The sequence below is a fragment of the Oncorhynchus kisutch genome, linkage group LG26 (genome assembly GCF_002021735.2).
Source record: "Oncorhynchus kisutch isolate 150728-3 linkage group LG26, Okis_V2, whole genome shotgun sequence".
Taxonomy (NCBI): Eukaryota; Metazoa; Chordata; class Actinopteri; order Salmoniformes; family Salmonidae; genus Oncorhynchus; species Oncorhynchus kisutch.
Window position 1 is genome coordinate 1,767,797 of NC_034199.2, and position 72,089 is coordinate 1,839,885.

Consider the following 72,089-nt stretch of genomic DNA (forward strand, 5'->3'; position numbering starts at 1 on the left):
CCACACATTATCAATTGTACATCAAACCTCCGTGTTCTTCATTTGTAAAAGAATGAGAAACAATACAGTGTCCAATTGCTTGTTTGTTTGTTTAATTGTCGAAAGAGGGAGATCTTGTTGACGAAACTATGCACTCTCTCTCTCTCTCTTTCATTCTCTCTCTCGGTCTCTTTCTCTCAGTGAAGACATCTGTGCGACATGATTAAGTTTCCTCCGAGTATCAATCATGTAATTGAGCTCAGGGTGGGAGGACGTGACATCAAATCAAATCAAAGTTGATATGTCATATGCGCTGAATACAACAGGTTTAGACCTTACCGGGAAATGCTTACTTGCATGATCTTAATAACCAACAATGCAGTTCAAGAAATAGAGTTAAGAAAATATTTACTAAATAAATACATAAAAATAAAATAAAACATCATACTAAGTTCTAATCAATAGCCTAGACTGTGTGTTTGTGTAAGTGTATCTTATATTATAATTTTAGCTTGTTAGTAAATAAATAACTCAATTGGTGTGGTACGGACTTATTTGGTGAGATTCGGGTTTGTGCAGATTCCCGGATTATGCGACATTCAGAATGAGACTGTAGAAGAAATTGATTAATTAGCGACTGTTGTAAAATCGATATTCTGATCTTTGGGAAATAGAAACTCAGTAAAACTAAAACTTTCCCATGGTGCCCCAGGTTTATGAGTTAATTGTTGCCTGATTCATTTAATCACGTAATTATAAAGCGTTAATCATTCGTTGAGCAGCAGTCATCACATTAATCAATACAATGTCACGACACATATTTAGCAGATGTTATTGTTGGTGTAGCGAAATGCTTGTGTTCCTAGCTCCAACAGTGCAGTAGTATCTACAAACAATTCACAACAATACACACAAATTGAAAATTAAAATAAATATATAAATATTACATCGAGCAATGTCAGAGTGGCATTGACTAAAATACAATAGAATAGGGCATCAGCCTCTAAAGTGAAGGTTACGTAACCGGGTGGAAGCCGGCTAGTGATGACTATTTAACATTCTGATGGCCTTAACCTCTTGAAGCTAGGGGGCACTATTTTTATATTTGGAAAACTAACGTTCCCAAAGTAAACGGCCTATATCTCAGGACCAGATGCTAGAATATGCATATAATTGACAGATTAGGATAGAAAACACAAAATATTGTCTGTGAGTATAACAAAACTGATATTGCAGGCGAAACCCTGAGAAAAATCAAACCAGGAAGTGGCTTCGAGTCATGGTAATTTGTACATGGAGGTAGAAGTAAAGTGACTATGCATCAATAATAAACAGCGAGTAGGAGCAGTGTAAAACCAAAGGGGGGAACGGTACCGCTTGCTGATTAGGCCTACCACTTTTGTGTCTTTAGCAAACTTAATGATGGTGTTGGAGTCTTGCTTGGTCACACAGTTGTGGGTGAACACGGAGTACAGGAGGGGACTAAGCACACGCCCCTGAGCGGCCCCAGTGTTGAGGATCAGAGTGGCAGATGTACTGTTGCCTACCCTTACCACCTGGGGGCGGCCCGTCAGGAAGTCCTGGATCCAGTTGCAGAAAGAGGTGTTTAGTCCCAGGGTACTTAGCTTAATGATGAGCTTTGTGGGCACTATGCTGTTGAACGCTGAGTTGTGGTCAATGAACAGCATTCTCACATCAGTGTTCCTTTTGTCCAGGTGGGAAAGAGCAGTGTAGAGTATCGTTTGAGATTGCGTCATCTGTAGATCTGTTGAGGTGGTATATGAATTGGAGTCGGTCCAGGGTTTCCGGGATGATGGTGTTGATGTGAGTCATGACCAGCTGTTCAAAGCACTTCATGGCTAACTACATGAGTGCTACGGGGCGGTAGTCAATTAGGCAGGTTACTTTCACTTTCTTTGGAACATGGATTATGATGGTGTGCTTGAAACATGTAGCTATTACAGACTCAGTCAGGGAGAGGTTGAAAATGTCAGTGAAGACACTTGCCAGTTGGTCCGTGCATGCTCTGTGTACATGTCCTGGTAATCCATCTGGCCCTGCGGCCTTGTTAATGTTGCTCACATCGTCTACGGAGAGCGTGACTACACAGTCGTCCGGAACAGCTGGTGCTCTCATACATGCCTTGGTGCTGCTTGTCTCGAAGCGAGCATAAAGGCATTTAGTTCGTCTGGTAGGCTCGTGTCACTGGGCAGCTCGCGGCTGAGTTTCCCTTCGTAGTCTGTAGTAGTTTGCAAGCCCTGCCACATCCGACGAGCGTCAGAGCTGGTGAAATAGGATTCAATCTAAGTCCTGTATTTACGCTTTGTCTGTTTGATGGTTCGTCTGGCATTGCAGTATTTCTTATAAGCATCTGGATTAGTGTCCCACTCCTTGAAATTGGCAGCTCTAACCTTAAGCTCGGTGTGGATGTTTGCTTGTAATCCATGGCTTCTGGTTGGGATATGTAAGCACGGTCACTGTTGGGACGACGCCATTGATGCACTTATTGATGAAGCCGGTGACTGAGGTGGCATACTCCTCAATGCCATTGGATGAATCCTGCAACATATTCCAGTCTGTGCTAGCAAAACAGTCCTGTAGCATAGCATCCACGTCATCTGGCCTCTTCCGTATTGAGCGAGTCACTGGTACAACCTGCTTCAGTTTTTGCTTGTAAGCAGGAATCAGGAAGATAGAATTATGTTCAGATTTGCCAAATGGAGGGTGAGGGAGAGCTTTGTACACATCTCTGTGTGTGGAGTAAAGGTGATCTAAAGTTTTATTTTCCTCTAGTTGCACATGAGACATGCTGGTAGAAATGGTGTAAAATGGATGTAAGTTTGCCTGCATTAAAGTCTCCTGCCACTCGGAGCGCATCGTCTGAATGAGCATTTTCTTGTTTGCTTATGGCCTTATACAGCTGGTTGAGTGCGGTCTTAGTGCCAGCATCGGTTTGTGGTGGTATATAGACGGTTACGAATAATATAGATGAAAACTCTCTTGGTAGATAGTGTGGTCTACAGCTTATCATGAGGTACTCTACCTCAGGCGAGCAATACCTCGAGACTTCTTTAATATTAGACATCGGGCACCAGCTGTTATTGTCAAATAGACACACACTCCTCGTCTTACCAGACATAGCTGTTCTGTTCTTCCAATGCACGGAAAACCCTGTTTCTTATTTGTGTCTTCGTTCAGCCACAACTCGGTGAAACATAAGATATTACAGTTTTTAATGTCCTTATGATAGGATAATCTCTAACGGAGATCATCAAGTTTATTTTCCACTGATTGCAGGTTGGCCAATGGAATGGATGGTAGAGGCGGGTTACCCACTCGCCAACAAATTCTCACAAGGCACTCCGATCTCCACCCCCTGTATTTCCGTCTTTGAATCACTTGAATGATGGGGATTTGGGCCTGGTCTCGGGGAAGCAGTATATTCTTCGCATCGGACTCATTAATTTCTTATGGCTGGGGGGCAGAATTGAGTAGCTTGGATGAATAAGTTGCCCAAAGTAAACAGCCTGCTCCTCAGTCTCAGTTACTAATATATGCATATAAGTATTCGTATTGGATAGAAAACACTCTGAAGTTTCTAAAACTGTTTGAATGATGTCTGTGAGTATAACAGAACTCATATGGCAGGCGAAAACCTGAGAAAAATCCAACCAGGATGTGGGAAATCTGAGGTTTGTAGTTTTTCAAAGCTTGGCCTACCGAATACACAGTGCGATATGGATAAAGTTGCACTTCTACGGCTTCCACTAGATGTCAAGCGTCTTTAGAAACTTGAATGAGGATTCTACTATAAAGGAGGGGCTCATGAGACTTGTTTGAGTCAGTGGTCTGGCAGAGTGTCTCAGGCTCGTGACACGCGCTCCCGACAGAGTTACCTCTCGTCCCAGTGCTTGTCTTGAGACATCGGAATTCTCCGGGTGGAAGCTTATTGATGTTTTATGTTAAAAACATCCTAAATATTGATTCCATATATCGTTTGACTTGTTTCCAAACGCTCATTCTGGTCAGCATTACATCAGACAAAAACTTCAAAAAGTTATATTACAGGTCGAAGAAACATATCAAACTAAGTTCAGAATCAATCATTAGGATGTGTTTAACATATAGCTTCAATAAAGTTCCTTTGTGTCTTAATGAGCAATGGAACGCAAGTGGATACCATGAGGAATGCGCGTGATCAGAAAATGGCTGACAGCCAGTCACCTGATAGATTCTGCTCTCGTTCAGTCCCACAACACATTAGAAGTTTCTATAGACGGTTGACATCTAAGGGAAGCTCTAGGAAGTGCAACATCATATTTCAAGGGGATTTCATTGGGAACTGTGGTGAATACATACCAAGCTCAGATTTCTCACTTCCTGTTTTGATTTCTCACAGACATCATTCAAACAGTTTTAGAAACTTCAGAGTGTTTTCTAACCAATACTAATAACTATATGCATATTTTAGCATCTGGGACAGAGTAGGAGGCAGTTCACTCTGGGCACGCTATTCATCCAAATGTGAAAATGCTGCCCCCTATCCCAAAATAGTTAAAGAAAAAAATCTTCCTCCAGTTCGAGGTGAGTAATCATTAATCTGATATCCAGAAGGTATTTTCGGTCATAAGAGACGGTTGCATTAGCTTCTTATCCGGTGAAATTGCAGAGTGCGAAATTCAAACTACAGAATTATAAATATATAACTTTCATAAAGTCACAAGTGCAATACATCAAAATAAAGCTTAACTTCTTGTTAATCCAGGATTTACAGCGAAAGCACACCATGCGATTATCTGAAGACAGCGCCCCGCGTACAAAAGCATGAAAACATATTTGAACCTGGCAGGTGAAAGTCAGAAATAGCGATATAATAAATGCCTTAACTTTGATGATCTTATTCTGTTGGCACTCCAAAAGGTCCCATAAACATCACAAATTGTCCTTTTGTTTGATAATGTCCTTCTTTATATCCAAAAAAACTTAGTTTAGCTGGTGCACTTCAGTCAATAACCCACCCAGTTTCCCTTCATCAAAATTCATACAAAATGAATCCCAAACTTTACTCATAAACTTTTCCAAAATAGTCAAACAACGTTTCTAATCAAACCTTAGGTGCCTTAATACGTAAATAAACTATCAAATTTAAGACGGAGAATCGTTATTGTCTTATCCGGAGAAAAATACCAAAGAAGGCTCTCTCTTCCACCCGCTTGGAAACACTACAGCCAAAATGGGAGCCACCTAAAATAACTAAAATTTCTGGCTCATTTTTCCAAAAACCAGCATGAAACTCTTTCTAAAGACTGTTGACGTCTAGTGGAAGCCCTAGAAACTGCAATCTGGGAGGATTTTGCCTTATAATTAATGTGACAGCCATTGAAAACAGTGGTAGGCTGAAAATAGTTTTTTTTCGGGATGGTCTGTCCATGGGGTTTCGCCTGCCAAATCAGTTCTGTTATACTCACAGACATACTTCTAACAGTTTTAGAAACTTTAGAGTGTTTTATATCCAAATCTACCAAATATATGCATATCCTAGCTTCTGGGCCTGAGTAACAGGTAGTTTATTTTGGGCCGCTTTTCATCCGGTAGTGAAAATACTGCCCCCTACCAAAGAGAGGTTAACATTAGGTACAAAATAAGTTACGAACAATGCAAAAAACAAACAAAATAGCACAGTTGGTTAGGAGCCATCCCCTCCGACGCCATTATCCATGCATACAGAGGGACGCCTCGGACTGGCAGATCACACACAAACACACAAAGACAGACACATGTTCATACCAGTACAAAACCATAATGACGTGCACAAACACATACTGTGTGCATACCCTCCTGCATGCATACACATGCTTACACCACCACATGCTGTTGTACTGAAGGGCTTGCCACTAACACATGGGGCCCCAAACTCTAATGTGCGCAAATGTGTTAAATTCAAAGTGTAAGCGGTAAGATAATTCAGTTCTAACAAACCCTGACACAAACACTGAGATGAATATCAAATCATATTTAACTGGTATACCGTCGTCTCAGCAGGGTAACACAGTGCTGCAAAAGTGGTTCTCTGTACTCAGCTCTCTCTCTCTCTGTCATTTGTTCAATGCTGTTTTACAACATTCCTACTCATGTCTTCCTCTCAGTACAGCATCCCATTCGAGGCCGCGTTTAGGAATTACAATGCCTCTACTCGTGTCTCTTTTAGCCGTCTCGTAATGTAGCCCTCCACGTTCGCCAGCGCGATACCATGGATAATGAGAAAAGCGATGTGAGATTAAATATTAACTCCCCTGACACAGTCCGTTTGGAGTCAACCTACCCCCCCGCCTCCATCCCCTCTATCCCAATGCACAGGATACAATTAAAAACATTCATATACCCGATCCCCTCTGTACACTGTCAGGAACAAGCCACTTTATAGCGACTTAAAATAAATATTGTAATAATCAATGAAGGGCCTGACAAGAGCGAGGCTCCAAAGTTTTCCAGGCTCCTAGCTGAGTAGAGGCGGAAAAAAGAAGGCCCCTTACGTTATACATACACTCTAATGGTGCAATGATTCACTGTGTGTGTGAATCAGCTTGCTTCATCACAATCTACTAAAATAGACACACAGCTGTAATCTCTCTCTCTCTCTCTCTCTCTCTCTCTCTCTCTCTCTCTCTCTCTCTCTCTCTCTCTCTCTCTCTCTCTCTCTCTCTCTCTCTCTCTCTCTCTCTCTCTCTCTCTCTCTCTCTCTCTCTCTCTCTCTCTCTCTCTCTCTCTCTCTCTCTCTCTCTCTCTCTCTCTCTCTCTGGAGATTGAGGAGTTACATTTGCCAAAGGAACAGATACGTAAGAGACTGAGAATAAATACCATTGTAATGTAACTTACATCACAGAGCTTGTAGAGGGGGGCATTACTGGGTGAGCTCTGACATTCTGAATGAACAGCAAACACAAGTGAGAATTCCTTCTGTATCAGTGGTAGTACTGTAGCTCACTGTAGTTATTTTTCCCCCTGGTGTAAAAACATGTCTCTGTCACCAAGTAAATTCCCTTTACAGATGTTTCCAGTTTGTAGAATGTGCGTATGTGTACTTGTGTGTGTATGCGTGCACGCGCATACAGTACGTGTGTGTATCTGCATGCAGAGAGCAGTTTGTGAGTAAAGACACTACCTTCACGTTGCTCTCTGATTGAATTCCAGAATTCTAGCTAACACAGATAAACAACAATACCTTCTGAATAATAGAGCGCCACCAATTGTTGATGGAAAATCTAGGTGCCTCTTTAGTTAAGGAACAATCGCTCTGCGTACCCGGTAAGAGGCACAATGACAAACAAGACATGGCCTCAAGTTCAAGGTTATACTGAATCTAGGACTCAAATTCAAAACCTCTCTAGGCTAGGGGGCGGTATTTTCACATCTGGATGAAAAGTAAACTGCCTGCTGCTCAGGCCCAGAAGCTATGATATGCATATTATTAGTAGATGTGGATAGAAAACACTCTGAAGTTTCTAAAACTGTTTGAAGGATGTCTGTGAGTATAACAGAACGTATTTGGCTGGTGAAACCCTGAGGACAAACCAAAATAATTTTTTAAGGTCACTCTCTTTTCAATGGGTTTTCTACGGGGATCTAGAATTCTAAGGCACTTGCTTGCAGTTCCTATCGCTTCCACTGGATGTCAACAGTCTTTAGACATTGGTTGATGTTTTTCCTTTGTGTAATGAAGAAGTAGGGCTGTTCAGAAGGAGGGTCGATTCTAGGGTACTGTTTGTTAGGGGCGCCCGACCTGAAAGCTCACTCCACTTGTTTTTATCCGCTATTGAACGCAGTTTATCCCGTCTTAAATTTTATTGATTATTTATGTTTAAAAATACCTAAAGTTGTATTAGGAAAGTTGTTTGAAATGTTTGGACAAAGATTACAGGTAACTTATTAGATATTTTGTAGTCATGTTGCGCGAGTTGGAACCGGTGTTTTTCTGAATCAAACGCTCCAAATAAATGGACATTTGGATATATAACGACGGAATTAATCGAACAAAAGGACCATTTGTGATGTTTATGGGACATATTGGAGTGCCAACAGAAGAAACTCATGAAAGGTTAGGCATGAACGTTATTTCTGAGTTTTGTGGGATGAAATATGATTGTCTGTGTTTCTTTGATGGGGTGCTGTCCTCAGATAATCGCATGGATTGCTTTCGCAGTAAAGCCTTTTGTCACAAACGTCATCAGGGAAATGCCCGGACCAAGGTGCAGCGTGGTAAGCGTACATTTCTTTTTATTATGATTGTCGCCAACAAAACAAGAAACAACAAAACAAACGTGAAGCTTACTAGGGCTATACAGGCCACTAACAAAGACAACTACCCACAACTAAGGTGGAAAAATAGGTTGCCTAAGTATGATTCACAATCAGAGACAATGATAGACAGCTGTCCCTGATTGAGAACCATACCCGGCCAAAACATAGAAATAAAGCAACTAGAATGCCCACCCTAGTCACACCCTGGCCTAACCAAAATAGAGAATAAAAGCCTCTCTATGGCTTTGGTGCCTGGATTGGTGCCTGGATTGACAAGAAGTAAAGCTTTAATTTGGTGTATTGCACTTGTGATTATATGAAAGTTAAATATTTCTAATAATTTAATTTGAAGTTGGCGCTCTGCCATTTCACCGGATGTTCTCAAATCGATCCCGTTGACGGGATTTGATCCCTAAGAAGTTTTTAAGGTTATACTGAATTTTAACCCAGCATGTGTCCCGGCTCACCTCTTACATTATATAATGGTCCCGCCTAACCTTGTGATTGAGGTAGGGCAGAGGTGGTGATTGACAGGTCAAAGGACCCGTGAGAGGTCAGAGGTGTGTCATGTAACTAGATACTTGGCACAATCTGAGGGGGGGGGGGTGGAGCACTCCCCCACTGCAGCAGATTAGCATCAGAAAACAAAGCAATATCTACTTTATGTACTATGCAGCCATGGTGTAATCTGAGATAAAAGGAACCATTGCCATTCTCAGTGCCAAGTTCCTAAACAACTCCTAACAGGGGGTTACCATTGTTATGTGTGTACAGTACACCATTTAATCCACACATGTGCCTGTCATTTCGTATGGTATCTTTCAACATCCTATTGTAAACTTTACCAGGGGAGAGGCTCTGTGTATTAAAGTACCCCAGGAGAAAGTGCTAAATCATGTGCAGTAAACACAGGCAGCTGCTTGAGGCTAATGCCACAGATACAGACCCAGTAGAGACTGGGGCTGGTCCTGTACGAGTAGAGCAGTGTTTTGTTACTGTAGGTTCATCATTTTGCCATAGGTTTTCATGGGAACAATATGACCACACTGACTGTACGGTAAGTGTGTGTGGAACCGTCACTGGGAATATGCTCTGTGTGTTGACAAGCATTAATTCAAATCTTGTTGAGAAATTGCCTAATTTTGGATAACTTCAAAGTGTACTTTAACTGAATTCACGTGTTTACTGTATTCAATGTTAGTGCCTAATTTACCCTTGTGAAATAATTGATGTATCAATAATAATTGATTAATGTTAGCTTTTCCAGATGTTCATAGCACTTTCATACTGTAAAGGATAAACTCACCCTATCCGCTGTCTACTTTCTAAAAGTGAAGGCTACATCGTTTCTGCAACCAACTGTTCTCTTATTTCAGATAACCTTCATGTTGGTCACTCCCACATGTACAGCATGTCTGATACCCAGTAGCATTTACACATGACTAACTAATGTCCAGAAATCTACAGTAGTAAAGTCAAGTAAAATGCTACTAAAATCAGTAATGATTTAAAATGTTGTGTCACACACAGAATCCGCCTTGACGGATAGTCCAACAAAGCAATATTTTGAACACAAATACGGTAACAGAGTCTCTGATCATTACTTGATAGTGTGCTGACACACAAACTCTATTAAGCTGTCTTCAAATATGCAAAATGATATGATTTTACAATGATTACATATTCACATCCCCAGCTGGCTGACTCTGCACGTCTCCATTTGTCATCGAATATTGTGTCCAATTATATGATTAGCTTTGAACACTCCAGCACTTTGAGAGCTCTTGTGTGTTCCGCCGTGCCGCGCGATTCACAAACAAAGTCATTACAACATGTATTCACACATATCAAATAACAAAACAGATGGCCACTGCGCCCGGCGCCTGATTTGTTTTCCACACGAGCGGCGGGAAAAAAATGGTATTTTCACAGAGCTTCGTTTAATGCTGACTGTTTTTCTACTCCTGGAGCCGAGCATCTGGCTGTCGCACTCTTAGATCAGCTCGAAGTGAAAGACAATTTTGTTTTCATTAATTTCTCGACAACAAAAGCACTTGTTGTGAAGATTCGGAATTACTGAGAGGGAAGCTTCCGGATAATTCATCACAGGAGCCTCGACAGAAAGCGTAATTGTTTTAAATGTAATTTTGCTGTTTGGTGAGGCGAGGGGTTGGGGAGTTTCTCTTTGATGTGGAACATGTAGGACAGACAGACGACCCTCTGGTACTTCACATTCACCTTTGACCTCTAGTCAAGCTTTAGTACCTTTAGTACTTCATCAGTGGTAGTCCAAACCAAATAATTTATAAAGCACTTCTGCCGTATCTGATCTATAAGAAGATACTGATCTCTGACCTGGGTTCAAATAGTATTTATTTTCTTGAAATACTTTGAGTGTTTGATTGAGCCTGTCTGGAGTGCCAGATGGGTGGGGTTTGCACTTCAGGACTATCCCAGTTAGCAAAACTGTTTGAAAAGTCGTAATTTCAGCCAGTTTTGCAGTTTAAATGATATATTTTCAACCAGTTTTGCTCACTGGGATTCCATTGGTTCCATTTTTCCCCCACTTTATTTATTCAGGTAAGTCAATTAAGAACAAATTCGTATTTACAATGACGACATGTCATTGCGCCAGGCAAGTTCAATCAACCACAGATAATGGTCTACATTTTACAATTGCAGCACAACCCGGGCACTAAAAATCTGTAACATTTTAATTTGACAGGATGCGACTGTCATTCAAAAACTAATTTGGATAGCTTGCGGATATCACATGTAACACTTATTTTGCACTGTTTACATAATATCTACATAACTAATCTCCACCTTCTCCTGGACATTGTTATAAGGGAAGTTTGGAGACATCACACATGAGGACACAGTATGTAACTAATATAACTGTTTAGCCCAAACTGTGCCTGTTTTCTAAGAGTAAAATTTTACGTTTTTAACCTCTTCAGTGAGTCATCCTAAAGGATGCTTCCCAGATCTCACAATGCCTGGATAGGTGTTTAACATACCAGCCAACCACATCATATGATCAAGCAATCTGATGCCCAACTGCATATAGTTGACCTAAAACACCACCAAAGGCTGTATTAGTGTGGCCTATAAACATATCATAGTGTGGTGAACTACAGTACCCAAAATTCGCTGTGTAATATATCTGGATTAAGGTGGCAATATGTAACTCAACCAAATTGACATAGAAATGTGAGTTATTGATCTGCCATTCTCATTGAAAGTGTTTCGATGCTTCCCGTTCCTACATTTTGTTTTTGCGTCTTTTGCTTTCGGTTTTGAAGACCAGCTTCTAACAGCTGAAAATACAATACTTTTCGCTATTGAAAAGATATTTCACAGTGGTTTAGATGGTGCAATTATTCTCTATACTATACATTGCCTGAAACTAGGCAGACTATTACTATTTTAGCAACTGGGAAATGGCGGAGCGATTTCTAAGTATTGCACCTTTTAAGACAGATTCAGCGATAAGTAGCGGAGTGACTTCCTACACAAAGAGTATGAAGCAAGAGGCTATTAGCATTGATTGTCACGTAGCTATCATGTTGAATGACAGAACAAACTCCAGTTCTAATGAGATGATGCTTCACAGTATCCGTGACTGGGGATTAAAACAGCCCCTTGCTAAGTCAAATGAGGTTTGTGGATATTCAGGTCTGCCATGTAATTTAGAGGCTGAAAGAGACCTGTGTGTACTCATATAGGCTACTACAGGGCCCAGGATAATCACCAGGATGAATGATATTCCGTCATACAGTGACTAACATTACATTCATGACATGAGCTGTTAACCCTCAAGTTACCGACTTAGGTCGTTTCAACCATAGACCCTGCCACGGCCATTGTCTTGATTACAACCATGTTAATGCTACCTGTAAGCCATTGGCCACTGACTCTCAGGGTCAATACGTGACTTGAATATGATCAATTAAAAAGCAAGTACATTTCTAATTTGGTTAAACTATCCCTTTAAATGACATTCAACAACATGGACATTTTAATGTTTACTGCAACATTGCTATGGGTCTAGGAGTTGGGCATAGTATAATAAACCCACATGGAAAAGCCATTCCATCTACCCTTAATGTGGTGCAGTATACAGTATAATAGAAATGTGAAATAAAAACAAATGTGATTTATTTTCTTATCTGCATCATATACAGCATGTATCTTTGTTCATGACATCTCTGAATGTTTTGTACAATGTCCCCCTACACTATTCTTATGTTTCATTATTTTCATCACTGTAGGCTACCCTGTATTTTGTAATGGTCTATCTTTGGTTCTATTTCCCAGTGAGCCATATTTGGCATGGGATGTCACAATGATGTAATTTTATGGTTTAAATTGTTTTTTTTCTGGTTAAAATAACCAACTTACTGTACAACCTATGTATTTTCCTTGCTACATTAAGATGCCTGGTAAAGTAATATATTGATTAACTTCCACTATTCCGTATCTCAAATTAATTTAAAACATTTGTCTGGTCATTGAAGAAAAACGTGTCTGGTCATGTGGAAATGCAAAAAAGAATCTGCTTGAAACTAGATTTTGCAATCGGTATAAAATCTGACCATGACATCATATTTTCAACCAAAACGTTGCGTAAAACCTCCCGACATGCTTGGACTACTCCACACAAATTAATTGAGCTGTAGCCAGATCAATGTTAAGACATACTGTACTACATGTGTGTTGAAATAATGGCCTTTTTGGTATGAAATATTAAGCATTGTAGATTAAAAAAGATTGAACAAGTTAGATCATTTCAGTCTTTGAACAGGATTGCCATCTATTTCTATTGAAATTACTTACATTTTCCTTGTGCTGGACATGTGGCTCTATTGTCATTTTCTGTGGTACATTTACACTGCCACTATCTGGTCGTGCTATGAAACAGCAGCTCAAAAGAAGAGAATACTTGTAATTTCCTGTATTATAGCGCCCCCCCATTTTGTTTAGCATTTTTAAATGGTTACTTTGAGGAGATTAAGATAATGTTTTGTCATGACAGAAGATACTATGAACAATGTACTGTAGCTATGATACAACACCACAACTGAAAGCCTAAGAACACAGACCCTCTAACCTTTTACTGACTTCCACCACTGTTTCCTGTTCGAGATATAACACCGCTCAGAGATGACAAACGATTTATGCTGACTTTGCTGTTAAGCCTTTACGAAGCTATACTATGCGACCAATGGTATGTGGACACCTGCTCGTAGAACATCTCATTCCAAAATCATGGGCATTAATATGATATAACAGCCCCCACTCTTCTGAGAGGGCTTTCCACTAGATGTTGGTACTTCGCTTCCATTCAGCCACGAGAGCATGAGTGAGGTCGGGCACTAATGTTGGGCGATTAGGCCTGGCTCTCAGTCGGCGTTCCAATTCATCCCAATAGTGTTTGATGGGGTTGACGTCAGGACTGTGCAGGCCAGTAAAATGATTTCACACCAACCTCAACAAACTATTTCTGTATGGACCTCGCTTTATTCACGGGGGTGCTGAAACAGGAAAGGGCTTTCCCCAAACTGTTTCCACTAAGTTGGAAGCACAGAATTGTCTACAATGTCATTGTATGCTGTAGCTTTAAAATGTCCCTTCTCTGAAACTAAGGAGGCCTAGCCCGAACCATGAACACACCGCCAGACCATTATTCCTCCTCCACCAAACTTTACAGTTGGCACGACGCATTTGGGCAGGTAGCGTTCACCTGGCATCCGCCAAACCCAGATTCGTCCATCGGACTGCGTGATGGTAAAGCGTGATCCATCATTCCAGAGAACGCATTTCCACTGCTCCAGTCCAATGGCGGTGCGAATAACACAACTCTAGCCGACGCTTGGCATTGCAGATGGTGATTTTAGGCTTGTGTGTGGCTGCTCGGCCATGAAAACCAATTTCATGAAGCTCCCGAAGAACAGTTATTGTGCTGAAGTTGCTTGCAGAGGCAGTTTGGAACTTGTTAGTGAGTGTTGCAACCCAGGACAGATAATTTTTTACATGTAACGCACTTTAGCACTCGGTGGTCCTCTTCTGTGAGCTCGTGTGGCCTACCACTTTGCAGCTCAGCCGTTGTTGCTCCTAAACATTTCCAATTCAAAATAACAGCACTTACAGTTGACCGGGGCAGCTCTAGCAAGGCAGAGATGTTACGAACTGACTTGTTGGAAAGGTGGCATCCTATGACCGTGCCACATTGAAAGTCACTGAGCTCTTCAGTAAGGCCATTCTACTGCCAATGTTTTCCTATGGAGATTGCATGGCTGTGTGCTTGATTTTATAGACCTGTCAGCAACGAGTGTGGCTTAAATTGCCCAATCCATTAATTTGAAGGGGTATCCACATATGTTTGTATTATATAGTGTATAATACACACATACTCTTACTGTCCTTTTCCAGTGATCAAATTCAGTAGTTCCGCACATGTTAGATTTGAAATGGAGATGGTTAGGATAACCAGATTGACATCTCCCTGTCTCATGTGATGTGTACCAAGGTTATTATAGTTTTGTGTTACTGTATTTGATTTTTTAAGATTGAAGATTTTTATTTGAATTTCAGTTTAGTTTGTTAGTTTTCAGATATGATTTACTAGTTATTTAGATTCAGTTTTTGTTTTGGTGTTGAGGACAGAAAGTTGCCTTTGTGTGGTAGGCTAGGAGACGTTAGTGTTTTCTGGGATGTAACTTCTTGCCACTGTGGAGCACTAATGCATAAGGTGATGGGTCAGGTCACAGGTTAGGTTGAAAGGTAGACTCAGCCAGATGACGTAGATGCAGGAAGTAAACACTAGTAGTGGGTCAATTTCTGCAACAACCAGGAGCGTTGAAGCACGAGGCTAAACTTCTCAACTGTTTTGGTCCCATAGCTATCACATTGTAGCAGCGTGAAGTGCACCCGTGTACACTCATAGATACTGTGTGGCTGTCTGAGGACAAAGTATCAAGATCATCTTAATGGGCGCGTTCATCTGCTCAGATGTTCCTGACGTGTGCCAGATCTTACAATGCCCGGACAGTCATTTTACGTATCAGCTAACCACATCATGGTGGTGTTCCTCTGCTCAGACGATGCATGCGTCAACCAATGGTTGTGTGCCATGTCATCAACTGTGCAGTAAGGTACCAGACTGCTATACCATATGATGTGGCTAGCCGATAATTAAAACACCTATCCAGGTGTTGTAAGATCTGGAAAGCATAAGCAACATCTGAGTAGAGTAACACTACCGACATGTTATTGCAACCATTGGATGACTTATGCAACGTATGAGCAGAGAAATGCGACCAATATCTGTGGTGCTACACATGGCAACGTCATCTCGCTGAGTATACCTTTAAATACAAGTCAATGTCAATGTGACCAGCCAGATTCAGAAGCTTGAAAACCACATATGAAATAAAAGTTTGAAAACCCTATTAGCTTTTTTCCCAAAATGTAGAAAAACATTATACTGTACATAAACTGATCATAATTCCCAGTATAGTTTTACTTTTTCAAACAGGTTTGTTAATTATTTTATTTCACTTTAATAAATATTTTTTCATTATTCGTTTTTAGTTTATTTTCAGTTTTAGTTTACTCTAATAACCTTGATGTATACATTTGCTGTATAGTAGTCTCAGGGTAATTAAATTAGTCTTGACTATTCCGAGATGTTTATGGTAAAACAATGCTCCCGTACAGTGAGTGTGGATTCAAATCTGTTTTTTTAATGAGTTGAACATGAAGCCCACAGCGAACACACACACACAAGGATTTAATGAAATGTTATAAGTAAATCTATGGCCTACTTCTTAGAAGAAAGCACAAAACATGCAGGATTCTTGTGTTTCTCACATACACTGTATATGTGACAACATGTAAGTAAAACAATTATGGTTCTTATATTATGCCTTTGTATTAATGTGGACTATTTCTTAGAAGACATGTTTCAGGTGTACCCATATACGAATCATTATATTATTCATACAGATCCTTTTGATCCATATGGGTCAATTTAGTTAGGTTTGACACACCATGCCAAGTGTGTGTAAGTCATTTGGATGCTCTCACTTTCCATTTTGGGAAGAGTAGTCCTTGGCAGGTGAGTTTATGTATCTGGCCTGTACCCAGTCTTTCGCCATGACCCTTAACCCCTCTTCCAACCCACCATGACCCTTAACCCCCCTTCCACTGCTATCACTTTCCATTTTGGGAAGAGTAGTCCTTTGCAGGTGAGTTTATGTATCTGGCCTGTACCCAGTCTTCGGCCATGACCCTTAACCCCCCTTCCAACCCATCATTTCAAATGTAAATCGAGATGAAGTTACTGAATCACCAGTCTGAACACACCTGTATACTTTACTCAGTGTTAGAACACTCTGCCAGCAGTGGAGGCTCCTCAGAGGAGGAAGGGAAGGACCATCCTCCTCAACAAATTTCATGAAAATAAAAACAAGGGAAACATTAAAAAGTTATCCTTTTTAGATAAAACTATACAAAATATATTCACGTCACCAAATAATTTATGAAAACACTGTTAGCGGTTATGATATGACATTTTGGCTCGGGAAGGTTTTTTCGCCTGGTCACAGACAGCTGATGCAAAGGTCTACAGTAGCCTCAACAGCACTCTCTGGGGTAGCACCATGGTGTAGCCAGAGGACAGCTAGTTTCCGTCCTCCTCTGGGTACATTGACTTCAATACAAAGCCTAGGAGGCTCATGGTTCTCACCCCCTTCCATAGACCTACACAGTAATTTTGAACTTCCGGAGGACTGCCTCCAACCTATCAGAGCTCTTGCAGCATGAACTGACATGTTGTTCACCTAATCAAAGGATCAGTGAATGAATCTAGTACTAAAATAATTAGCTACAGCTAGCAGTGCATACTATGTGGTGAGTAGTTGACTCAAAGAGAAAGAAAGACAATAGTTTAACAATTTTGAACACATTAATTTCTTTAAAAATAAAGGAGAAGCAAGTTTGCTGACTTTACACCATACTGCATGATTGTAGAGGGTTTACTAACATGTTGATTGTAGTAGCTATGTTTACTATGACGTGAGCTAATATGGTGACAACGATGTAGCTGTGTGTAGCGGTTATGATATGACATTTTGGCTTGGGAAGGTTTTTTCGCCTGGTCACAGACAGCTGATGTGTTGTGTTGTGCTCATGCTGTTTGTATGTGGCTGCTGTGAAGTGAACTGTGTTTGCGTGTGATCAGGGGTATATTCCTTCTGCCAATTCTGTTGAAAAACATTTCTTAAACAGAAGCAAATGGAACGAAATGGGGAAAAACATACCTGCAACTTTTGTTTGCAACTGTTGGATTAATGATGACACCATAGATCAGCTAGATGTGGGCAAGAGTGTGCAAGACGGTATTGAATGTGTCACTGTCTGCCACCTTGATAACTCAAATCTTTCTCTCGACCTGTGGTTGTAAACTTAATTCATGGGCTAGGCTGTACCAACTTCATGATAGGGAAATGTGAGTATCATGTAGTAGCCAAAACCTATCGATGTTACATTGAGCTGGGGGAATGGAATATGAATGACAATCATCCAATAAGCTGTAATAGAAATAAGGCCATGCTCATAAAAAAATGTATTGTCCTCCCTCATAATAAATGTCACCGACCGCCACTGTCTGCCAGGTATGCATCTGTTAAGTCCCTGGGTCACCTTCTTTTGCACAGTTGAGTTTGGTTTCCGCCTTTAGATCATGGCGCTGGTCAAGTTACTGAGCGACCTCACACTCCCTGTGTGTGTGCGTCTGCTCTTCCTCCGTACGCTACGCAGGTAGTTCCTGTACAGAATCACACTGATCACTCTATCTTGGAACTGCTTGGAGACAATGTAGTAAAGAATAATGTCCAGAACTGTACTCAGGTTCATCAGGAATGTTGTAAAGGCCCCCCACGTGCTGTAGTTCGAACCATCACCACCGTCCAGCAACAGAACCACCAAACAAACGTGGAAGGGCACGAAACACACCAGCACCTGGACGATGAGCGTGATGATGATCCTGATGGACTTCTGCTTGACCTTGGGCTTGAGCTTGGAAGTCCGTCCGTGGACGAGATTATCCACGATGACCACATAGCAACCAATCATGATACAGGTTGGCACCAGGAAGAAGAATGCCAGGCGTGTGAAGTGGACGGGGTTGTCCGTTCGCAGGTGGATGATGTCACGCATCTTGATGCAGGTGGTGAAGTTGGAGGAGCGATCCGGGTCGTGGTCTGGGAAGAGCAAGGGGACAGTGCTACCCAGGGTCATGATCCACACCCCGATGCATGCTACCAGGGCTTTGGGGATGTTCTTGAGCTCCTTGCTGTGTTTGGGCTGGATGATGGCCACGTAGCGGTCAGTGCTGATCAGGGCGAAGAGCCACAGGGCCATGCAGGGGTAGAAGACAGTCAGAGCCGCGCTGACCCGACAGAAGATGTCTCCAAACGGCCAGTAGTCCTGGCCATAGTAAACCATCCGGAAGGGGAGAAGGATGATAAAGACGAGATCCACTATGGCCACGTTGATCATGTAGACCGAGACGGAGTTCCTCCTCTTGGTGGTCAAGGCAAATACCCATAATGCGGTGACGTTGACCACTATGCCAATGGTGAAGATGACACAGTAGAAGACCAGGCCTGCGATGCGGTATTCTGTAGGGACCTGTTCCACTGAGCGGGCTGCGCTGTACTCCATGGTTATATTAGATGTGTTCAGGTCCACTACTGTAGATAAGTTCTGATCCACTCCCATGATGCATCTAACTACCCTGTGAAATGGTACTGCTGAAAAAGAGCACATGATAAGTAAATAGATGAACATTAACACATACAGATTTTGTAGTTTTATTTAACAACTAGGACCCCAATAGAAGACTCTGTAACTCTGGGTACAGAGTAACTCTGGTATGCATGTGCCATGCTCTGTGGCATAATCCACTAGACCAAATAAGTCACATGATCAAATAAATGTGGCAATAATCGTAGGATATGTCTGCTGACAATTTTTTTATTTTTTATTTTATTTTATTTTTTATTATTTTTTATTATTATTATTATGTTTTCTTCTTGGGCCTCTATAACTATATCTATTTTTATTTTTGTTGTTGTTGTGTGATTTGGATTGATCCCCTCTACCACACGGAACCCCACTAATCTACTGATGGAGCGCAGGAGGTGGCTAACAACAGACCTCCATCCTATGCTAGCTTGCTACCGATGCCCTGGCTAGCTGTCTAAATCACCAACCAACCTCTCCACTCACCGGACCCTTTTGATCACTCGACTAAGCATGCCTCTCCTTAATGTCAATATGTCTTGTCCATTTCTGTTCTGGTTAGTGTTTATTGGCTTATTTCACTGTAGAGCCTCTAGTCCTGCTCACTATACCTTATCCAACCTATTAGTTCCACCACCCACACATGCAATGACATCTCCTGGTTTCAACGATGTTTCTAGAGACAATATCTCTCTCTTCATCACTCAATACCTAGGTTTACCTCCACTGTATTCACATCCTACCATACATTTGTCTGTACATTATACCTTGATGCTATTTTATCGCCCCCAGAAACCTCCTTTTACTCTATGTTCCAGACGTTCTAGACGACCAATTCTCATAGCTTTTAGCCGTACCCTTATTCTACTCCTCCTATGTTCCTCTGGCGATGTAGAGGTGAATCCAGGCCCTGCAGTGCCTAGCTCCACTCCTATTCCCCAGGCGCTCTCTTTTGACGACTTCTGTAACCGTAATAGCCTTGGTTTCATGCATGTTAACATTAGAAGCCTCCTCCCTAAGTTTGTTCTATTCACTGCTTTAGCACACTCTGCCAACCCGGATGTTCTAGCTGTGTCTGAATCCTGGCTTAGGAAGACCACCAAAAACTCAGACATTTTAATTCCAAACTACAACATTTTCAGACAAGATAGAACTGCCAAAGGGGGCGGTGTTGCAATCTACTGCAAAGATAGCCTGCAGAGTTCTGTCCTACTATCCAGGTCTGTACCCAAACAATTTGAACTTCTACTTTTAAAAATCCACCTCTCTAAAAACAAGTCTCTCACCGTTGCCGCCTGCTATAGACCACCCTCTGCCCCCAGCTGTGCTCTGGACACCATATGTGAACTGATTGCCCCCCATCTATCTTCAGAGTTCGTGCTGCTAGGCGACCTAAACTGGAACATGCTTAACACCCCAGCCATCCTACAATCTAAACTAGATGCCCTCAATCTCACACAAATAATCAATGAACCTACCAGGTACCTCCCCAAAACCTTAAACACGGGCACCCTCATAGATATCATCCTAACCAACTTCCCCTCTAAATACACCTCTGCTGTCTACAACCAAGATCTCAGCGATCACTGCCTCATTGCCTGCATCCGTAATGGGTCAGCGGTCAAACGACCTCCACTCATCACTGTAAAACGCTCCCTGAAACACTTCTGCGAGCAGGCCTTTCTAATCGACCTGGCCGGGGTATCCTGGAAGGATATTGATCTCATCCCGTCAGTAGAGGATGCCTGGATATTTTTTTTAAATGCCTTCCTAACCATCTTAAATAAACATGCCCCATTTAAGAAATTTAGAACCAGGAACAGATATAGCCCTTGGTTCTCCCCAGACCTGACTGCCCTTAACCAACACAAAAACATCCTATGGCGTTCTGCATTAGCATCGAACAGCCCCCGTGATATGCAGCTGTTCAGGGAAGCTAGAAATCATTATACACAGGCAGTTAGAAAAGCCAAGGCTAGCTTTTTCAAGCAGAAATTTGCTTCCTGCAACACTAACTCAAAAAAGTTCTGGGACACTGTAAAGTCCATGGAGAATAAGAACACCTCCTCCCAGCTGCCCACTGCACTGAAGATAGGAAACACTGTCACCACTGATAAATCCACCATAATTGAGAATTTCAATAAGCATTTTTCTACGGCTGGCCATGCTTTCCACCTGGCTACTCCTACCCCGGACAACAGCACTGCACCCCCAACAGCAACTCGCCCAAGCCTTCCCCATTTCTCCTTCTCCCAAATCCATTCAGCTGATGTTCTGAAAGAGCTGCAAAATCTGGACCCCTACAAATCAGCCGGGCTAGACAATCTGGACCCTTTCTTTCTAAAATTATCTGCCGAAATTGTTGCCACCCCTATTACTAGCCTGTTCAACCTCTCTTTCGTGTCGTCTGAGATTCCCAAAGATTGGAAAGCAGCTGCGGTCATCCCCCTCTTCAAAGGGGGGGACACTCTTGACCCAAACTGCTACAGACCTATATCTATTTCTAAGGTCTTCGAAAGCCAAGTCAACAAACAGATTACCGACCATTTCGAATCTCACCATACCTTCTCTGCTATGCAATCTGGTTTCAGAGCTGGTCATGGGTGCACCTCAGCCACGCTCAAGGTCCTAAACGATATCTTAACCGCCATCGATAAGAAACATTACTGTGCAGCCGTATTCATTGATCTGGCCAAGGCTTTCGACTCTGTCAATCACCATATCCTCATCGGCAGACTCGACAGCCTTGGTTTCTCAAATGATTGCCTCGCCTGGTTCACCAACTACTTCTCTGATAGAATTCAGTGTGTCAAATCGGAGGGTCTGCTGTCCGGACCTCTGGCAGTCTCTATGGGGGTGCCACAGGGTTCAATTCTTGGACCGACTCTCTTCTCTGTATACATCAATGAGGTCGCTCTTGCTGCTGGTGAGTCCCTGATCCACCTCTACGCAGACGACACCATTCTGTATACTTCCGGCCCTTCTTTGGACACTGTGTTAACAACCCTCCAGGCAAGCTTCAATGCCATACAACTCTCCTTCCGTGGCCTCCAATTGCTCTTAAATACAAGTAAAACTAAATGCATGCTCTTCAACCGATCGCTACCTGCACCTACCCGCCTGTCCAACATCACTACTCTGGACGGCTCTGACTTAGAATACGTGGACAACTACAAATACTTAGGTGTCTGGTTAGATTGTAAACTCTCCTTCCAGACCCATATCAAACATCTCCAATCCAAAGTTAAATCTAGAATTGGCTTCCTATTTCGCAACAAAGCATCCTTCACTCATGCTGCCAAACATACCCTTGTAAAACTGACCATCCTACCAATCCTCGACTTTGGCGATGTCATTTACAAAATAGCCTCCAATACCCTACTCAACAAATTGGATGCAGTCTATCACAGTGCAATCCGTTTTATCACCAAAGCCCCATATACTACCCACCATTGCGACCTGTACGCTCTTGTTGGCTGGCCCTCGCTTCATACTCGTCGCCAAACCCACTGGCTCCATGTCATCTACAAGACCCTGCTAGGTAAAGTCCCCCCTTATCTCAGCTCGCTGGTCACCATAGCATCTCCCACCTGTAGCACACGCTCCAGCAGGTATATCTCTCTAGTCACCCCCAAAACCAATTCTTTCTTTGGCCGCCTCTCCTTCCAGTTCTCTGCTGCCAATGACTGGAACGAACTACAAAAATCTCTGAAACTGGAAACACTTATCTCCCTCACTAGCTTTAAGCACCAACTGTCAGAGCAGCTCACAGATTACTGCACCTGTACATAGCCCACCTATAATTTAGCCCAAACAACTACCTCTTTCCCAACTGTATTTAATTTTAATTTATTTATTTATTTTGCTCCTTTGCACCCCATTATTTTTTATTTCTACTTTGCACATTCTTCCATTGCAAAACTACCATTCCAGTATTTTACTTGCTATATTGTATTTACTTTGCCATCATGGCCTTTTTTTGCCTTTACCTCCCTTCTCACCTCATTTGCTCACATTGTATATAGACTTGTTTATACTGCATTATTGACTGTATGTTTGTTTTTACTCCATGTGTAACTCTGTGTCGTTTTATCTGTCGAACTGCTTTGCTTTATCTTGGCCAGGTCGCAATTGTAAATGAGAACTTGTTCTCAACTTGCCTACCTGGTTAAATAAAGGTAAAATAAAAAAAATAAAAAAAATATTGTCTGCAGAAAAATAACACATGAAATATCATGAAATTGGTTTATTTGGGAAAGTATCTTATAAGGATGTATTTAATGTGATTAGTTGTTCATTTATATTTGTCGTTTTAATATGGTAAAACCATTCCATTTTTCTTCTTCAAAAGAGCATTGAATAGGCCTGGTCAAACCATAGTGTTAAAGCAGGTGAGCTGGTTGTCATCAGGGCCAGAGTACTGCATTTGGGGCCTCGGGGTACCAGTTGAAACCAGTTGAAATCGTCAATCCTGTTACAGCCAACTCTGTCACTTTTATAGTCACTTTTCTTAATTTAACCTCTTGAGATGGGAAGACCTTTTGTTATGAAGTTGAACATGTGCTCTTTATGGTAAAATGTAAAAATTTGTTGAAATAAATAGTGTTTTTTTTTCTTCAAAATTGCACTACCATAAAAGGCACTCAATTTGTAGAATGGCCCAGCTGTGCACCTGCAGTATCAATAGTAGATGAACAGGAAGGTGACAATTTTAGTGTACAATTGTCTTACTGTAATCATGTGTATGTCTTACAGTTACAGACACAGAGCATAGAGACAGACATCCATGTGACATTGAGCCCTGTTTCCCTTTTTACAAGCTTACGAGAGAAAGGATTTGAAGGGTTTTGGGTCTTGAATCAGAGCAGAAAAGGAGAAGAGAGTACAAGAGATAAAGAAGTGAAAGTACAGTAGTTGATGGGAGTCTTTTGGTTACCTTGACTGGAAAACCCTTCGTGACCATTTACTGTAAATGGGTTAGGAACCCTCTCTCACTTGAAGAGATTATCCAGGACTTTCATATATATTTTTGCCAGTAGTTCTGAAAGGAGATAGATTATGCATGTATAAACTACACATAGAAACATCCAGCCCAAAGTGGAAGGTTTTAGAAAATACTTAGGCCTAGATTCAATCAGATCAAGCGTTAACCGGCAATAGTAGACACCCACATAGCAGATGTTTTGGCATGTCGGTGGTGGAACTGCCTTGAAGCCGTCAATTTGGTGAGTAGCTGCTCTTGCGCTTTGTTACGAAGCCACACCGGACCCACTTTCTTTAGAAGTTCAGAGCAAGAACGTGTAGGCTATATAGAAATAATTAGACCCACATTGAAAAATAATTCAACAAAATAATGAGGATTTCTATCATCCCAATCAATGTGTAGATTACATCTCACATTCCATTGTTCAAACTTGTAAACATAGGATTTCTGTTAATGTGACTCTGCTTTAGGTATACTGCATGGAGCCACTTGTGGATTTGACAGCTCTAACACAGTTCTGCTAAAACAACTACTATGCAGATGTTGGCTAAAGTGAATCTGATTTGAATAGAGCCCTAATTATTTGCCAAATTCCAGAGCATCTCTTTAACTTCCCTTGAGTTTGAAGATATATCTGTAAATTGAGCTGGTGTCGAGAATGAATAGCTTAGTAGAACAAAATAACAAAAGTCTGATTATTACGACAATAATCATATCATATTATAGCATGTTATATTATTCAACTGTAATTATACTTTTATGTATCAAGATTTCACTCAGTGTGGTTTAATCTGAGACAACAGACAAAATCGAGAAACAGATGCTTCTCCCTATAATTGTATGTGTGTTTGATCAACCAATACTTTGTTTATCTATTTAAAACATACCCAAAAAGTACCATTTAATCTTAAAACTAAATGTAGTACATTTCTTCAGATGAGATTAGCTAGATCTAAATAGCGATGGAAGCTCAGTAAAAGTGCAGCTACTTACCTCATTTATTTGCATCATGTCCTCTCTCTCTCTCAGCATTCTACCAAAGAGGCCTCACAAGCACTTCAAGACACTTGTGAAACGATGAGGCATGCAGCCATATCTCTCTCTCTCTCTTTCTTTCTCTTGGAGTGTTGAGTTCAACACACAAAGGGGGAAGTGAAAACAGTGCTATTTCAGAAGTACCGTTTTATTGGTTGCTACAGTGCAACAGTGTAAAACCCCCTTCACTTCCTGTGTTGTATTGTTTTCACTGTTGATATACACTCTTAGAAAAAAGTGTTCCAAAAGGTTTTTTTTTCGGCCGCCCCCATAGAGCACCCTTTGAAGAACCCTTTTTGGTTCTAGGTGGAACCATTTTTGGTTCCAGGTAGAAATATTTTGTGGAAAGGGTTTAACATGGAACTCAAAAGGGTTCTCCTATGGGAGCAGCTGAAGAACTGTTTTAGGCTCTAGATAGCATCTTTTTTTAAATGAGTTTAGTAGATAGCTATGGAAGAAACACTAGAAAGTGATATGCACTTCCCAAACTTTAGTTAACCGGTGCTGGACAAAAAGTATACTTAGATACAGAGATTATATTCCCGCACATTATTGCTGTGTATGCGGCCTCTCTTTTCTTTATCAGGGAACTCAAGAAAGATCTACAGCTTCAATCTGCAATTAGACACCCTTAAAGAAAATGATGTGCGATTAGAAGTGGGTAGTGCTTTTGGCAGGCGGAGAAGATGGCAGATTTAGGGAGAGTTATTGATTGGAAAAGTGGGGTCTGTCACAGCGCATTAGCTCTTGGGGGAGTAATCCGCAGCAGATTGCCACCAGAAGCATATGCTGCTGGAGAGAAGTAATTAAAAACAGGATGTTGAGGTAGTCGCCATATAAACAGGAAATAAGAACGGGTGGTAATACACTTTACGCTGACGCCGGGAGATGGTTTTTACCACGGCTTTTTAATGGATGCAAACTGTCTGCGCACCTTGAGTGAGATTCCTCAAGGTCAAGGATGGACTGGGACATGAAAACATAGCAGGGGATGTTGTCTGTGTGTGTGTGTGTGTGTGTGTGTGTGTGTGTGTGTGTGTGTGTGTGTGTGTGTGTGTGTGTGTGTGTGTGTGTGTGTGTGTGTGTAAATAAGATTTTTATGATCAAGTTTTAGTGGATTACAAAGTGGACACAGCAAATCACAAGTCTTGAGGGTCATAAGGGCTGACTTGTTCTCTCCATGCAGACTCGTCTTTTCCATTATGATCATAGATCATCTCCGCCACTGAGGATTTGAGACACAATGGAGAGAAGCATCTGTAACACTTTCCCACACTATGTGACGTTTCCTACACTCAAGAAAACTATGCTGCACCATGTGGCTGCTGAACCATGTGGCTGCTTCCCCCATTTCTTTGATCTCCTCAAAGATGAAATGTGTTGCATGTTTTGCTATGATGAGTCGGTTAGTTTGTGAGCTGATTAGTGTGTGGTACTGATATCAATCATGTCAAGGTGTCATCTCAATCCAGAGGAGGGACAATATGATACCCCTCTATGCATTAAGGGTGGATTAGAATGCCTAAACATAGTGAATACAGTCATATACTGTAAACCATATCAATGAGTAGTTGATATATATATATATATATACACATGTTATATGCTTTGCTTCTGAAGTGTATCTTTGGTAATAAATATAGTTGTAAATCTCTTTTTCCCTCAGTCTGCTGTCTATGCCAGATGGTGTGTTGTGTTCTTAGTAATATGTTGTTGTGACAGCAGTCTGTGTGATGTCTTCCTGTGACAGCCATCATGTGGTTGGCATCATGTCTGTGTTTCTGGCAGCACTTCTTTAGGTTGGGGTATAGGTGTATTCTTATGGAGCCCAGCACTGTGGAATTATATTACAGAATTAAATTATTCTTAACACAAATTCAAAATAATTCAGATTCAATTTGTGGTGGCACTAATATCACTCCATACAGCACCCTCAGAAAACAACAATATAGGTTAGTCTAGCAGGTGTAAATGTTTTGGTGGACAGACGAATGCAGGCCAATGTGGGTTGATCATTCCAAACGAATAAAACATTCCTTTCTTAGGCATGTCCCCAGGCTAATTTAGACAGGACTTTACAAACAAGCATCCAGTGAATAAAGGACACAATCGTGTTATAAAACAATCAATCTACATTCTACTCTATTCTGTGTAACACTGCCCTCTTGGGGCTCAGCAAAGTTACTGCGTTGTGCTGGGCAAGCGTTGTGGGCCTACAGTGAAGTCAGGTCAACATCACCAATGTGGACGGATATTCATTGTATCTTTCTAAGAAATACCACATGACGTTGAACACCACGGGATCATTTATTTATATTTCTTATTTATTTAAAATAATACAACAATCACATTAATCAAGACAGAGGGAAACCATTGTGAACAAACTAATTCATACATTTGAACATCTTGGTAAAAAATGTAATTGATCCTGATTCAATTAATTGAGGGACGTGGTTACATTTAGTACATGGTGTTGAAATATTTTACATTTATCAATAATCACAAGGTTATTTTGAAGAATAATTCATTAAGTGTATATACAAAAACTATAATCAACATGGTTTCTAATCTTCATTCCTCTGCATTGTAATGTTCCAAAGCTTTGTATTCTTTGGTCAGAATCTCTGAAACAATTAAGTAATATTCAGCTGTCCATTTCAAGACATCTTCTCATGCAAGTGGCCATGCTGTTTAATAATGTTCTTATGTGTTTCTTCGTTTGATCAACTTGTCATTATATAGACAAGCACTTTGTTGGATGCAGAAACAGTCTGCTACCTGGGCTGTCCTAGATCAGTGTCTCTATTTCCAGAGGGTGTGAGATGCCTCTTTAAACTTGTAATCAGTTATACAGTTATAGTTCTCCTCAGAGATCCTCTGGCAATTTGCTGGTTTCTGTCTCACTGCTGGCAACTGATTGTTGGCTGCTGAACTGTTGGTCATTGGCTCATCATTCTCACTGGTCGTTGACTGATCATTGGCTCACCGGTCTGTTGGCTGATCGTTGGCTCACCGGTCTGATTGATGGTTGTTGGCTCTCCAACCTGTTGGTTGGTCGTCGGCTCACCTTTCACCATTCTCTCACGGTTTGTGTCTGGTGCTGTTGAGGTGGATCTTCATACCATCGTTGACGTCTCTTGAGGACCCCTCTGGCAATGTCCGTGCTGCGCTGGAGAAGGACACGCTCACCTGCCTCTTCAGTATCTTCAGCACCTTACTCTTGTAACCCTTACAGGCAAAGAAGTAGATGAATGGATCCAGGCAGGAGTTGAGGTTCATCAGACAAACAGTGAAGTGTAAGGAGATCTGGAAGGCTGTGAGTTCAGCACAGTCTGGTGTGTAGATCAGCTTTCGGATCATGTATTGGAGGAGGTTGATGTGATAGGGGCTGAAACAGACCACAAACACCAGGGAGACGCAGCAGATCACCCCGATGGCTTTTTGGCTGCGCCCCAACTTGTCCGTCAGCTGATTGGCCTTGGCGGCGAGGCGGAGTTTATAGCACAGTATGGAGTAGCACACCAGGATGGTCACCACGGGGACTCCGTAGCCTAGGAATACGGCGCCAATCAGGATATAGGAGATGTTGGGCACCGGTTCGAAGTTGGGATACTCCATACAGGTGATGAAGCCATCAGGTTCCTCGTTAGTCATGGTCATGGAGAGGAGGGGCAGAGTTTGCATTAAGACCAGCAACCACACCCCGACACAAATGTACCGGACATTGGAGACCTTACGGAAGCGTGCGAATCGGAGCGGCAAGACGACAGCAATGAACCGGTCCACACTGAGGCAGGTCATGAAGTTGACCCCGGCGTAAGTGTTGATGTAGAAGATCAGCCCTGTGATCTTACACAGGGCCTCCCCCAGGGGCCAGTGAAAGCCCAGGGCGTAGTAGATTATCCGTAACGGTAGTGACAGTGTGAACAGGATGTCGGAGATGACCAGGTTGGCGGAGTAGAGCGTGGTGGAGTTCATCTTCTTCACGTTGGGGCGGATGATGTGGAAGGCCAGGGCATTGCCCAGCAACCCCACGGAGAAGACGATGCAGTAGAAGAGGGGCATGAGGACTCGGGCATAACCCCGGTGGTTGTACAGGGTAATGCAGGTGTCTGAGTCATTACGGGTGGGGGTTGGATGGCTGGAGGTTGGAGGCTGGTTGAAGGTCCTTATCACCTCCATCTTGGGGCCAGTGGAGAGGGAAGCTAGCTATATCTGTGAAAATAAGGAAAAAGCAGCTTTGTCAATGCCAAAATGTTCATGTTTGCAGTTAGTAGTACACATCACTATTGACTGAATGGATGTAGATGTACACTGAGTGTAAAAATCATTAAGAACAACTGTACTTTCCATGAAATAGACTGACAAGGGGAATCCAGGTGACAGCTACAATCACATATCGATAAACCCACACAGGTTAAAGAAGGATTTTTAAGCTTTGAGACAATTGAGACATGGATTGCGTATGTGTGCCATTCAGAGGGTGAATGGGCAAGACAAAATATTGAAGTGCCTTTGAACAGGGTATGGTAGTAGGTGCCAGGCGCACCAGTTTCTTTTCAGAACTGCAGCGCTGCTGGGTCTTTCACGCTCAACAATTTCCAGTTTGTATCAAGAATGGTCCACCACCCAAACGACATCCAGCCAACTTGACACAACTGTGGTAAGCATTGGAGTCAACATGGACCAGCATCCCAGTGGAATGCTTTCGACACCTTTTAGAGTCAATGCCCTAATAAATTGAATCTGTTCTGAGGGCAAAAGGGGGGAGAGGGTGCAACTCAAAATTAGGAAGGTGTTCATAATGTTTTGTGCGCATAAAGTACATGCTAAATGACCAATTCCACTGCACACACCTGCGGTGGTCACGTCACAGGAAAGTATTTGTGTTAAAAGGCACACTAGGAAGTCTACATCCCTACAGGGCACTCATACACTAGGAAGTCTGCATCCCTACACTCTACGGGCGCTTTCACATATCCTGGACCCTGCCCAGGCTGTGGGTCCAAGATCCAGGACCAGGGTACGAGGTATTGTGACGCGGCAACACCCTTTGCTGATGTTCGCATGCAAAAATGTTAACATACGAAGTTGCAACCAAGTGATTTTTGTTATTTTCCGTTGGTCATTAAACTTTTGTTAGCCAGCTAACGTTATCTTGACATACTATTAACTAACTTAATTAGCTAAATTAGCTAAGATACAAAATTAGTTAAAATAAGGGCAAAGGGGCGACATGAACTTTCTGTGAAACTGATACCTTATTGGAGATCTCGGATATGGGTGGAATTGACAAATACCCACAAAATACAGTGGTTTATGGGAATATTTGCGAACGTAAGGGGGCAAAAGGCTATTTAACCTTTTACTGCAGGGTGCTAAATCTGTGTCACAAAGAGTGTTTCTTGGTAGTTTTAAAACAGATATAAATTGGAGATTGCATCCCAATATTACACTTTATGTTCATTCTGAAAGTATTCAGACCCCTTCCCTTTTTCCACATTGTCACGTTACATACAGCCTTGTTCTAAAATGTATTTAATTGTTTATTTTCCTCTTCAATCTACACACAATATCCCATAATGACAAAGAAAAATCTGAAATATGACATTTAAATAAGTATTCAGACCCTTTACTCAGTAGTTTGTTGAAGCACCTTTGGCAGCGATTACAGTCTCGAGTCTACTTCGGGTATGACGCTATAAGCTTGGCACACCTGTATTTGGGGAGTTTCTCCCATTCTTCTCTGCAGTTCCTCTCAGGCTCTGTCAGGTGGATGGGGAGCATCGCTGCACAGTTGTTTTCAGGTCTCTTCAGAGATTTTCAATCGGGTTCAAGTCCGGGCTCTGGCTGGGCCACTCAAGGACATTCAGAGACTTGTCCCGAAGCCACGCCTACATTGTCTTGGCAGTGTGCTTAGGGTTGTTGTCCTAATGGAAGATAAACCTTCACAGTCTGAGGTCTTGAGCGCTCTGGAGTAGGTTTTCATCAAGTATCTCTCTGTACTTTGATCTGTTCATCTTTCCCTCGATCCTGACTAGTCTCCCAGTCCCTGCCATTGAAAAAAATCCTCACAGCATGATGCTGCCACCCCCATGCTTCACCGTAGAGATGGTGCCAGGTGCTCCCTTCCAGTTGCATTGCTGGGAATGATTTGTTGTTGTACTTCATCCTCCTCAAAAGACTCATTATAAATTTCACAAAAATGATTCAGCACCCAGAATGCCGTAATTAGAGTGTTCATTATGTCAATGTGAGAGTCATTGCGTTTAAGCAAATACCCCCATATTCCCTTCAGTCGACCAAAAGCCCTCTCTAAAGTCATGTGAGAACTACTGATCAGGGCTTCATCAGCCATGGAAGAAGTGGGTATGCGGCATCTCCTAATATTTCAAGTGGCACTTTCGCACCATGAAAGGTCTCAGTCCATCTTTGGAGTAGTCTGCCCTCCTGACCCTTGGTAAACGGTGCTGAGTTTGCCAGCACACGGGCATCATGTACTGTGCCTACCCAACCAATCTGGATGTCCGATGTTGATGTTCATTTGTGATCTACAACCCCTTTCTGGACCAAGAGTAAAACATCTATCTGTTATACAAGTCCCACTTGTCTTGTGGTGGTGCTATGATGGGTATATGTGTCATCGATTGCTCCACAGCATTGACCTGATCCTGGTTGACGGTCCAGGAATCTGTTACTATGTCTCTGAACTCAGCCTCAGTTGGTGTCTTGATATGAAGGTGTAACATTTTCTCCTGGATGAGACTGGCAATTTGATTAGTGACTGTGCATGCAGTTGACAAACCAACACCAAACAATAACGAGATTGTTCGGTACTCTACATTAGTGGCAAGCCTCCACAGACAAATGGCAACAGGCTGCTCCACAGACAGTGCTTCCCTGTAATGACACTGTTGCTGGACAATATCACATAGACTGAGGAATGTTGTCTCCCTCATCCTAAAGTTCGCTCTCCACTCTGTCAGTCCAGCCTTCAAATGCAGTCATCCACCACTGTGCCTCCCTTGGAACAGCCCATATACTCCAGTGGAGGCTGGTGGGAGGAGATATAGGAAGACGGGCTCATTATACGGGCTGGAATGGAATCAATGGAACAGTCAAACTTCCATATTTTACATTTTACATGTTAGTCATTTAGCAGACGCTCTTATCCAGAGCAACTTACAGTACTGAGTGCATACATTTTCTTACATATATTGGATGTGTTATTCTTTTGTAATTATTCTTTTTTAAATGAAATATTAAAACATGCAATCTATCAACATTTACTGTCGGCCTCCATTTATTCCATTCTGACCATTACAATGAGCCGTCCTCCTATAGCTCCTCCCACCAGCCCCCATTGATATACTCTTGGTAAAAGATAATTACACTGTTTAGGCTTGCTACTATGAAATTGTAAAAAGGAATGTTAGACTACAATATAACAATTCTAGCCAAGATAGATCTGACAGACCATAATGATAGATCTGATCTAGACTTATTTGAAAACAGAATATACATTTGTTTTAAAATTAAATCATATATGCCTGCCATCGTGTCATTTTGGCTAGTGTTCTTCATAGATATTAGATTGCTGGTGCCACATATCAGACAACATTGTAAATGTCCTTGTGGGTAAATGTTCGTGACTGTTTTTATAGGCTATATAGAGGCAACAAGTTGGAGAGAAATAGCTAGGCATCTTTTTACTCACCTTGTTGCATGTTTTTGGATGAGTATGCTGAGAAACATATTCAACCTCAACTCTTGATTCATCCTTAAAAAGCGTTGGCCTCAGAGTTGTTGTGTGAGCCTCCTGTCTTGGTTTAGGCAGATAGGGGGGAATTCCAACCTGAGGTAAGCATGCGTAAATGGAACATAATTCCTTTTCTATGCCCCTTTCTCTCTACACATATTCTGACCTTCAACTTAAACATGAGAATAGCATGCTATTCGTTTTGGGTGGACATCAAAGAAATGAATGTGTGGTGGAGGTGTGTCTACAGATTCTGACCTCGACTTAATTCCCTCATAATTCCACCAACTTTACACACGATTCAATTATGAATAGTTGCGCAAGCTGTCGGATCCAAGTGGAAAAACATATTTATATTTTCTGATAGAAATAACACCATTCTCCATGCACTGTAATTTACAAATTGATAAGCTCTATTGATAAGAGCTAGGTATATCAGTGAGCCGTTTGGTTAAGTGGGTTGTAGATATAAATTACAAATGTTTTATATTTATTTTACTGTATGACCGCTGGTGTGATGGAGTGAGAGGTTGGGCGTGTGAAGGTCGGTATATTCCCGCTCGTTGGCTACATCTGCTGGCCAGAAAGGGTAAGACCCTAGTTACACACACCTGAATATAATTAGGTTGGAGGTTGGGTGGTAGCTGTTTATCCTGGCTTTGGCCAGATCTGTTTTTGGTCTGGAGCAGCAAGCCTTTACTGACCCCCCACTGCTACACTAGAGACAATTGTGAAACCAGCCTCATGGCAGCAAACTGAAGCAGATCAACACATCACCTTTTCCACAGTGAAGTTTTTAATAAACTATGTTTCCTGACTCATTAACACAAGGCCAAATCCAAGGACTCAGGGCTGTATTTCATTGTGATCTGTAGTTACAACCTTCACACACCTTTTTTCCCCCTCTAATATATATATATATTTGCAGAAGTGCTATAGCCTTTTGTCTGGAGTAAGACCATGGTAAAAACAGTGTGGCCACTATAGAGGTCCTATAACTTGCTGTTCTATATGTAATTCTATGGTGGCAACAGCATTAGAGTAAGGTGTTACAAAAGGTGCTATCTAGAATCTTAAAGGTTTTTCTGCTGTCCACATAGGATAACCTTTTGAAGAAGCATTTTTGGTTCCAGGTAGAACCTTTTTTGTTCCAAGTAGAACAATTTTGGGTCCCATGTAGAACCCTTTCCACAGAGGGTTCTACACGGAACCCAACATAGTTCTACCTGGAACTAAAAAGGGTTCTACCTGAAATCAAAAAGGGTTCTCCTATGGGTCATTTAAGGATGAGTCATTTGAGCATTAAGGGCCCCAACCTATTAACCACTAGATATTTGAGCCACAGTGTGCAACATTTAATTATATAGATTCAGTATCACTGAGCCACCTGGTTACATCTTTATTTATATATTACTACGTTCTAAACTGGCCTGGTATAACAGCCAGGGCTCAAGGGTGTGCCCTTGGGTATGAGCTGCCTAAGTTGTTTTGATGATGTGAACCTAATCATGATTAATCAATTGTACATTGAACCTGAAAACAAAATATTGTTAGCCATAGTTTACAGTTCTCAATACTGCAACTTTTGTTTTGGAACAATTTTTGGGTTTAGATTTTCGCTTCCCAATACTTTCCCAATTCTACCTAAACGTCAAGTCAAATAAATGCTTTACTTGAAATAATGAATACACAATCAACAATTGAAGAAACCAAAACACAAATGTGCACCTACCAAAACCAGCTGTATTATTGCATACTTCCAAAGTGTCAGAGTAAAGCAGGATAGTTCTTCCTTGGCGCGAGACAATTGTCCTCTCAGAGTTCAGCAGAGACCATGTTCCCCCAGGGTTTTAGAGCAGAGTGACACAGAGTGACAAATAGAGAACTATGTTTGAGGGGCGGGCAGACTCTCGTAACCATAGTGACATTATAATATTCTGTGTTGCTGTTATGTTATGTTCTTGAGTTTGTGGATCTCTCCCCCTCCCCCCCATGTCTCTGTCTCAAGCTGTCGCATATCTACACGGTCATATTTTAAACATGTTTTGTCTGTTTTTAAGACTATTTCGAATATAGTACAGGATATAGACCGGGAACTTAAATCTCAGATTTAGTCATTTACTACTTGTGTTAACCATCTCTTTTAGAATAACAAACAGATTGCCCACATGTTAATAATTATGATTTAATAGTGAATGTCAATTTAGCTACATATGATAGATAACTGATCAATCAGTGTTCAATGTTGCTATACGCTCACCCTCAATATCATTAGGTGTTTCTTTTGTTCATACACTACTGTTAAAGTATTCACATCCCTTGTCCTTTTCCACATTCTGTGGCTTTACAAAGTGGAATTCAAATGGATTTAATTGTAAAAAAAAAAAAAAAATCTGAGATCTACACAAAATACTCTAATGTCAAAGTAGGATCATTTAAAAAATATTTGTTTTAAAAAAATCATGAAAAATCAAACACTAATATATCTTGACTAGATAAGTATTCAACCCACTGACTCACTTCGTGTGAGAATAACCTTTGACAGTGATTACAGCTGTGAGTCTTTCTGGGTAACTCTAAGACCTTTCCACACCCGGATTGTGCAACATTTGCACATCATTTTTTTCAAAATTCTTCAAGCTCTGTCAAATAGTTTTTTTGATCATTGCTGGACCACTGTTTTCAGGTCTTGCCATACATTTTTAAACAGATTTAAGTCAAACTGTAACTCGACCACTCAGGAACATTCACTGTCTTCTTGGCAAGCAACTCCAGTGTAGATCTGGCATTATGTTTTAGGTTATTGTCATGCTGTGTCTGGTATAAAGCAGACTGACAGAGGTTTTTCCCTCAAGGATTTTTCCTGCACTTAGCTCCATTCCATTAATTTTTTTATCCTGAAAAACTATCTTGTCCTTAACGATTACAGGCATACCCATAACATGACGCAGCCACCACTATGCTTTAAATTATGGGGAGTGGTACTCAGTAATGTCTTGCACTGGATTTGCCCCAAACATAACAATTTGTATTCAGGACAAAAAGATCATTGCTATGCCACATTTTTTTGCAGTATGGCTTTAGTGTGTTGTTGCAAACAGGATGCATCTTTTGGAATATTTGTATTCTGTACAGGCTTCCTTCTTTTCACTCTGTCATTTAGGTTAGTATTGTGGAGTAACTACAATGTTGTTGATCCATCCTCAGTTTTCTCGTATCACAGCCATTAAACTCTGTATCTGTTTTAAAGTCACCATTGGCCTAATGGTGAAATCCTTGAGTGCTTTCCTTCCTCTCCAACAACTGAGTTTGGAAGGACGCCTGTATCTTTGTAGTGACTGGGTGTTTCGATACACAATCCCAAGTGTAATTAATAACTTCACCATGCTCAAAGGGATATTCAATGACTGCTTTAAAAAAAATCCATTTACCAATAGGTGCTCATCTTTGTGAGGCATTGGACAAACTACTTGGTCTTTGTGGTTGAATCTGTTTGAAATTCACTGCTCGACTGAGGGACCTTACAGATTGGGTATATGTATTGGGTACAGAGATGAGGAAGTCATTCAAAAATCATGTTAAACACTATTATTGCACACAGAGTGAGTCCATGCAGCTTATTATGTGACCTGTTAAGCAAATGTTTACTCCTGAACTTATTTAGGCTTGCTATAACAAAGATGTTGAAGACTGAAGACATTTCTTCTTTTCCTTTTTAATTCTTAAAAAAAATAAAAATTCATAGTTGATTCCATGTTGAAATTATGCTGTATTTGTAGTCCAGTAATACAAAATATACATTTAAGCCATTTTAAATTCAGGCTGTAACACAACAAAATAAGGAAGAAGTTGAGGGGTGTGAATACTTACTGAAGGCACTATAGTAATGATGCTACATTGTAAGTTCTCTTGACAACGGGGTGTGCCCTGGAGAGGATGTGGTTTCAGCCACGTGTGTGTTCATGGCCCCCTCTATCTGTTTCATATCTTGACAATCATTGACATTTTCTTATTTTCGCTGTTCTTTGCTTTCGCAGTATAGTTCTGGTTTTGTGGTTTGGTATGTGTTCTCTTCCACGAAATGACTTACATCCCTTCACTTTTTCCACATTTTGTTGTGTTACAGCCTGAATTTAAAATTGATTCATTTGAGATTTTGTGTCAGTGGCCTACACACAATACCCCATAATGTCAAAGTGGAAATATGTTTTTAGAAAAAAAAAAAAGAAAAAAAAAAAAAAAAAAGAAAAGCACTTTAATATGAGAAATAGTTACACATGATACATGTTATTGTTTATATTGAACTGTTATTTATCAATGATAAAACATAATGCACTGCAACACTATACTGCAACACTTTATTTGTATAACATTTTTGAAGTACTTAGGACAAGCAAATTGAATTAGGGCATGCAAACTCAAATTAGAGCAAGCAAATTAAGTAGAGTTGTAGTGATATGTTTTGGGGATTTAGAGATACATTATAGTGTATATAGAAAAGTATGTGGACACTCTTTCAAATGAGTGGATTTGGCCATTTCAGCCACACCCGTTGCTGACAGGTGTATAAAATCGAGTACAAAGCCATGCAATCTCCATAGACAAACATTGGCAGTAGAATGGCTTTACTGAAGAGCTCAGGGACTTTCAACGTGGCACCATCATAGGATGCAACCTTTCTAACATGTCAGTTTGTCAAATTTCAAAGAATCAAAGAATAGGACTGCCAAGTGCTGAAGTGTGTCTGTCCTCGGTTGCAACACTCGCTACCGAATTCCAAACTCCCTCTGCAAGCAAAGTCAGCATAAAAACTCTTTGTCGGGAGCTTTATCAAATGAGTTTCCATGAGCGAGCAAGCCTAAGATCACCATGCGCAATGCCAAACATCGGCTCGAGTGGCGTAAAGCTCGCCACCATTGGACTCTGGAGCAGTGGAAATGCATTCTCTTGAGAGATGAGTCATGCTTTACCATCTGGCAGTCCGACGGATTAATCTGGGTTTAGCGGATGCCAGGACAACGCTACCTGCCCGAATACATACGGCCAACTGTAAAGTTTGGTGGAGGAGGAATAATGGCCTGGGACTGTTTTTCATGGGTTGGGCTAGGACCCTTAGTTCCAGTAAAGGGAAATCTTAATGCTACAGCATACAAATACATTCTAGATGATTCTGTGCTTCAACCTTTGTGGCAACAGATTGGGGAAGGCCCTTTCGTGCTCACCATGACAATGCCCCTGTGCACAAAGCATGGTTCATCCAGAAATGGTTTGTTGAGATCAACATGGAAGAACTTGACTGGCTTGAACAGAGCCTTGATCGGAATGAATTGGAATGCCGACTGCGAGCCAGGCCTAATCGCCCAATATCAGTACCAAACTCACTAATGCTCTTGTGGCTGAAATGGTCATGTAGTATGTCTATCTAAATGTGAAGAGGGGATGTGTAGACTTTCACAATGATTTCATTAATAACATTTTACCTTTATTTAACTAAGCAAGTCAGTTAAGAACAAATTCTTATTTACAACGACGGCCTACCCCAGCCAAAAGCTGACGACGCTGGGCCAATTGTGCACAGCCTTATGGGACTCCCAATCACAGCCAGATGTGATGCAGCCTGGATTTGAACCAAGTACTGTAGTGATACCTCTTGCACTGAGATGCAGTGCCTTAGACTGCTTCACCACTTGGGAGCCATTGATTAGGTGGTGTTTCTAAATAAAAGTGTCATTGGTGTTAATCAATTTAAATGAAGAGAAATTAAATTGTGAGCAAAATGATTAATCATATCACTAGTAAACTATTTTTAAAGGGTTCAAGATCTAAAATTTGAGCATCTGTGGCCTCCATTTTAGAAAAAAAATGTATTGCCAAAAAAGTGTTATTGGTGTTACCATCATTGGTATTACTACTCCTACTGGTGCTACAATGACAGAATAGTGGTAAAAATGATTTAAGCTGCCATATTAGCTGATTCAGAATGAGAAGATTTACCTAATTTATAATGTCAATCTGCAATTGGTATATACATTTTTGGACATTGATAGTAATTATATTTACCCATTTATTGTTGAAGAATATAACTTATAAATGCTGCATGAGCTTCGTTCAACTGTTGTACACCATCAGAACCCAAAATATCTTGAGGATATTCTGCCATCTGGCCTCACCAAAGAGTCTAGAGATGACACAGTTCCATTTGCCCTACTTCAGTCTTTGTTCACCACCTGATGATTTGATCTGCGAGTGACGACCAGAGAAGAAACCACTTGTAAAGGCCCCCTTCACACTTCAAATATGAACATTTCTTTTGAAAGGTAAAATTATAGGACTGTTTTGCTCTTCAAATATCACTGAATGTCATAGTGTATCAATGGGATGCCCATTCTCTGTACTTTCTACTATATGACCATTGAATCACATCTAAGGTGGCAGTGCTAAATCATTGATGTCCAAATAGCAGAGAATCAGATCCGTTTTCACCAAGTCGAGTAGTTTAATGTGATAGACAGAATAGCAAATGTGTAGTGCTAGTGCAGTGTTGTGTGTGGGGTTGTGTCCAGTCCACTGCCTGTTTGACATACTCTCCTCCTGTCTTTCCTGTCCTCATCTATCCTATCAATTAAAACACATAAAATACAAAAGGTAAATATCAAGAGCGACTATGTAAGATCAATGATATAGCATTATCTACACGGGATGATTTGTGATGATTCAATTATGAACATTTATCAACATAAAAGTGTGACACTGGTGTTTTCCATTATCAGGATCTCTTGTAAACATGCAGAGATATCTCAGTATAGCGGGTGGGACATTAGGACCCAGAAGCCCACACACCATCAGCAGTTTTATTTGAGCTAGACAATGACGAGAGCCATTTCCTGGCAGGCCTGTTAGTTAAAGCAGGAAGTACCAGTGACTTGGTCTGTAAAAAAGTGCTCAAATGAAGCAGATGCTAAACTACAGGACTGTTTTTCTATCACAGACTGGAACATGTTCCGGGATTCTTCCGATGCCATTGAGGAGTACACCACATCAGTCATTGGCTTCATCAAAAAGTGCATCCATGACGTCGTCCCCACAGTGACCGTACGTACATACGCCAACCAGAAGCCATGGATTACAGGCAACATTCGCACTGACCTAAAGGCTAGAGCTGCCACTTTCAAGGAGTGGGATTCTAACCAGGAAGCCTATAAGAAATCCTGCTATGCCCTCCGACGAACCATCAAAAAGGCAAAGCATCAATACAGGACTAAGATCGAATCGTACTACACCGGCTCTGACGCTCGTCGGATATGGCAGGGCTTGCAAACCATCAGACTATACAGTACAAAAGGGAAGCACAGCCGAGAGCTAAACTACTTCTATGCTCGTTTAGAGGCAAATAACACTGAAACATGCATGACAGAACCAGCTGTTCCATAAGACAGTGTGATCACACTCTCCGCAGCAAATGTGAGTAAGACCTTTAAACAGGTCAACATTCACATTCACAAGGCCGCAGACGGATTACCAGGATGTGTACTGCGAACATACGCTGACCAACTGGCATTTGTCTTCACTGACATTTTCAACCTCTCCCTGCCTGAGTCTGTAATACCAACATGTTTTAAGCAGACCACCATAGTGCCTGTGCCCAAGAACACTAAGGTAACCTGCCTAAATGACTACCGACCCGTAGCACTCGCGTCTGTAGCCATGAAGTGCTTTGAAAGGTTGGTCATGGCTCACATCAACACCATCATCCCAGAAACCCCAGACCCACTCCAATTTGCATACCACCCCAACATATCCACTGATGATGCAATCCATATTGCACTCCACACTGCTCTTTCCCACCTGGACAAAAGGAACATATTTGTGAGAATGCTATTCATTGACTACAGCTCAGCCTTCAACACCATAGTGCCCTCAAATCCCATCAATAAGCTAAGGACACTGGGACTAAACACCTCCCTCTGCAACTGGATCCTGGAATTCCTGATGGGCCGCCCCCAGGTGGTAAGGGTAGGTAACAACACATCCAACACTCTGATCCTCAACACAAGGACCCCTCAGGGGTGCGTGCTCAGTCCCCTCCTTTACTCCCTGTTCACTCATGAATGCACGGCCAGGAACGACTCCAACACCGACGAGACAGCCTATAGGGAGGACGTCAGAGAACTGGACTCAACGTGATCAAGACAAAGAAGATGATTTTGGACAAAAGGAAAAAGAGGACCGAGCACGTCCCCATTCTCATCGACGGGGCTGCAGTTGAACAGCTTGAGAGCTTCAAGTTCCTTGGTGTCCACATCACCAACAAACTAACATGGTCTAAGCACACCAAGACAGTCGTGAACAGGGCACGACAAAACCTATTCCCCCTCAGGAGACTGAAAAGATTTGGCATGGATGTTCAGATCCTCAAAAGGTGCTACAGCTGCACCATCGAGAGGATCCTGATGGGTTGCATCACTGCCTGGTATGGCAACTGCTCGGCCTCCGACCGCAAGGCACTACGGAGGTAGTGCGAACAGCCCAGTACATCACTGGGGGCAAGCTTTCTGCCATCTAGGACCTCTATACCAGGCGGTGTCAGAGGAAGGCCCTACAAATTGTCAAAGACTCCAGCCACCGTAGTCATGGACTGTTCTCTCTGCTACCCTACGGCAAGCGGTACCAAAGCGCCAAGTCTAGGTCCAAAATACTTCTTAACAGCTTCTACCCCCAATCCATAAGTCTCCTGAACATCTAGTCAAATGGCTACCCAGACTATTTGCATTGCCCCCCCTCCCCTCTTAACACCACTGCTACTCTCTGTTGTCATCTATGCATAGTCACTTTAATAACTCTACCTACTGTACATGTACATGTTACATCAACTAACCGGTGCCCCCGCACATTGACTCTGAATCGGTACCCCCCTGTATATTGTTATTAATTTACTGCTGCTCTTTAATGACTTGTTACTTTCATCTCTTATTCTTATCCAAAAAAATGTTTTAACTGCATTGTTGGTTAGGGTCTCGTAAGTAAGCATTTCACTGTTGTATTCGGCACATGTGACTAATAACATTTTATTTTGATTTGATCCTTAACTAGCTTTGAAAAAGTCAATCCATTCTTCTCCAATATATAAAAAGAAATGCTTGTAACGTCAACAGTAGGCATGCTTCGGAGGGGAGCTTCGGAGGGGAGTGGAGGGGCAGACATGCACACACACTTGCAAAGATGTCCAGCTGGCAGGCAAACACTGGAATACGTTTCTAAGTGACAGAGTGAGGGCTTTGCATAGGCGCTTTGTTGTGTTTTTTTGTGGGACTGGGAAAATTGGCCTGGAACGTAAAATAATGTTATTAACCGGTTCCCATGCTTTTAAAATAAAGTTTATTTTCTAGAACAGTATATATCACTTTTGTTCATGGTTCTGAATCTGTTTTCAGTTGTGTTCCCTGAACCAGGTCCAACCCTTGACTTGTAATATCTTAGCCTAATATGATCCACTATTGCTAGCAATCGTCAGGAACAACCACACAAACGTGACAGAGGAAAGAAAGGTAAACTAACGATGTAATAGAATGACGCGAAATGTCATTAAACTAACACTAAAGTGGCCGTTATGCACTGAGTAAACAAAATCAAATCAAATCACATTTATTTATATAGCCCTTCGTACATCAGCTGATATCTCAAAGTGCTGTACAGAAACCCAGCCTAAAACCCCAAACAGCAAGCAATGCAGGTGTAGAAGCACGGAACATTAAGAACATCTGCTCTTTACATGACAAAGAATGACCAGGTGATTCCCGGTGAAAGATGTAACTTGTTAAATCCACTTCAATCAGTGTAGATGAAGAGGAGCAGACAGGTTAAATAATGATTTTAAACCTTGAGGCAACCGAGACATGGATTGTGTAGTTTGTGTCAAGAACTGCAGTGCTGTTGGGTTTTTCACACTTAACAATTTCCAGTATCAAGAATAGTCCACCTTCCAAAGGACATCCAGCCAATTTGACACAACTGTGGGAAGTATTGGAGTCAACATGGACCAGCATCCCTGCGGAACGCTTTCGACACCTTGTAGACTATTCAGTATGCCCCGACGAATTGAGGCTGTTCTGAGGGAAGTGAAGAAAGGTGTTCCTAATGTTTGGTATATTCAGTAAATGTGGGTATAACTGACGGTGGCTACCAATAGTGGCTAATATTTAACATGATACAAAGTGTAAAAAATACAGTGAAAAGTCAGGGGATATCATAAATCAGCTCTGTAAATCGGATTTAGGTCAGCAGTTTTTAATTTTACTGGGCAAGTCAGTTAAGAACAAATTCTTATTTTCAATGATGGCTTGGGAACAGTGGGTTAACTGCCTTGTTCAGGGGCAGAATGACATGTGACTGGACCAACGCTCTAACCACAAGGATACGTAAACTTCACTGTGGGAAATTGATATGTTGATATGCATCAGTTTGCTGCCATATATTTGTCTCCCGCGATCATAAGGTACAATTTATACGTAGCTTATGGAGAACTCGTTCAGAATAGAGATCATTGAAATATAGTCATTAATATTTAGCTCAGTTTCAGAACCCATGCGTAGATTTAAAAACACTAATTTCTCACAATATGTAGGTTTAGGGAATTTTCCATGATTTCTAGGCATTCGTGAAAAATGGGCTTTATGCAAGAAAAAAAAGATAAATAGAATTAAACTGAACAGAATATAAACTGTTGGTCCCAGTATGTAAACTGTTGGTCCCATGTTTCATGAGCTGAAATAAAAGATCCCAGAAATGTTACATATACACAAAAAGGTTAAACTTAAAAAATGTGTTCACAGACAAATGAGGAGTATTTCTGTCTGTAATAAAGCCCCCTGCTCAGTCATGTGAAATCCATAGATTAGGACCTAATGGATTTATTTCAATTGACTGATTTCCTTATATGTACTCGGTAAAATCTTTGTACTTGTTGCTTTTTGATTTGATTTGATTTGATTCAGTATGTAATAGGGAGAATAGTGTACAACACCCCTCACTGACTATGGAACTGTGTGATCACACAGTGAAGTATTGCGCCAGGCTTCAGGTTCAAACTGCCTGGTCTGCGCTCAGCTCCATAATGATTTAACTAGCCGAGATCTATTATGTTTTTACATTAAATATCATCAACTGTTAGTGATCCTAACAGTACATGGGCAGTTAAATATGTGTGGTTATTAGGCCTACTGTCGATACTGAAAGTGAAATTCTGCACATTTCATAAACATCACTGTGGGAAAGGTAGGTAAAGTTGATATGTTAATATGCTTCAGTTTGGTGACATATGACTGGTTGCGCAAGAAAACAGCGATCATAAGGTAAAATAAATCTAAAACAATTATAATGTAACAGTATAACTTTAGACCATCCCCTCGTCCATACCCGGGCACGAACCAGGGACCCTCCGCACACATCAACCACAGTATCGAAGCATCGATACCCATCGCGCCACAAAACCCGCGAGGGGAACTACTACTTCAAGGTGTCAGAGGAAGTGACGTCACCGATTGAAATGCTATTTAGCACGCACCACCGCTAACTAAGCTAGCCGTTTCACACCCGTCACATATATTTACAATCCTCTTATCCAAACTGCATACTCATTTAAATAGCTATTATCTTTAGCTCTAATCAATTAAGTTAATTACAGAGCACGGAGAAAGGTCTTATTTGTATCGGAAAAAAATAAGTAGATGTTGTTCCACTTGGAACAGACAGGTTCCTCGACCTTATTCATTGCGCAAAAAGTTGGTTGAATTTACAGGCAATGACATATCCGTAGGCATCTCTGCACACCTACATGTCTGTTTCTCCACCAGAATTAATAGCTGTCAGAAACATGCATTACCTCATGCCTAAATCAATGGTTAGAATACGGGTAGAAAGACAAATAAAACATGTATAAAAAGGGAATTAAGTTCCATTTATGCACGCGTAACTCGGGTCCCCTTAGTGAGAACCATTGGGTATGTGAGATTCCAACTGACTTATTTTCCTGTTACATCAGCATTCATCATCATGCAACAACTTAGTGTTAACAACCTTATCCGAAAACAATATCAACCTCAGATTTCAGTTCAAATAGTATTCGTTTTCTTTCAAATAATTAGTTCTGTTATTAACATAGAGCAACGGTAAATGTAACGGTAAATCTAACCGCAGGCGGCAGCGCTATAGGTTCAGGGGTGTGCCAGAAATATTTTCTCTATTTTCACTAACACAATTATCCTTGCACATGCTGGTGTTGGCGCTTCAAGTTGTGTATGTACGGTCTTTTATGTATCACTTGGAATCAACCCCAATTCCAACGTTAGTCCGTTATAGTTTGTTAAATATCTTACAGAAACTAAATAACAACATGTCGACCTATCTTTGCAAAATACGTTAACTTGAACCTAATTTGCAGTCCACATTGTTCTAAGTAATTGCATGGCTTCAATAGCATTCACACAAGGGGTGGGCCTACTGTAAATGTCATTATGGCTGAACATGGACATGCCAAGCATTGTCAATAAGCAAGATAACATTAATTATCGATAAGGCCTAAAAATAGAACGAATAATTCTAATAAAATTGTTTAAAAAAGGAAACTTGTTTTATATCACACTTACAGGTTCCATAATTTCTTCCCGTGGGCATGTAATGTTAAAACGCAGACAATGGAGGGTTTTACGCACATCCAAACTTTTCTCAGTAGCTGGACCAAGATCCCATTCAATGAGAAAGGGAGAATGTCAACTCACCGTTATACTGCTCCCAAGTAGGCCAATGTTTTATAAAAAATGATCAGAACCATTTTATGGAGCAGATCACATTCACACATCTCCAGATGCATGCAACATGCGCACCACAGACGTTGAAACCGTAAAACAAGGAAGGTGATACATTCTAATAAGATTGCTTGTATTTCGTTTAATTTTATTTCAACCAATCTGTTTCTCAGCAACAATGCATACACATAGAAGGACATGACATCATAAAATCACAAGGATAAAAAGACACGCATTGCTGTTGAACCAGCTTTTGTTATAGTAGAGTTAAGGTAGGGCTTGGTTTTTGAACATATACAACGGAAAACAAGCAATTGTTACAGGTTACAGATAACTTCTAAATACGAGGTTCACAGATATTTCATGATGGGCAAAGCCTACATCATGGAGGGAGTTTGACGCATGTCCAAACGGAATCTGCATGGTTAAAATAATGTGGGGATGCCTACAATGCGTAAAAAGGGAATGTCAGCTCACTGTTTTACTGCTCTCAAACTTTATATTTTAATAACGGTTTGTTGATTAAACTTTACTTCCAAGCGGTCTCAGGAGCCAAACCATTTATCGACAGTCTAGACTACATCACGATTACGTTGAGCAGGACAAAAAAAGCCTTAAGTGAGAGGATAGTATGCTTGGTTTTTAACAAAATAAAAACGAAATGGGGAAAAGGTGTGAGTTTTTTATGTTTCTGAATACGAAGTATATGGGCACCAAAAGCACATTCGCCTACTCTTGTTCCAGTCGCATATGTGCAGTGTGCTTCACGGCTGGATAGCCTGCGTTTCCGCTGTCAGAATTCATGCTTAACCAATTACGTTAAGGCTAAAACCCATGAAACGCCCTTTTGGGTCTTGGCGTGTCTAAACAGAACACTATTTGAAGCGTTAAATAAACTTTTAATTTGACACGTCAGCAAGCTTTAGCTTGGTAACGTTACCTAGCCAGCACCAATACAACCAGCCTGAAAACAATGAAACTGGAGTCATTTTCATTATTTTTAGCAATGGTTTAGGCATCCTTGTGAGTAAGTATTAGCTCGGTAGCCACTTGTTCACCTATTGAAATTGAACTTCAGTTCATGAAAATAAATACCTAGCCAGCTACTTAACCCTGTTGCCCAAACCTAACGTTATAAACTGCCAGCTAGCTTCATCTGGTGAGTGACACTCGACCGGACTGGTTATGTGTTGTGAAGCTAGCCACAATAAGGATTAGGCACAATAGTGGAATTTGAGGTCTGTTGTGCGCGCTAAATAGCGTTTCAATCGGTGACGTCACCAAACGCTATTTAGCGGGTACCACCGCTAACTAAGCTAGCCGTTTCACACCCGTTACACTTTCTCTTTGAAAGTGATGCGGAAGGTTACAATTGGTGGAATCATGCCATATTTACACGATATAATGTTAAACATGGTTGTTACATATGAAATACGAGTGATAGTGTAATCAATGTGTAATAACGTAAAAAATGTATGAACACGTTAAATTATTATGTGATGTGCAGTCATATTCAGGTCCTGATTGGTCAACAAGCTTATTTGACACATCAAATAGTGTTATTTGACGTGTATCTTTAATTACACGCAAAGACCCAGACAGCATTCCAAAAAAACAGCTTTTGGTTGGTCTTAAATATCCCTACCAGTGCTGGCTGAAATTAACACTTTGGATCATGTTTTTAAGGACATTCCTCAAACATGTCCATCTGAATGTAAGTGCGCTGATGTTAGACAGGTAAATTGCAGAATCAACCCCTCCCATCTGAATGTAAGTGTGCTGATGTTAGACAGGTAAGTTGCCGAACCTGATGTTAGGGCAGGAAAATGCCAGTGCACCAGTGTTTTCATGAGGAAATAGCAAACTAATGTGTGTTTGACACTAGTGCCACACTACTTGGCACCACACGTCCCGCTAGGGCACCTCCCCCCACTGCTCAACTGACACAGTAGCACACAGAACGCAAAAAATATTCTTAGAAATATTTAACCTCCACACATTAACAAGTCCAATAGCTCAAATGAAAGATAAACACCTTGTTCATCTAGCCACCAAGTCAGATTTCTAAAATGTTTTACGGCGAAAACATAGCACATATTTATGTCAAACCACCACCAAAGATAGGCTAATTTACATAGCCATTTTGTAGAACAATAGATGCAATCACAAAAGCAGGATTAAAAGTAAAATAATTCACTAACCTTTTGAAAATCTTCATCAGATGACAGGAATAGGACATGTTATACAGTACATTTATGTTTTTTTCAATAATATGCTAATTATATCCATAAATCACGGTTTACATAGAAGGTCATGGCTAAAAAATGCTACAACAATGCCTGGAGAAATTATGGTAACTCTGCCAGATAACAGAAATACACATCATAAACGTTGACTAAATATACATGTTCTACATATACTTAGAAAGATACACTTCTTCTTAATAAAACAGCTGTGTTACATTTATTTTTAACTTTACAGATTTCGTTCACTAGGCTATAATGTGAGTCGGCGCTCAGGAATTAGCATTTTGGCTCCTCTATCTCGGAGTCCACAGAAACCCAAATTTAACACATAAATGTTCCCTTACCTTTGCTGTTCTTCCATCAGAAGACCTGGAAGGGTTTATACTTACCAAAAACAGCTTTAGTTTTGAAGTCTGTGTCTTTCGGTTATCAAACACGACATATTTCGGTTGAAATGCAGCCAAAAAGTAAAGTTAGTTCGCACCAAAACGTCGAAATTACATATTATATGTCGACTAAACTTGTCAAACTTGGTTCAGAACACAGCGTTAGCATGCTATATAGCTTCACCGCAATTCTCAGGACAAAGAGAAACACACGCATAGTTTAATCAATCTTGAAAGAAAGACACCACAGGCGCAGAATGCGCGTGAGAGTAACCTGTTTTCTCGCGCAACCGAAAGGATTCGGCCCGTCATTACTCTCGTGAGCGCACGATTCACACAATGAGAAGCCCCATTGAAAGCGGACACCGCGCCGAAGGCATAGGAACTGTTCCCAGGACTGTAGGTGCTTGGGAAGGGTGGGGGCGATGACGTCAAAGTTGGGCCAACTTTTTGGATGACAAGAGAGAGTTTGGGAGAATGAGTGCCCTGAGAGTTCTGCTTTTACTTACAGACATAATTTAAACGGTTTTAGAAGCTTTAGAGTGTTTTCTATTCAATAATATTTATTATATGCATATATTAGCAATTTTTTACAGATTTTCTGTCAGTTTACTATGGGCACGCATTTCACCAACAGTTCACCAACAGTATTCTGCCCTAGCCTTAACAGGTTTTAAAGGCAAATTTCAACCTGGGTGAATCTGGGCTTGTTTCCATTCATCTATGAAGTATTGCTGGGACAGTGAGATGTGTTTCACACATAATTGCCCAGGAGGAGGGCAGGACAGGAAGTTGTGCGCTGAATGATACACCCTATGATGGTTCCAGTGTATTTCAAAAAGGCGGCACAATACGTTTCTGGACATATTATATGGTTGATATGGTAGATATGGTTGATATGTTTGTCCTTGTTCGAAAAAGCCATTGGACATCTTTCAGCGACGTTCCTATCTGAGATTTTATTGCTAAATATTCAAGCAGACACATTTTTTCCAGTCTCTGAAAGACTACAAATTATGTTGGGCGGTGCTTCATGCTCTGACCCCCTTTTTGAAAATTATGCTAGGTATTGTTGTAAATGTAATCTGTGCACATGTATGCATGTTCAACTAAGTCTACCCTAATGTTGATGTAATGCTGACACGGTTCAATTGTTGTTCAAACTGTACAATACGGTACAATTGTTTTTGTTTTTTGTATTACAGAAAATACCATGTGGTGCCCAAGCTTCTTCCTGCAGTGGATTCTAGATACAGAAACATAATTCTTTGTAGCATAACTGTATCCCCTGAACTGTATTAGACATTAGGCTGGATTTCAAGCAGATGACTCACAAGGAGCTGAATGGCAGTTGGATCATGACAACACTCCTCCCGCAGCTTTACAAGTCTTCCTTGAACTTGCTGTATATTTTTTTGGAATGGCAATTTCATCATGACCACCTCGCCCAACATCTGCTTATCAGCAGTTCTCTTAGCTACAGATTGGTTAAATCACAATATCTGGAGTAACACAGATTCTTGTTATCCCTTACTGGTAACTTGGTAACTTAGCTAGCTACCGGTAGCCATGACTAAAAAGAGGTATGATTTTAAAAACATTTTTTTTAGTTACTATACAGCAAGCTACAACATTACTACCAGCCACCTAAAGCCAGGTTTACCAGCAAACCTTAGCATGTGACTGGTGTTGGCTAGCTAGTATGCCTTGTACCTGCTAACTTGTTATAATTTTACTAGCTAGGTATGTAACGTAATTGACGAGGGTTAAGTTATGATTATGACCATGGATGCATTTCAATCTCACCAAATTATAGGCATGATGCAAGATGGGATTCCAAACGGACAAGTGTTGCATATCCAGCAAGATAACTTGCTAAGTTTATTAACAAACAGTGAGGAGAAACAATAACACAACAATCTACTGTTGTAAATCTCTAAAACTGAAGAATATTTCATTATAAAAAGATTTGCCTAAGCATGCCTGATAGACATGGCTGTAGCCAGATACCCCACATACCTAGGCTCATTTGTACGGTCTGGTCACTGTGCGAAGGTTGAAGGGTTGTTGTAAATGCAATCTCTGTGTCTGTGCACATGTATGAATGTTCAACTAGTCTATCCGAATGTTGATGTTATGCTGGCACGGTTATGCTGGCACAGTTGATGTTATGCTGGCATACTCTATCGTTCAACTGTACGATAGAGTATGGTGCCCGGGCTTCTTCCTGCAGTGGATTCTAGATACAGAAACACACTTCCTTTGCCTGCACGTGTCTTTGTAGCATAACTGTATCCCCTGAACTGTATTAGACATTAGGCTGGATTTCAAGCAGATGACTCACAAGGAGCTGAATGGCAGTTGGATCATGACAACACTCCTCCCGCAGCTTTACAAGTCTTCCTTGAACTTTCTGTATGTTTCTTTGGCATGGCAATTTCATTTCGACCAACCGTAGTGATGTCGTCTTAGTCCTCGATTCGGGGAAATAGGAGTCTCATAAAATGTCAGTGTTCAGTTTGACTAAAGAAAATGCTCCATTATTACAATAAATAAAAAAAAATCTTCATGAAGTTATACAACAATATGTGCTCTGTCATCGTGTCTAATTCAAGTCTTCTCACTCATTGATCCGGATCAATGAGAGAAATAGACAAAAAGTCAGCAAAGATCTTTTGGGGTAAATCACATTATCTGGTGTAACAATCTATAGCTACAGTTCTCTGCACTTGTCTGTCTCTACACCTGAGACACACTCAGACACACTGAACTGTACTACACTGTTCATACAATTTTTTGGGTATGTTACTTTTACCATATAATGTTCTTGTTGATTACCCAATTTCATTCTCATCTGACCAGAGTACCTTCTTCCATATGTTTGGAGAGTCTCCCACATGCCTTTTGGCGAACACCAAACGTGTTTGCTTATTTTTTCTTCCAGCTTTTTTTATGGCCACTCTTCCGTAAAACCCAGCTCTGTGGAGTGTATGGCTTAAAGTGGTCCTATGGACAGATACTCCAATCTCTGCTGTGGAGCTTTGCAGCTCCTTCAGTGTTATCTTTGGTCTCTTTGTTGCCTCTCTGATTAATGCCCTCCTTGCCTGGTCCGTGAGTTTTGGTGGGCGGCCCTCTCTTGGAAGGTTTGTTGTGGTGCCATATTCTTTCAATTTTTTTAATGGGGGATGTTCAAAGTTTGGGATATTTTTTATAACCCAACCCTGATCTGTACTTCTCCACAACTTTGTCCCTGACCTGTTTGGAGAGCTCCTTGGTCTTCATGGTGCTGCTTGCTTGGTGGTGCCCCAGACTCTGGGGCCTTTCAGAACAGGTGTATATACTGAGATCATGTGACACTTAAATAAATCCCATCTGTGTGCAATCTAACTAATTATGTCACTTCTGAAGGTAATTGGTTCCACCAGATCTTATTTAATGGCTTCATAGCAAAGGGGGTGAATACATATGCACGCATCACTTTTCAGGAATTTTTTTTTTGAAACAAATCATTTGTTTCATTTCACCACCAATTTGGACTATTTTGTGTATGTCCATTATATGAAATCCATTTAAATTACAGGTGGTAAATGAAACAAAATGGGAAAAAGCCCAAGGGGGTGAATATTTTTGCAATGTACTGTACATATCTTCTGTGAATCCATAAGGGCAGATACATTTCAAAGATTGATAGAAAAGAGCCATATTAATTTTTTGGTGGTTCTAAATCAGTGGTCTCCAACCCAGTTCCTGGAGAGCTACATTCCTGTAGGTTTTCACTCCAACCCTAATCTAGCACACATGATTCTAATAATTTGTTGGTTGATAAGCAGAACAAGGTTAGTTGAAACGGGGGTTGGGGCAAAAACCTACAACAGGGTAGCTCTCCATGAGACGGGTTGGTGACCAATGTACTAGGAGGAGGTTAGAGGCACCTTAACTGGGGAGGACTGACTCGTGGTAATGGCTGGAGCGAAATTGGTGGAATGGTATCAAATACATCAAACACATGGTTTCCAGAATTTGTTTTCCCACTAATTGGTCTTAATCACATTAGATATTTTTCAGAACTGATCTGATAGGTCAAAAGACTAATAAATGAAAAAAGATCAGAATTGGGCTGCTTGTGTAAACAGAGCCATGGTCCTTTATCCGGCTTCGGTACACTGTCAATTGTGTTCGGCATGGTGGGCTGGGGAAGCTGAGACTCGAGACAAGCCCGTCTGCGGTGAACGGCCAGCTGGATAAGACTGCCGAAATTGGTGTAGTGCTTCTTAACCATTAACGGTTTGGTCCTCTTGCAGAAGATTTGCTGTTACTGCAAGTGTCCTGGAAAGACATGGTGACTTGTGGTTCTAGCATTTTCCACTTTTTGTGGAAGGGACATAGGGCAACACGCCCATTGTTTGTAAAGGTATCAACCGAATGGGACCGACTAGCATATTGTTTAGGGACAATGAGGGGAAATTGGGAGCTGCTTTTGAGAGGGAATATCAGCCACCAAAGTGAATGGGCTCAGAGGGCTAAAGATGAGGTGAAAAGTCTGAGGAAGGCAGTTTTTACACAGTACGAATTGTTGTGTATGGTTCTTACACAGTATGAATTGTTGTAACAGCCCTCGGTGGTGGTAGGAAGAGCAGACCAAAGCGCAGCGTGGAAAGTGTTCATGATTCTTTTATTTAAAAAAAACACTCAAACAAAATAACAAAAGCGAAAACGGAAGCGCACAGTTCTGCTATTCCTACCTCTCTGTGGTGGTAGGAAGAGCAGACCAAAGCGCAGCGTGGAAAGTGTTCATGATTCTTTTATTTTTAAAAAACACTCAAACAAAATAACAAAAGCGAAAACGGAAGCGCACAGTTCTGCTCAGATACTAAACAGAAAACAAAATCCCACATACCTAGGCTCATTTGTACGGTCTGGTCACTGTGCGAAGGTTGAGGGGTTGTTGTAAATGTAATCTCTGTGTCTGTGCACATGTATGAATGTTCAACCTAATGGTGGGAAAAAGGGCTGCCTATGTATGATCCCCAATCAGAGCCAATGATAGACAGCTGAATGGGAACCACACTTGGCCAAAAACAAAGAAACAGAAGACATAGAATTTCCCACCCTAGTCACACCCTGACCTAACCAAACATAAAGAATAATAAGGATCTCTAAGGTCAGGGCGTGACAGCCCCCCCCCCCCCCAAAAAAAGGTGCATACTCCAGCCGCAAACCTGAACCTATAGGGGAGGGTCCGGGTGGGCATCTACTCTCAGTGGAGGCTCCTGTGCGGGACGCAGACCACGCTCTGCATGGTGCTCCCCCCACTTCGGTGCCGCCTCTGGTGCAGGGATCATTGCCGGGGCCTCCGGACCATAGACCGTCGCTGGAGGCTCCGGACCGGGGACCGTCGCTGGAGGCTCCGGACTGGAGACTGTCGCTGGAAGCCCCGGACTGGGGAACGTCGCTGGAGGCTCCGGACTGGGGATCGTCACTGCAGGCTCCGGTCCAAGGATCATCACTGCAGGCTCCGGGCCATGGATCATCACTGGAGGCTTCGTGCCATGGATCATCACTGGAGGCTTCGTGCCATGGATCATCACTGGAGGCTTCGTACCATGGATAATCACTGGAGGCTTCGTGCCATAGATCATCACTGGAGGCTTCATGCCATGGATCATCACTGGAGGATACAGGCCATGGAGGATTCGTACGTGGAGCCGGAACAGGCCTCACCGGACTGAGGAGACGTATAGAAGCCTGTGCGTTGTGCTGCCACAACTCGTCCTGGCTGGATACCCACTTTAGCTCAGTGAGTGTGGAGAGCTGGCACAGGACGCACTGGGCTATTAAGGCCCACTGGAGGCATAGTGTGTAGAGCTGGCACAACGCGTCCTGGCTGAATACCCCCTGTATCACAGCACGTGCGGGGAGCTGGCGCAGGCCGCACTGGGTCGTGCTGGCGAACTGGGGATACCGTGCGTAGAGCTGGCGCAGGATATCCTGGACCAAGGAGACGTACTGGAGACCAGAACTGCTGAGTCGGCACAATCCATCCTGGCTGGATGCCCACTCTAGCACGGAAAATGCGAGGAGCTGGCACAGAGCTCACCGGGCTGTGAATGCGCACTGGAGACACAGTGCACATCACCGCATAACACGGTGCCTTACCGGTCACACTCTCCCCACGGTAAGCACGGGGAGTTGGCTTAGGTCTAAACCCTGACTCTGCCAATCTCCCCGTGTGCCCCCCCAATTTGTTTTTGGAGCTGCCTCTCAGGCTTCCGTTATTGACCTAACTCCTCGTATCATCGCAGTTCCGCTCTAACTCCCTCCATCTGCTCCCTTGGATGGCGATACTCTCCGGCCTGCGTCCAGGGTCCTTCTCCATTCAGGATGTCCTCCCATGTCCACTCCTCCTGGCCACGCTGCTTGGTCCGAGTGGGGTAACATCTCACAGCAAGAACTGGCAAATCTGGTGCAGTCCATGAGGAGGAGATATACTGCAGTACTTAATGCAGCTGGTGACCACACCAGATACTGACTTTTGATTTTGACCTCCACTTTGTTCAGGGACACATATTCAATTTCTGTTCGTCACATGTTTGTGGAACTTGTTCAGTTTATGTCTCAGTTGTTGAATTTTGTAATGTTCATACAAATATTTACACATGTTAAGTTTGCTGAAAATAAACACAGCTGACAGTAAGAGGACTTTTTTTTGGCCGAGTTTAGGAATGGGCAGATGTTTTAGTTAGTGGTGTCAAGTATGGTCACGGGATGTTTCCAAGTCTCTGAGCCAGGTTGCAAAAGTTAGCATTACGCATAAAAGGTCCTAGGCCTTGCTTTGTCCCACCCAGGTCAACTGCATGCCTCTGGAAAGCCTATCTTATTGGGTACAAGACTGTCAAGCTGCCATAGTAGCCAATCCCCTGTGTAATGGATGCCTACAGTTCGTAAACAAGCAACATCCTATTTTTGATGCACAATGATATAGTCACTCGGTGAACATTCAATTTTGCCATAGTTTGACTACACTGATGCAAATTGATGTTAAGAGGTGTGCCAGATTGTCCAAAAGCTTGACAGGATCTGTTTGCTCTACCTCAAATTACTTCACTGCAGCTTGTACGTCGGACAGGATTGATTTCAAGAATGTCAGGTAGACATAGTTGGTCTTGTCCATGTACGTGGCGTGGAGCACATCCGCCATGTAGCAATGCTCACTGGCCTTGGTCAACTCAAAGTGGAGCTTCAGTTCCTCCCACTGGTTCAATATACGAGTTACTGCAGGCTTAATCGATAGCCAACGTGTGGCACACATTGGTGATCTGCAGGGGTTTCTGGCCACAATTAATGATGGCTTACACTGCGTTGTACGCCTCGCGCCGTTTTGGGGAAATCGAAAACCAGTTGTAGGTTTCCCTGATTAACGACTCAACACTCCTATGGATGGTTACTTTGGATGCTGCACAGACAGCCAATTGTAAAGAATGGCACACACAACGGATGATTGCCAAATTGGGCAATGCACATTCTTCCTTTAAAATCATGTGCACCCCATTGTCCACCCCAGTCATCACGGACGCATTATCAGTGCCAATACCCTGAAGATTCTCTTTTTTCAAGTTACACTTCTCAAGAAACTCAACTACCGCCTTTGCTATTGATCTGGCATCGCCCCCCTCCAATTCAACCAGCCCGAGAAATGTGGACACAATGGTTCTATTTTTAGCACTGAAATACCGAATCACCACAACCCAGGTATTTCGAGACACTGACATCAGTGGACTCATCCAAAAGGAGACTGAACTTCTCATCCCTCAAACCTGATGTTAGCCTTTTGAGAAAATAAGTAGCCTGTACTCCCCTAATAATTTCTGTGCACTTGGTGCGGTGCATTTGGAAGTTTGTTGCAGCCACAGAATCTGAAAAGGCAGCTTTGCAAGCCATACCTAAATGTTTGGAGTAAACAATAAACAAGTCAATAACACAGTGGAAAGAAAAAAATAGTCTATATACATTGTGTGCAAAAGGCATGAGGAGGTAGACGGATAATTACAATTTTGCAGATTAACACTGGAGTAATAAATGATCAGATGGTCATGTGCAAGTAGAGATACTGGTGTGCAAAAGAGCAGAAAAGTAAATAAATATAAACAGTATGGGGATGAGGTAGGTAAATTGGGTGGGCTATTTACCGATGGACTATGTACAGCTGCAGCAATCGGTTAGCTGCTGAGATAGCAGATGTTTGAAGTTGGTGAGGGAGATGAAAGTCTCCAACTTCAATAATTTTTGCAATTCGTTCCAGTCACAGGCAGCAGAGAACTGGAAGGAAAGGCGGCCAAATGAGGTGTTGGCTTTAGGGATGATCAGTGAGATACACCTGCTGGAGCGCGTGCTACGGGTGGGTGTTGCCATCGTGACCAGTGAACTGAGATAAGGTGGAGCTTTACCTAGCATGGACTTGAAGATGACCTGGAGCCAGTGGGTCTGGAGACGAATATGTAGCGAGGGCCAGCCGAGGTCGCAGTGGTGGGTGGTATAAGGTGCTTTAGTAGCAAAACGGATGGCACTGTGATAAACTGTATCCAGTTTGCTGAGTAGAGTATTGGAAGCTATTTTGTAGATGACATCGCCGAAGTCGAGGATTGGTAGGATAGTCAGTTATACTAGGGTAAGTTTGGCGGCGTGAAGGAGGCTTTGTTGCGGAATAGAAAGCCTGGAAGGAGAGTTTACAGTCTAGCCAGACACCTAGGTACTTATAGATGTCCACATATTCTAGGTCGGAACCATCCAGGGTGGTGATGCTAGTCGGGCGTGCGGGTGCAGGCAGCAAACGGTTGAAAAGCATGCATTTGGTTTTACTGGCGTTTAAGAGCAGTTGGAGACCACGGAAGGAGTGTTGTATGGCATTGAAGCTCGTTTGGAGGTTAGATAGCACAGTGTCCAAGGAAGGGCCAGAAGTATACAGAATGGTGTCGTCTGCGTAGAGGTGGATCAGGGAATCACCCACAGCAAGAGCAACATCATTGATATATACAGAGAAAAGAGTCGGCCTGAGAATTGAACCCTGTGGCACCCCCATAGAGACTGCCAGAGGACCGGACAACATGTCCTCCGATTTGACACACTGAACTCTGTCTGCAAAGTAGTTGGTGAACCAGGCAAGGCAGTCATTAGAAAAACCGAGGCTACTGAGTATGCTGATAAGAATATGGTGATTGACAGAGTCGAAAGCTTTGGCCAGGTCGATGAAGACGGCTGCACAGTCCTGTCTTTTATCGATGGCGGTTATGATATCGTTTAGTACCTTGAGCGTGGCTGAGGGGCACCCGTGAGCTGCTCGGAAACCAAATTGCACAGTGGAGAAGGTACGGTGGGATTCGAGATGGTCAGTGATCTGTTTGTTAACTTGGCTTTCAAAGACATTAGATAGGCAGGGCAGGATGGATATAGGTCTGTAACAGTTTGGGTCCAGGGTGTCTCCCCCTTTGAAGAGGGGGATGACTGCGGCAGCTTTCCATTCCTTGGGAATCTCAGACGATATGAAAGAGAGGTTGAACAGGCTGGTAATAGGGGTTGCGACAATGGCGGCGGATAGTTTCAGAAATAGAGGGTCCAGATTGTCAAGCCCAGCTGATTTGTACGGGTCCAGGTTTTGCAGCTCTTTCAGAACATCTGCTATCTGGATTTGGGTAAAGGAGAAGCTGGGGAGGCTTGGGCGAGTAGCTGCGGGGGGGGGGGGGATGTTGGCCGAGGTTGGAGTAGCCAGGAGGAAGGCATGGCCAGACGTTGAGAAATGCTTGTTGAAGTTTTCGATAATCATGGATTTATTTGCAGTACGCACAGTATGCCCGACAATCATCCCCAATTACAGCCACCCTTTAAAATCAGGTACAGACTATTTTCTGTACTTCTGGCTGTACAATTTTGATTGAGACATGTTGATTGGTGTTCTGTTCAAGACCAAACATTTGTGACCAACTATATTCATTGGGTTTGTCTCGTGGAACGCATACTACTGCTGCTGCAGTCAGCCAACAATGATTTACAATTTGCCGAAATTGTTGCTGGCCTGCTGCTGCCTGTGCACGAGCTGAGCGCCTGCTGCTGACGTCACGCACAATGCACTTTTGCAGCCAGGCACGTGTGTTGTGACTGAGTGTGTGACAGAGAAAATCGTTTTTTTTGTCATTTAGAGGGAAAATGCGTGCATTTTAGCATTTGAGTCACTAAAGGTGCTTTAGTTTTAGCATTTGAGATGCTGTTTGAAAAAAAAGTTGGCAGGGAACTCTGAAAAGTTGCTAAATCTAGCATCAAAATTGTTAAGTTGGCATCACTGATCTGTCCATAAGACCACTTTAAGCTGTACACTCCACAGAGCTGGGCTTTAAAGAAGAGTGGCCAGAAAATAGAACTTGCTTAAAGAAAAAAATAAGCAAATGAGTCTGGTTCTCGCAAAAAGGCATTTGGGAGACTCTCCAAACATATGGAAGAAGGTACTCTTGTCAGATGAAACTAAAATTGAGCTTTTTGGCCATCATGGAAAATGTTATGTCTGGTGCAAACCCAACACCTCTCATCACCCCGAGAACACCATCCCCACAGTGAAGCATGGTGGCGGCAGCATCATGCTGTGGGGACTGGGAAACTGGTCAGAATTGAAGGAATGATGGATAGAGCTAAATCCATGGAAATTCTTGAGGGATACCTGTTTCAGTCTTCCAGAGATTTGAGACTGGATGTTCACCTTCCAGCAGGATAATGACCATAAGCATACTGCTAAAGCAAGTGGTTTAGGGGAAACATTTAAATGTCTTGGAATGGCCTAGTCAAAGCCCAGACCTCAATCCAATTGTGAATCTGTGGTATGCCTTAACGATTGCTGTACACCAGCAGGAACCCATCTAACTTGTAGGAGCTGGAGCAGTTTTGCCTTGAAGAATGGATAGAAATCCCAGTGGCTAGATGTGCCAAGTTTATAGAGACATACCCCAATAGACTTGAAGCTGTAATTACTGCAAAAGGTGGCTCTGCTAAGTATTGATGTTGGCGGGGTGAATAGTTATGCACGCTCAAGTTTATTATTTCTTGTTTGTTTCACAATAAATACTGTTTTGCATCTTCAAAGTGGTAGGCATGTGTATATAAAATGTTACAAACCCCCCAAAAATCTATTTTAATTCCAGGTTGTAAGGAAACAAAATAGGAAAAATGCCAAGGGGGGTGAATACTTTCGCAAGGCACTGTAAAACACCTGTCTCCAGATTACATCTTCAAACTAAGGGCAACCATAGCATCAATGACAGAGCGGGAGAAGCATCCATCCATGTATACAGGTAAGATAGTGTATCCAGCTACATTTTCAGATCTAAGTTTCTAATTTTGGTATCTGTTTTGTTAGCTAGCTAACATTAGCTGGCTGGCTTGCTAGCTAACATTACGTGTATGAGCTATTAGTTATTGCCTAATGTGAGCTAGCTAGCTAACATTGAACCTGGTTGGTTAGCTACCTGCAGATTCATGCAGGGTAGTAACGTTATGAGTTGGGATCATGGTTCATTGTTTATCTAGCTAGCTAAATTCATTTTTAAATGGGTGGGTTTACTGGTGATAAAATACACTAGTTATGCTATTTTGGACCACCAAGCTGCCGGTCGGTCACATACTGTATGTGACATACACTACATGGCCAAATACTTTTGCTCGACGAACATCTTATTCCAAAATGATAGGCATTAATATGGAGTTGGTCCCTCGTTAGCTGCTATAACAGCCTTCACTCTTCTGGGGACTTGCTTCCATTCAGCCACAAGACCATTAGTGTGGTCGGGCATTGATGTTGTGCGATTAGGCCTGGCTCGCAGTCGGCGTTCCAATTAATCCCAAAAGTGTTCAATGGGGTTGACGTCAGGGCACTGTGCTGGCCAGTCAAGTTCTTCCACACCGATCTCGACAAATCATTTCTGTATGGACCTTTTTCCTCCTCCAGTAAACTTTACAGTCGGCACTATACACTCAGGCAGGTAGCGTTCTCCTGGCATCTGCCAAACAGAGTTTCGTCCGCTGGACTGCCAGATAATGAAGCGTGATTCATCACTCCAGAGAACCCATTTTCAAGGCTCCAAGAGTCCAATGGTGGCGAGCTTTACACCACTGCAGACGACACTTGGCATTGTGCATGGTGATCTTAGCCTTGTGTGCAGCTGCTCTGCCATGGAAATCCATTCATGAAGCTCTCGACGAACAGTTCTTGTACTGCCATTGTTTGTCTATGGAGATTGCATGGCTTTGTGCTCGATTTTACACACCTGTCAGCAACGGGTGTGACTGAAATAGCCGAATCCACTAATTTGAAGGAAGCAATGAGGTTGAAGGAATTGTCCGTCAAGTTCAGAGACAGGATTGTGTCGAGGCACAGATCTGGGGGAAGGGTACCAAAATATTTCTGCAGCATTGATGGTCCCCAAGAACACAGTGGCCTCCATCATTCTTAAATGGCAGAAGTTTGGAACTACCAAGACTTCCTAGAGCTGGCCGCCCGGCCAAACTGAGCAATCTGGGGAGAAGGGCCTTGGTCAGGGAGGTGACTAAGAACCCGATGGTCACTCTGACAGAGATCCAGAGTTCCTCTGGAGGATATGGGAGAACATTCCATCTCTGCAAAACTCCTATCAGGCCTTTATTGTAGAGTGGCCAGGCAGAAAAGACTCTGAGGGTAATAGACACGACATCCCGCTTGGAGTTTGCCAAAAGGCTCTTAAAGGACTCTCAGACCATGAGAAACAAGATTCTCTGATCTGATGAAACCAAGACTGAACTCTTTGGCCTGAATACCAAGCTTCATGTCTGGAGGAAACCTTGCACCATCCCTACGGTGAAGCATGATAGTGGCAGCATCATGCTGTGGGGATGTTTTTCAGAGGCAGGGACTGGGAGACAAGGCAGGATCGAGGGAAAGATGAACAGAGTAAAGTACAGAGAGATACTTGATGAAAACCTGCACCAGAGCGCTCAAGACCTCAGACTGCGAACTTCCATTAGGACAACAACCCTAAGCACACAGACAAGACAATGTAGGCGTGGCTTCGGGACAAGTCTCTGAATGTCCTTGAGTGGCCCAGCCAGAGCCCGGACTTGAACCCGATCGAAAATCTCTGAAGAGACCTGAAAATAACTGTGCAGCGATGCTCCCCATCCACCTGACAGAGCCTGAGAGGAACTGCAGAGAAGAATGGGAGAAACTCCCCAAAGACAAGTGTGCCAATCTTATAGTGTCATACCCAAGAAGACTATGCTGTAATCACTGCCAAAGGTGCATCAACAAAGTACTGAGTAAAAGGTCTGAATATTTATGTTAAATGTGATATTTCCGTTTTTAAATGTTTTATACATTTGCAAAAATGTCTAAAAAACATTTTTTGCTTTGTCATTATGGGGTATTGTGTGTAGATTGATGAGGATACATTTTAGAATAAGTCTGTAACATAACAAAATGCAGAAAAAGTCAAGGCCTCTGAAAACTTTCCGAATGCACTGTAGCTAACTCACACTCTGTTTGTGTGTAGGTAACAATTATCAATGTGTATAAATCATATGTGGTTGGTTAGTTGGTTCTCAGCCAGTCTCAGCTAGCTAGCAATCTTGCAGCCAATATAGCAAGCTGATAATATTGAACTGTCCATGTTAGTTATGCTTAGACAGCCAGTCTAAAGCCTCTTACATGTAAAGTCCCCATATTTGGGGACCCTAACAGATTTAAAAAAATTTAATTCATTCTGGTAGCCCCTATCTGCAAAAGCAGGGTTTCTGCGGAAAGCTGAGTACCTTGGCTATTGATTGGTGCCTTCAAATCTTTGGGGTGACTTCCTGCCATATATGGACATACAAATGTACAGTTAAAGTCAGAAGTTTACATACACCTTAGCCAACTACATTTAAACTCAGTTTTGTAATGTAATCCAAGTAAAAATCCCCTTTTTTTAGGTTAGTTAGGAGCACCAATTTATTTTAAGAATGTGAAATGTCAGAATAATTGTAGAGAGAATTATTTATTTCAGCTTTAATTTCTTTCATCACATTCCCAGTGGGTCAGAAGTTTACATACACTCAATTAGTATTTGGTAGCATTGCCTTTAAATTGTGTAACTTGGGTCAAACATTTCAGGTAGCCTTCTACAAGCTTCCCACAATAAGTTGGGTGAATGTTGGCCCATTCCTCCTGACAGAGATGGAGTAACTGTTATGAATTTTATGAATAATGACTAAATGATGTATACATTTAACATAGAACTATAACTAACTTCTACCCTGTTTTTCTACAATGATAAATAATGTTTGTTCATAAGAAAGAGGTTATGTAGCATGGACCTGGGAAGAGAGGAATGTATGTGTGTGCCTAAAGAAAACAAAGAGGGTCCTTAAACTATGTTTGAGCCGACGCGGCTGTAACTCTGGGGAGATAAGATAGGACAGGGAGAGCCCCTCCAGATTTCAGTGTCTGGGTGGGACTGGAACTGTCAGTTGTTTGGTAATAAACTGTGGTGAGACTTCAGGAGAAAATCCTAATGTTAGTGTGTATGTATGTGTGTAGGTTAAGAGAATATTATAAAAGGAACGTCTTTGTATATGCACAGCAGAGCTCTCGTAAATTAACATTCTGACTATTGTAGACAGGCCTCTGTCTGTTTCATTTCAATAAGAACCTTACAAATTCTTAGTAACAGACAGAGTAGTTTAATTGAAGTTCAGTTTATGAACATTAAGAACAAAATTATCATAACAATTTGGTCCTTCGAGAGCCGGATCTCAAGACCTGCCTCTGTCATCCCAAGGAACTGCTGAAAACCGTGCACGGGCGGATCCAGGATCCGTAAGACAAAGACCTGACCTCTAACTTGAGGGTTTATTTCAGGCCAGTGGTGAACTGATACACAACAGAGGTGGTGACGAGATCTAACCTACATTGCGTTTCCCAGTCTACGAGACAAGGTCAGTAAATCTTTATTCACGAATTTGGGGGGAATGATTTTAAGATATCTTTGATTTGATGTTCTAAAAATGCTTAGAATTAATCAATAATAGGTGCTTAATTATTCTAAACAGATTCACTAGGTTTCTACTTTGTAGTTTAACCAAAATCTAAAGGAAGTGGGCAGGTCCGAAAAGACCTGAGGTAAGGTGCACTACCACAAATAAAAATAACGGAAGGGAGGGATATTAAATAGGTGTTTTTTGATAGGACGGTCGTTTTGTACAAATAGGATAACTTATGGTTAACTGACATGCGGTAAATTAGCCATAGACCCAATTCAATAAGACATACCTAAATAAAGTCCTAAGAGGATATAAACTAGGCTTGGTGAGATAGGGAGGCAGTTCTATGCGAACAAGATAACTTAATTAACCTATCCAAAACTGACAGAAAGTCCAAAAAGGAGGAGAGGGAAGAAATATATATAGCGGAGTGTAGATACGAGATATTAACTTTAAAAGTCCTAAGACACAACAGATAGTTGTACGGGTGAGACCTAATGTCCGATCGACAGTCAACTCTATGGATAACGTTTCCAGAAAGGAGGAACACACATCAAATATCACATACACATAGAGTAGGACAAAACTATAGTAATTGGATAACGGTAAAAAAGCACACACATAGATCACAAAAGCATATACACCTAGATAGGGAGAATAAGCATAGTAACTGCAAAGTTAACTAGCAATGGGCATTAAATCCTCAAAGGAGGTTAGTTTGAAGTTTGCGACTACAGACAATTATAATTAATAGGGTTATTTGCGGGGAGGCTCCGTCAGTCCAATAGTGATGGTGGTCGAGGGGTGGAACTCTTGCCTACGACTCGGGTTCGTATATCAGCCAATGCACCGATGGACTAAAATTCATTCTGATTATAATTCAAATATTGATATATTTTGCCGGGAGAGATACGGTTCTTAGGGTTTGTTTAAGATATAAACTGAACGTTTTAATAGCTTGTTTAGGTTAAATTGAAAGACGAATTCATTCTAAATAATAGCGAGTCGATTTCGATGGAATACGTTGTCTTGCCTAAATGGTACGCTGGAATAATGTATTGTCATATGTCATATTTAAAATGCTGAATCATAGAAGAGACAGTTACCTAAATCTAAAGAATTCTAAATAATAACGGAAAGATAATTACGATGGAGTTGTGCCCATCGAAATGTGGTTTTTCTTCTTATGGATTGACGTTATAAATTTAGCGAAGTACATGGTACATGGTACTTTTAACTACCAAAAACACTGCTTAAAACTATAATTGTTCAGAATGTGTAGGTTTACTAGTTAAAAAGAAAATATATAAAATGTAATTGTTTAATAATGTGTAATTGTTCAATAATGTGTAATTGTTCAATAATGTGTAATTGTTCAATAATTCAATGTGTTGTGTTTAAAAATAAAAATGTGATCATATAAAATGTGTTGTGTTTATATTACTTTTACAAATAAAAATATATGATAATAAACAAACAAATCTAAACTAACAAATGTCAAAGCATATTTTTTGCAGAGATGGCTAGTCAATTTGATGAACGTTATTGTGTATTCTACGTAATGACGCAGTTTTAAGTTATTACGTAATGACGTCATCACGCAATAACATCACAATGTAATTTAGCAACTTTTAGCAACAAATCGACCTGCCTCTAGCAACTTCCCCTGAAAATGAGTTGGCAACACTGGGACAGATACTCCAATCTCCGCTGTGGAGCTTTGCAGCTCCTAAAGGGTTATCTTAGGTCTCTTTGTTGCCTCTCTGATTAATGTCCTTAGACATGAATGACTCTTAAAGTCCACCTGTGTGCAATCTATTTAATTAATTATGTGACTTCTGAAGGTAATTGGTTGCACCAGATCTTATTTAGGGGCTTCATAGCAGAGGGGGTGAATACATATGCACTCACCTTTTTTCTGTTTTGTATTTTTTTTCATTTCACTTCACCAATTGTGTATGTACATTACATGAAATCCAAATAAAAATCCATTTAAATGCAGGTTGTAATGCAACAAAATAGGAAAAAGGCCATGGGAGGTGAATACTTTCACAAGCCACTGTATACAACAGCCTTTTGTGTGTTCTCTTTTCGACTCCCTCTACATATTTGCAATCAAACTGCAGTGTTTTTTCTAACTCCTTAGCTATCACTCTAATTCCACCTGGCATTCCACTGATTTCAAAACTCGATCCCCCAGAAAGTGGAGAGCAACACTTTTGCAGTTCTACTACTTGATATCTTTCAAAAACAATCTGCGTTAGAAAGTGTCTTTGAAAACAAATCAAGTTTTGGTGCAGAGGAAGCGGGTAACTTCCCTTTGTCCTGGCCTTATGTGTCTGACTCACTTGTCACAACCCACACAGACAGACACCCAGCAATCACACGCGCACACGCGCACACACACATGGCTATTCATGGACCACATTGATGGAGTCTGAAGGAAGGCCCACTTTTATCCTGAGTTTTAACAAGGAAACAAGACCAGGCTTTGACAAGGAGTTTATCAAAATTGATCTGTTTTCATAGTTAATGGCAATAGCTAAATCTTCTAGGCCTGACAGGGAGAGAACTAAATGCTTCACGGTCACGGCTGATCACCTAAACTTTTAGCTATAAGCAAATCAGTGATCTGCAGAACCTGCATAGGAAGTTATAAAGGGGTGTGTTCGTGGAGGATATTCTCTTGAGCAGTATGTGTTGAAATCCGTTGCAGGTGCTTGTGTTTGCATGCAATATTGAAAGGGGTCTGTTTGTACATTTGTCAGTCAAGTTTATGTTTATCGGACCAGAATAAATTGGAATTGAGCTGTGATGACAGCTCATAAACCAACACCAACGTCACCTGTCCTTAAAATACATCGCAAACATTCGGAGTTAGCCTGCAGTGTGGTCTTTTATCTGCATTGACTGAATTGGAACCTATCTGATTGTTCTGGCAAGAGTGCCTTCCTTTTTCTGAATCAGAAACAGTACATTGAGTAGAGTGTGGAACATACATGTAGCATCCCATTGTTTTAATCCCTTGTATCAAAATAGCACCTTATGATATACTTATGATATACTTATGATATACTTTAAAACTACCCACAGCAAAACAATGACACGTATTGAAATGAAAGTAGGCAACTCGATATGCAGTTTGGTTTTGGTATTGATACTTTTGGCCTCTGTGCTGCAAGCGTGACAGCAGTTTTGACAGTTTTTGTGAAGGCACAGGTGGCAAACATTGCAACACATGCACAGGAAACTCTGTGGTTGTTCTTGATGACTTCTTCAAAACCCAACGCCGTTGTGTAACACGTTGAAACGTCAAGCTGTCAAACACGTTGCATTTTCATTATTCTGTTAAGTCTTCAATTTGTACCATAGGCATATTTTCGATTATTGGTGATTGACATGGAAACCTATTTTCAAGGAAGCTCAAATCCATGTTGAATAGCACGCTGCAATAAATCATTCTTAATGGTTTTCATCAACAGGACATTGGTCAGCAACGATGACAACCTAATAAATAATGTCACATATTCCCTCTGTTCAAATCAATGTCTCCGTCTGCTGGTGGAAAGTAGTACTACAACAAAACATATTAATAACAGAGTGTATAGAGTACCACAGTACCACAAAGTCGTAATACCCACAAAACCTAGCAGTCAAACAAGGAAATGATTCCGATCATTTTTCCACCATTCATTTTTCCCATATGGGATTTTAAAAATAGTTTAAATAAGGTCTGTGTTTTGTGTAGGCTTATGGCATTATGTTTTGATAACCATGTAAATGTCTCTAGGACTTTTATCAATATATTTGCCTGTATTTACCCCCAAAAATGAAATACTAAATAGCTGCTAATGTGGCTAACATAAATAACTACAAATGCCATGATGATCTGGACGAGACTGCCGATTTGAGGCAAAGATAAGAAGCTCTGGATTAACAATCTAATGGTAGCTAAATTTAGCAATGAATAAATAGGCAATTATTTTTTTACTTTACCATTCTGTGAATGGTCTTATGTAAGTTTAAAATTGACACAATACCTGTTGGCAAAGGTTTCAGCTAGAGATGACGTGCAGGAGCATATGCAGGGATTTGTAGTCTTGCATGATGTAAATAGTATTTTTGAATCTGGGAGTAAATAGAGCTGAATATATGTGACACGTTTCAGGAGACTAGGCCTATGTCGCGCGTCACTACTTCACACAAGAGCCATTTGAATGTAAACGTTTTATAAATTTTTTTTATCAATTGTTTTTATCACAAATGCCTTCTGGACATTTGAACTTTCATGTGCCTTCATGTAAACTTTAATGTGCCTTAATAACAAACTTGTATGCCATCTGTATGCCACAAAAATGTTAAATTACGAGCCTAGTTGGTTTAGCCACAGGAAAAGACAGCAACCTTTCCTTAGCAACCTTCTTAGCCATGATTGGCTGAGATAATGAGTGGGCTGGACATGCCGAGAGATGAGTTCAGATTGGTCTGCCATGTAGCGTGCTTCTGTCTATTTGGACTGTTCAGTATGTGTAGGTAATCCTGTCTAACGCAGCTTTTTTAAATATATATATCACGTAGTAGACCTGCATAAGTGTTGCTCTCCACTTTCTGGAGGACCGAGTTTGAAATCAGTGGAATTAGAGTATGATAGCGAAGGAGATGGAGAAAACACCTGTATCCGGATTACGTCTTCAAACTAAGGGCAACCATGGCATCTGTGACAGAGAAGGAGAAGTGTCCATCCAGGTATATGGGTAAGATAGTCTATCCAGCTACATTTTCAGATATTACACGTTTCTAATTTTGTCAGAAAGTAGTTTTCATTTCAAGCTAAAATGTACTGTTAGCTAGCTAGCTATCATTTTGTGTATGATCTGGGTAGTAATATTATTCGCATCTCAGAGCCATTTGCTTTGGTAGTTAATATTAGCTAGCTACCTGTAGATTCAGGCAGGGTAGTAACATCATGAGTTGGGATTATGGTTCATTGTTTAGCTAGCTAGCTACATATCTTAACAAAAGACTCCAATATGCAAGTATCAATTTCAATACAATGTTCATGATGTCACTATGACAGCTGTTGATAGACGTAGTTGGTCAATTCTTCTGAATGTGCCAGAGCGCAGAATAAATGACTAATTTATGAATGCTCAACACCTGTTGAACATGGCCGGTGTCAGTAAACGTTGGCAAAAAAGCATACTTAAATTATTGCCAACAGCACAGTTGCAGTCACCAACGCTCTGGATAACATAAAAACAGCCTAACCAGCTCTGTTAGGGCGAGTAAAATGGTCAGAGTGAGCCCTCATTTGTGTCTGGAAGTAGCTAGCAAGCTAGCCAACATTAGCCAGTTAGCTTTGGTGTTTGACAGCTGTTAGGACAGAACACTTGGATCAACCCTTAAAGAGGTGGGTGGGGCTAAAGCTTAAGAGGGTGTGAACGATGCTGAATGGGTGTAGAGAAAGAAGAGCTCTCCAATAGGTACCAAAAGTTTCAAAGCAGAAAATTATATACCATTTTGTAGCTGAGTCTCTACTTCGATCTAATGTAAAAAATTTAATTTCAAATTTTGTTAAATAAGACCGAATCGAGCCGGTCAGTCACATCTTGTCACTGTTATGACAACTTCACTGTGGGGATCTATAGTAGGGTTAAATTTCCCTAGAGGCTGATGGGACTGATGGGACTGTTTAGCATTTTCCCCAATAATGGTTAAGGCACATGCAAGATCCAGAAGGCATGTTCCAGAAGACATTTCTGCCAAAAATGACTATGACAGACAAAATGAGAAAAAAATTGTAGGATTTTTAATGAATTTATTTGCAAATTATGGTGGAAAATAAGTATTTCCATGTACATTTAAAGCAGGAAGCACCAGTGACTCGGTCTATAAAAAAGTGGTCAGGTGAAGCAGATTCTAAACTACAGGACTGTTTTGCTAGCACAGACTGGAACATTTTCCTGGATTCTACCGATGGCATTGAGGAGAACACCACATCAGTCACTGCCTTCATCAACAAGAGCATCGATGAGGTCGTCACCACAGTGACTGTACGTACATACCCCAACCAGAAGCCATGGATTACATGCAACATTCTCAATGAGCTAAAGGGTAGAGCTACTGCTTTCAAGGAGCGGGGACTCTAACGTCACTACTGTGCCTGGTTCGGATCAAGGCTGTATCACATCCGGCCGTGATTGGAAGTCCAATAGGGCGGCGCACAATTGGCCAAGCGTCGTCCGGGTTTGGCCGGGGAAGGTCGTCATGGTAAATAAGAATTTGTTCTTAACTGACTTGCCTAGTTAAATAAAGGTTAAATAAAACTATACCGACTACGTCTGTAACCATGAAGTGTATTGAAAGGCTGGTCATGGTTCACATCGACACCATTATCAAAGAAACCCTAGACACACTCCAATTTGCATACTGCCCCAAGAGATCCACAGATGATGCAATTCCTATTGCACTCCACACTGCCCTTTCACACCTGGACAAATGGAACACCTATGTGAGAATGCTATTCTTTGACTACAGCTCAGCGTTCAACACCGTAGTGCCCTCAAAGCTCATCACCAAGTTAAGGACCCTGGGACTAAACACCTCTCTCTGCAACTGGATCCTGGACTTCCTGACGGGCCGCCCCCAGGTGGTAGGGTAGGTAAAAAGACATCCACCACTCTGATACTCAACACGGGGGCCCCTCAGGGGTGCGTGCTCAGTCCCCTCCTGTACTCCTTGTTCACTCACGACTACGTTGCCAGGCACGACTCCAACACCATCATTAAGTTTGCTGATGACACAACAGTGGTAGGCCTGATCACCGACAATGATGAGACAGCCTATAGAGAGGAGGTCAGAGACGTGACCGTGTGGTGCAAGGACAACAACCTCTCCCACAACGTGATCAAGACAAAGGAGATGAAAGTGGACTAAATTAAATCTTTTTACGAGTCCAATTCCAATTCAAACAATCCAAACAGTCTAATTCCAATTCCATAACTTGAAGATTGTTGAAATTCGAATTGAATTCAACATACATTCTGCACTTCATTAGGAAGAACGTATAATTCAATTGGAATTGGCCTATATCCTGATTCTATGGTTTTATTTTTATAATTTGTATGATGACAAAACAATACATGTTTTATGAATACCAATACCGGAGCTTTTTTAGCAACTAGGTACAAAAACTGTCTGTTTGATTGACAGGATTGATGATCAATGGAGCTAAGTTCTTACCATTGTATATAGATGGTAAGACATTAGTACCCCAGGTCATCTTAGGTTTCATTACATACAGTCGAGAAGAACTACTGAATATAAGATCAGCGTCAACTCACCATCAGTACGACCAAGAATATGTTTTTCGCGACGCGGATCCTGTGTTCTGCCTTACAAACAGGACAACGGAGTGCATTCCATGCAGCGACCCAAAAAAACGACTCCGAAAGAGAGGGAAACGAGGCGGTCTTCTGGTCAGACTCCGGAGACGGGCACACCGTGCACCACTCCCTAGCATTCTTCTTGCCAATGTCCAGTCTCTTGACAACAAGGTTGATGAAATCCGAGCAAGGGTAGCATTCCAGAGGGACATCAGAGACTGTAACGTTCTCTGCTTCACGGAAACATGGCTCACCGGAGAGACGCTATCCGAAGCGGTGCAGCCAACGGGTTTCTCCACGCATCGCGCCGACAGAAACAAACATCTTTCTGGTAAGAAGAGGGGCGGGGGCGTATGCCTTATGGCCAACGTGACATGGTGTGATGAAAGAAACATACAGGAACTCAAATCCTTCTGTTCACCTGATTTAGAATTCCTCACAATCAAATGCAGACCGCATTATCTACCAAGAGAATTCTCTTCGATTATAAGTGGCACTGTATTGTCCTCAAAGTGGGCAAAAAAGTTATTATTATTCATCTCATATGCATACGTATATACTGTACTCTATATCATCGACTGCATCCTTATGTAATACATGTATCACTAGCCACTTTAACTATGCCACTTTGTTTACATACTCATCTCATATGTTATACTGTACTCGATATCATCTACTGTATCTTGCCTATGCTGCTCTGTACCATCACTCATTTATATATCCTTATGTACATATTCTTTATCCCCTTACACTGTGTATAAGACAGTAGTTTTTTGGAATTGTTAGTTAGATTACTTGTTCGTTATTACTGCAATGTCGGAACTAGAAGCACAAGCATTTCGCTACACTCGCATTAACATCTGCTAACCATGTGTATGTGACAAATAAAATTTGATTTGATTTGATTTGATTTATAGCCTGATTTGAAGAGTGGATAGAGTTTCTCAGTGAAAGTGCAGCCAGTAAAAGAGTAGATATGAGATCTGGCCTCCACATAATCCACAAACACCCCCACCTTATGAGATGAATGACTGAGAGGTGGACATAATCAGCCCGGTATATCTCATTGTACAGCTCCAAAGTCCAATAATCAATGCCATGCTCCTTGTCACTCATATTAAACTTCCTGTTGCTGGTCTTCGTGGCCACTCATAAATCCCACTGTGTTTCCCCCTCTATTTACACCTCGTAGTAGAATCTCCCTGAGGACACAGGTAACAGAGTTGAACCTTTTGGGGATTTCAGGGCGATCCTGTACCTTATGTGTCCATATCTTGTTTCCCATCTTCAGACAGGAGGAGAAAGCCATATGATGAATCCGGGTCCAAATTAAAATCCACTCTGGAGGGAATAAGGAGAGATAAATGTGTCTGTGCAT

At 41.6% G+C, this 72,089-nt stretch overlaps 2 protein-coding genes across 8 annotated transcripts; both read right to left on the reverse strand.

Moving 5' to 3' along the window:
* Positions 1-16,003: 16,003 nt before the first annotated feature.
* On the reverse strand, positions 16,004-25,227 carry gpr18 (G protein-coupled receptor 18). 5 transcript variants are annotated; one of them, XM_031805909.1, is made up of 4 exons: positions 25,067-25,218; positions 24,261-24,394; positions 24,026-24,130; positions 16,004-19,094 (listed from the first exon to the last, which is right to left on the reverse strand). In XM_031805909.1, the coding sequence occupies exon 4, from the start codon at positions 19,063-19,065 to the stop codon at positions 18,019-18,021; it is 1,047 nt and encodes a 348-aa protein (XP_031661769.1). In that variant the 5' UTR covers positions 19,066-19,094; positions 24,026-24,130; positions 24,261-24,394; positions 25,067-25,218; the 3' UTR covers positions 16,004-18,018. The 5 variants fall into 5 exon arrangements, with proteins under 5 accessions (XP_031661769.1, XP_020317048.1, XP_020317046.1 ...); XM_020461459.2 differs by having other exon boundaries at positions 16,004-19,097; XM_020461457.2 differs by lacking the exon at positions 24,261-24,394 and having other exon boundaries at positions 16,004-19,097; positions 25,067-25,227.
* Positions 25,228-27,396: 2,169 nt separating this feature from the next.
* gpr183a (G protein-coupled receptor 183a) lies at positions 27,397-34,767 on the reverse strand. Of its 3 annotated transcripts, XM_020461455.2 has the most exons (3): positions 34,600-34,738; positions 32,826-32,963; positions 27,397-29,323 (listed from the first exon to the last, which is right to left on the reverse strand). In XM_020461455.2, exon 3 carries the CDS (start codon positions 29,288-29,290, stop codon positions 28,190-28,192), a length of 1,101 nt encoding a protein of 366 aa, XP_020317044.1. In that variant the 5' UTR covers positions 29,291-29,323; positions 32,826-32,963; positions 34,600-34,738; the 3' UTR covers positions 27,397-28,189. The 3 variants fall into 3 exon arrangements, with proteins under 3 accessions (XP_020317044.1, XP_020317043.1, XP_031661820.1); XM_020461454.2 differs by lacking the exon at positions 32,826-32,963 and having other exon boundaries at positions 34,600-34,767; XM_031805960.1 differs by lacking the exons at positions 32,826-32,963; positions 34,600-34,738 and adding an exon at positions 30,825-31,111.
* Positions 34,768-72,089: the final 37,322 nt, after the last annotated feature.

Coding starts and splice junctions, on each gene's coding strand:
- gpr18 (XM_020461457.2), bottom strand. CDS start 19,065: ATGGGAGTGGATCAGAACTTATCTACAGTAGTGGACCTGAACACATCT.
- gpr183a (XM_020461454.2), bottom strand. CDS start 29,290: ATGGAGGTGATAAGGACCTTCAACCAGCCTCCAACCTCCAGCCATCCA.